The 72,089-nt window shown below is 41.8% G+C and overlaps 3 protein-coding genes across 3 annotated transcripts; 2 read left to right on the top strand and 1 right to left on the bottom strand.

Annotated features, from left to right (window-relative positions):
* Positions 1 to 23,365: 23,365 nt before the first annotated feature.
* Positions 23,366 to 37,266, top strand: odad1 (outer dynein arm docking complex subunit 1; the record flags this gene model as incomplete). Its single annotated transcript, XM_080845807.1, has 14 exons — positions 23,366 to 23,432; positions 23,584 to 23,683; positions 24,189 to 24,378; positions 30,047 to 30,172; positions 32,650 to 32,763; positions 32,866 to 32,933; positions 33,112 to 33,299; positions 33,528 to 33,656; positions 35,135 to 35,217; positions 35,601 to 35,769; positions 36,090 to 36,253; positions 36,595 to 36,698; positions 36,948 to 37,038; positions 37,159 to 37,266. 14 exons carry the CDS (start codon positions 23,366 to 23,368, stop codon positions 37,264 to 37,266), a joined length of 1,701 nt encoding a protein of 566 aa, XP_080701933.1.
* Positions 37,267 to 46,817: 9,551 nt separating this feature from the next.
* On the top strand, positions 46,818 to 49,799 carry LOC308371129 (uncharacterized protein). Its single transcript, XM_080845919.1, has 5 exons — positions 46,818 to 46,950; positions 48,318 to 48,443; positions 48,646 to 48,709; positions 48,805 to 48,902; positions 48,990 to 49,799. The coding sequence occupies exons 1-5, from the start codon at positions 46,900 to 46,902 to the stop codon at positions 49,059 to 49,061; spliced, it is 411 nt and encodes a 136-aa protein (XP_080702045.1). The 5' UTR covers positions 46,818 to 46,899; the 3' UTR covers positions 49,062 to 49,799.
* Positions 49,800 to 52,964: 3,165 nt separating this feature from the next.
* Positions 52,965 to 63,762, bottom strand: slc45a1 (solute carrier family 45 member 1; the record flags this gene model as incomplete). Its single annotated transcript, XM_080845664.1, has 8 exons — positions 52,965 to 53,237; positions 55,137 to 55,342; positions 57,839 to 58,015; positions 58,234 to 58,387; positions 60,388 to 61,289; positions 61,712 to 61,936; positions 63,017 to 63,109; positions 63,339 to 63,762. 8 exons carry the CDS (start codon positions 63,760 to 63,762, stop codon positions 52,965 to 52,967), a joined length of 2,454 nt encoding a protein of 817 aa, XP_080701790.1.
* Between the last annotated feature and the right edge of the window lie 8,327 nt (positions 63,763 to 72,089).

Raw genomic sequence — 72,089 nt, 5'->3', positions numbered from 1 at the left:
CTCCGAGACATGCTTGACCGTTATGTTTTTGTGTACCTAGATGACATTCTCATTTTTTCTCCAGATGAGACGACACACGTTCAGCATGTCCGGCAAGTTCTGCAACGCCTTCTCGCCAACCAGCTGTTTGTTAAAGCAGAGAAATGCGAGTTTCATGTTCCCTCCGTCTCGTTCCTGGGGTTCATTGTCTCTAAGGATAATATTGAGATGGACCCTACTAAGGTCAGTGCAGTGACAGAATGGGCTACTCCGTCTACTCGCAAGCAATTACAACGCTTTCTGGGCTTCGCTAATTTTTATAGGCGATTTATAAGAAATTACAGTTCGGTTGCTGCTCCCCTGCATTCTCTGACCTCTCCCATCAATAAGTTTCAGTGGTCTCCCTCAGCGGAACGAGCCTTCCAGAGGCTGAAAGAAATCTTCACTACTGCTCCTGTCCTCACTCTTCCTGATCCCCACCTACAGTTTGTGGTTGAGGTTGACGCCTCCGATGTCGGAGTTGGTGGCATCCTCTCTCAGCGTTCACCTAAGGACAACAAACTCCATCCCTGCGCCTTCCTCTCCCGAAAGCTCTCTCCTGCTGAGAGGAATTATGATGTTGGGAATAGAGAGTTGTTAGCCATCAAGGTGGCTCTGGAGGAGTGGCGTCACTGGTTGGAGGGAGCAGAGGTTCCTTTCCTGGTGTGGACCGATCATAAGAATTTAGAATACATCCGTTCTGCTAAACGGCTAAATTCTAGACAGGCCAGGTGGACCCTGTTTTTCACTCGGTTTAAATTCTCTCTGTCTTATCGCCCTGGCTCTAAGAATGTTAAACCTGATGCACTTTCCCGCCTGTTTGATCCTAGCTCTGCTCCCAGATCCCCCTCCAACATCCTACCTCCATCCTGTGTGATAGGGGCGGTCACGTGGGGAATCGAAGAGGAGGTCAGACAGGCTATTGTTAACTGTCATGTGCCGGAGGGCTGCCCCCCAAACCGGTTGTTTGTTCCTGTGCTCCTTCGTTCCCAGGTCATCCACTGGGCCCACACCTCCCTGGTTTCCTGCCATCCTGGAGTACGACGAACACTCTTCGTCGCCGGGCAACGGTTCTGGTGGCCATCCATGAAGAAAGAGGTCGAGGAGTATGTGGCGGCCTGCTCGGTGTGTGCCCGGAACAAGGTTTCCCACCGCCCTCCCTCGGGTCTGCTTCAGCCGCTTCCTGTGCCCCAACGTCCTTGGTCTGACATCTCTTTAGACTTTGTCACTGGGTTACCCTACTCTGAAGGTAATACCACAGTCCTAACAGTTGTGGACAGATTTTCTAAGATGGTGCATTTTATCCCCCTGCCCAAACTGCCTTCTGCCAAAGGGACTGCGGAGGCAGTATTGTCCCATGTTTTCCGCATACATGGTTTTCCCAGGGATGTGGTGTCAGATCGAGGACCGCAGTTTATTTCGCAATTCTGGAAGGCTTTCTGTTCTCTCCTTGGTGCCACGGTCAGTCTCTCGTCAGGATACCATCCCCAGTCTAATGGTCAAGCGGAACGACTGAACCAGGAACTGGAGACGGGACTACGCTGTCTAGTCTCACAGAATCCGACCACTTGGAGCAAACACCTTATCTGGGTGGAGTATGCGCACAACACGTTACCCAGCTCTTCTACTGGTCTGTCTCCTTTTCAGTGTGCTTACGGCTACCAGCCACCGCTGTTCCCTGACCTGGAGACGGAGGTCAGCGTCCCCTCTGCACAGAAGTTCATCCACCGTTGCCGGCGCATTTGGAAGGGAGCCCGGAATATGCTCCTGAGAAGCGCGGCCCAGTCTAAGAGGATGGCCGACCGACGACGGATTCCCGCTCCCACTTACCAGCCTGGTAATAAGGTCTGGTTGTCCACACGTGACCTCCCCCTGCGTGTGGAATCCCGTAAGCTGGCTCCCCGGTTTGTGGGACCATTCCCAGTGGCTAGTATCATTAACCCTGTTGCAGTGCGCCTCAAGCTCCCAAGGTCGATGAAGGTTCATCCCACTTTCCATGTGTCCCGGGTCAAGCCAGTTAAGGAGAGTCCTTTGGTTCCCCCCGCTAAACCTCCTCCCCCTCCCAGGATGATCGATGGTGGTCCTGTTTTCACAGTGAAACGTCTTCTGTCTGTTCGGCGTCGCGGCCGCGGACGGCAGTATCTGGTGGACTGGGAGGGTTACGGTCCTGAGGAGAGGTCATGGGTATCTACCAGTAACATCATGGACCCGTCCCTCATCCAGGATTATCATCGTCTCCACCCTGACCAACCTGGGACGTCAGGTGCCGTCCCTAGAGGGGGGGGTACTGTCAAGTCTCGCCCTGTTAGATAGTTTATGTTCCCCCAGTGTTGTCATTAGCTATGTTCTGTGTTGTGTTTGTTTACTCATCTCTCCTCTCGTTTCAGACACGTCACGCCCTACCCTTGTGTGTGCTCCGCTCTGTTGATTGTCTGTCTCGTCATGATTGTTGTCACCTGTCCAGTCATGATTGTTGTCACCTGTTCCTCATCACCTTGTGTGTATATAGTCTGTGTGTCCCTGTCTCTCGTTGCCAGTTCGTCTTAGTTTCTTTATGTCTCTAGAGTTCCAGCGTTTTTCAGTGTTCTTTGTTCTCTTGTTGCCGACCTTGGATTGCCTAACGGATTACGTCTCTGCCTTTCCCCTGTCCGGATACCCTGCCTCATCTTGGACTGACTACCCGTGTACCGAACTCTACCGTACGTTCAACGGATCACGCCTCTGCCTTTCCCCTGTCTGGATACTGTGCCTCAACATCGACTGCCTGCCTGTGTACCGACCCTGGACTGTTATAACTACGAACTCTGATTGTGTACTTGTTTATGGACTGCCGTTACGTGTACAAATATCAGTAAAGGAATTATATTGCACATACCTCTGTCTTGTCGTGCGTTTGGATCCACAGTCGCAACTGAAAGCATTACAGTTTTACTGTTCTACAAATTAGGCAAGTTCACTTGTTTGTTTAATTTAAAATGGTTATTATTGAAATGAAAGGTAGGTCTTAAGTTGAGCTACGTACATGACAGTCTGGTGAGGTATATTGTGGTATATTATTAGTGTAATGCTGCTTATGTTTCAACTCAAAAACAATACAAAAAATGTGTGTGTACTGTGTTGTCAGCTTTATAAAGATTATGTAAGTCACTCTTGATTAGTATGCACAACATTGATTGACATTTATCTCCTTTACAAGTTTGCAGCATAATGCATGCCAAGAAAAGAGAGACTCCAAAAGCAGAAGCAGCAAGCAGCTCAGGGTAGCAGCTCTCCTTTATCTTGGATCAGGCCATCAACTACTAAAACAAATGAGGGAGAATCAGTAATCCGGTCCAGAGGAGCCCATGATAATTTGAGTTAGTTTGTTAACAAAACTAAAATAAATTGGAAAATAAAGTTGAAAATATCCTACTGTTTTTTATGTATTTACTATTTTTAATTTCGCAAATAATTTTGGCGATGGGTGCCCTTTTTTTTGGTTTGAGGACCTGCCCCCCAACATGTCTGTGAACGTGCCTGTTATTATTTGGTATCAGATGTCTTCCGTGAACAGATCCTATGGTAGGCCACACCTCTCCCGGGACCGTCCAGGCTCAGGGCAGGGCTCGCCATCACAAACTCTTCCAGATTCCAGTAGTTTCGAAAATATAAAACCTGCACAAAGTCAGACTAATAAGTACTCTTTTCTTAGGGTTTCAAATATGACACCTCATTAACTTGTTTTCGTAATGTAAATGTAATATACAGTATAAACAATAACTAAGGTAATACATATTGCAATACGATTAATTGCTACATCAACAGTGAGGATTTTAGCATTAGCAATGGATTAGCTTTTCCCCCAACAACTTAACATATTCCTTTTAATATTGACGTTAAAAATACAAATTTACAGAAAATCAAAAACACAATTATAACCATTAAGGTACAGAATGGCTTAAATAGCAAAAGAATAAGGTAATAATAAGGTGTCACTTTATTCTCTCCTCATAGTGGCTAGCAAAAAAAACAGAATAGCACAAAAACATGGTTCACTCACTGGAGTTCCAGACACTTCAAGCTCACCAGAACTTTTTTCTCTCACGCCTTCAGCTAGGATTCTAATTAAAACATTTAATAACTTTGATAAAGGGAAACTAATAGATTCGAATATTCTGTGGCGTTGTATAGCAACAGTTGGTAGTCGGTTCAAGGACACGTTTTCCAGACGAGATCTCACAGCACAATGAGATGGTAAAAGCACGTATCATCTTCACACTATGTTTGTGCAAAGTGCGCCCTCCTTAGGGAGCAACATGCTACAACGTCTCTAGATTGCATTAGTAATCCTGTATTTCATATAACAAATACAAGTTTCGATATTTATTTGTTTCATATTTTGATTTGAATATTTTGGTTCATATGTCTACTCTGAGAAGGTTGCTTCAAGTCCACAAGATGGCTTTTTTTTTTTTTTTTTTGCAGAAACTCCTGTATAAGAAATGTGATATATGGGAGAAATAAATCACAGAAGGGATTTGCTTGATACACTTATATACTGCTGTATCATAAAATGTAAAGAAGTGTAATAATATCAGATCATGGCCCAAATATTGTGATAGTATCAAATCATCGCTTCTAGTTGATATGGCTTACAGAACACTGTAGATAAAATATAGTTAACTAATCGCCATCAGTTATGCCATGCCCAATTCAGAAATATCTTAAATCAGATTGATATTTGAAATTGATTGATGCAGTTCTAGTGTCAAATAAGGAAAATAAAACACTTAAGAGTGTTAACTGAAAAAACACTGGCAGCCCAAAATGGGCCTTTTGTGTGACATCTTTATCTAATAATGTCAGTGACAGCTGGTAAATGGAACACTGATGTCACAGTGATAGGCATGACATCACAGAGGTTACTACACGTCTGGAGTTTTAAAGTAGAACACATGGAGACAGGTTGTCAGTTGTATGACCAAGGAGTTGAGAGTACACACATTTATTTTGAAGGAGCAGATTTTGATATATTTTGTAAGAACTATAGAGTCCCCTTTCAGGTAAGTTATTTTTTATTTAGTTTTTACTCTATGGTAAGTTTCTTTTAAAATGTATATTATCATGTAAATTGTGTCTGTTAATTGTGTCCCTATAAGGAATATAAAGGCAGGCAAGACTATTTTTTTATGTTGTTACTTCCTTATAATTGGATCAAACAAGTTATACCTAGGACATCTAGGAATGGAACAATCAGGCTTAAATTAATGTGTAAGATTTTACATTTGATATGTATGTCTGTCTTGTTTTACGTAGGAAGACCTGTAAGGTGACAGACTGTGGGGTTTCCCCCCTCACACTGTAAATTCCAGACCAGATTTATGGTTGATCAGGAGATGATGGAGGAAACCACCAGCAGTGGTGCTAACAACGCATGTAGGCAGGCATTAAAGCCTAATAAGGTATGCGGAGCAATGTAATGCCAGTCAATAAGTCATCAGTATCTATCTATAAATCCAGGAATCTTTGTGTGTCAGTCTGTCAGTCTAGGGTGTATCTCCCGGACGGTAGTTACGTTAGTTATGAGATTTCGCATGTAGCTTACGCATGTCATGAACCTGTTGCACTATGGGTAGTGACGTCACAATCAAACAATATACGCGTAGTAACTATCCTGCCTTCACTCAAAGTTCAGAATACCGTTGGATAGAGGAGGTGAGGTCCGCATTCAAATTCTTCTTGGTGAACAGATACAGACTTTTGCTCAGGTATTCTTAAGACAGTGATTGATTTGATCTATTCGTTTATTTTTAAGCTTCTTTATATTAAGTTTCAAAGTAATGTAGCTTACGCATGTCATGAACCTGTGCATCCTTGATTTTGAAGATTTTTGAATTCATAGTTCGCGAGATAGCCTATTTGTATTTTACCGTTTGCCGTACGGTGCAAACCCATGTCACCGTTGTAGCGGTGTAGTACACTCTTGCGTTGTGATTTTGATTGGCACCCAGCCTTTTATTCATACACTCTGACAGGTTTAATGAACACAGAGCAAAGGCGATCACACACAGTATCTTCCGAATGACAGCCTCTCCCAGCCAGGGTAAATGCAGACTGAGGTTTATAATATTGTTAACCTTTCCTGCACTGTCCGTCTCTGACCGTAGTCGGAGATTGCAGGGGAGACTGAATTCACTGCTCCAGGGCCGAAGTATCAACTGTTTATAACTTCGGGGTTAATTCCCGTACTCTTACTCTCTGCTGCTGGTTAGCAAATAACGCCACTGTATTCTTTGTTAGAGGATTTATTCACTACACACCGAAATAACTTTACAGCACATATGTTTTTCTCCGGTCGTTCACACAAAAACCATTCCACAGAATCACCTCTCTTCTCGCTCTCTCATCCTCGCTCTGCCACACCCACCCTGTACGTACGGCTCTTAAAGGAGCCGCACCATTTTACAACAATATTGCAATAATGAGAAAACAAAGTAGGCCTACAAACGAATTACAACAGATACATCGGGACACTTTTTTGTGAATGATGTCATAGTCATAGAACAGTCGTCGTCATAGATGTTACCCCCTACGGGCACTGCACTAGTATTATTAATGCAAGTAAAAAAAAAAGTGTTTATGTGCACAGATATCAAAACTAATGATGAGAAAATAATACTATATAATGGGATGCTATATGGTTACAAAGATGGTTTATTCAAAGAAGAAAACATCTGTAAAATAAACTGCTTTTTACTTGTGATAACTGTGATAAAGAGGTTCGCTATTTTATAGTTGATGTGTTTGCCTTTTGAAGGCTTTAAAGCCAAAGATGAGGAGGGTAAGAAGAGAGGAGCAGACCGAGGAACATCGAGAGCTCAGCACAACGGATCACCATGCTACCATAAGTAAGGACGTCCGGGCACAATGGCAAAAGCAGAGTGAGATACGGCGCCAAGGTCAGGAACGTTTACTTGCATACCTCGATGGAGGTCTGAAAAAGATAGAGGAACAAGAGGTCGAGGACATGAGGGCTAGTCAGGTGATGGCGCATGCTGAGCAGAACGAGATGGATATTAGCTTAGAAGGGAGGAAAAGACAAGTGGCGAAGGATCTAAAGGAGTTTGTGAGAGAGGTCAACAAGGTGCTAGATGAGTTCTCTGGCCCAGACTCGGAGGAGTCCGAGCCCGGAAATGTTTCTGTGTCCGATAAATACACCACAGAGAGTGTATGGGAAATGGAGCTGGAAGCCAAGAAAGCAAGATGTGGACAACAGATGGACAGACTTAAGCAGGACAAAAGACAGCATGATGTGGAGAGAGAGAGAGAGCTGGACAGAAAGAGAGAGTTGAAGAGACTTCAGCGGGCGAAGCAAGAGCAGCAGGTAGTGGAAGAGAGAGGAGGAGAGCAGCAGATGAACATCAAGGCCAAGCAGAAGGGAGAGAGACAGAGAGAGATGGCAATACAGCAGGAGCAGGAGTTGTCCCATGACATTGAAAAATTAATACAAATCATCCAGGAGGTGTCAGGAACAGACAAGAGACTGCACGACATGGTAAAAGACACTTTAGATATATTTATTTTATATACACACTGTACTTTGGACACTTAAATAACTGTCAGAACCTGAACCTGTTTTTGCTCATTTGTGTGTTGCTCATCATACCCTTTTGCAGAACATGTGAAGTTGTTTTCGCGCATTTGTTTTTTTTTTCTTGTATTTTTATGTATTTGGATGTGTTTTTATGTGTGTGCTTCATCTGTCATTCTGCTGCTGTTAACACCCAGATGTCCCCACGTGGGGATCAATACAGTGTTATCTTATCTAACAATGTCATACAAACAGGCTCGCAAGGAGTTGGAGAGGCTACGAAAAGCTGAAATTCACTACCAAAGCAAGAAAAGGAGAGCCCTGGAGAGGCAACAAACAGAACAGTTGCAAATACAGCAGAGGCAAGAAAGAGAGATAAGAGGGAAGGAAGAGAGAGGGGGCACTTTCACAAGAGAAAGGACCTTGGCAGGACCTTGGGGCATTGGCCAATCTTATGGATGTGCTCTTGACAGGAAGACGGTAAGTGTCTTTAAAACATGCATGTGTCTTCAAACACAGGTTCTCCCAAGAAAGACATTGTTGTAGATAAGGTAATAGAAAATATATCAGCCTGTATGTTTTAAAATCTGTATTTTGGACTGCTGGGACTCGTCTGATGTCTGGTAATTAGCTCATAGACCAGACCCAGATTGTTGAAGAGTTCTAGCTGAATCATATGTCTGCATCACATGGACAGGACATTAAGATCCCAGGCTGTTGTTCAGTTTTTAATACATCAAAGATGCAATTTTCAGTCCATTTCTAATGGATGAAGCCTTGGCCTGGAGGAGGGGTCGTCAGGTGGTCCACAACCTTCTTAGAGTGTTTCGACCCTTAACCACAACACTCTCCAGTTGGCGGGTCAGCAGTGATTGGCCAAGTCACTGCCCCCCTCCTCCAGGCTTCCAGCTAGTGTCCTCTCTTTTATGCCAGAGCCAACAGGAGGCTCTCTCTGCCGCTTCTCCCAACCTACGAACGGCTGTTTTTCTCAAGTGGCCTCTCAGTCCAACCTTTGTCATTAGATTCCATGCTGATTGAGCTGGGAATCCTCGACAACCCACTTCCACTGTCATCAGCCACGTTGTCCACCCCTTGTCCCGGCAGTCCTGGACAAGTTGTTGGTACTTCAATTTCTTCCTCTCTGCCGCCTCCTCACAGTTCTCTTCCCAAGGGACTGTTAGTTCCACCAGGATGATTTTCTTATCCTCTAGGGACCACATGATGATGTCTGGTCTCAGGGTTGTGGACAGTACTGCCTCTGGGAAGTGGAGTTTCCTCCCCAGATCGACCTCCAAAACCCATCCCTGGGCTGACTGAAGGAGATTCTGCTTGGCTTGGCTTTGGACGGCTGGTCTCTGACCCTCTTTTACAAAGGCGATGTTACTCAACAGCGGTTTTGTTTTGGCTGGACGCTTCTTCTTCCTCTCTTGCTCCAGGATGTCTGCGAGCTGTGCCAACACCTTGTCATGGCGCCACCTATACCTCCCCTGGGTCAATGCTGTTTTGCACCCTGATAGGATGTGCGCCATGGTTCCTTTACCGCCACACAGCCTGCACAGTGGGTCCTCCCTCATTCCCCACCTGTGCAGGTTGACTGGGGTCGGTAGGGTGTCGTACACTGCTCGGAGCATAAAGGAGATACGGAACGGCTCCAGCCGCCACATCTCACTCCACGTGATTGTTCTTTTAGGAAGGTTCCACCTTGTCCAGGCACCTTGAGTTGCGAGCTCGATGGATTTAGCTCTTCTTCCTTCTTCCTCAAGGTTTCGAACTTCATCCTGGATCATGGTCCTCCTTTCCTTGGGAGTGGACTTTGACCACTGCTGGAAATGAGATGTTCCTAGACCCTGCGAACCTCTTTCTCCTCTGTCTCAACCCCTCCGCTCTTCTTGCTCTGATGAGCTGCTCGCGGAGGCTGGCTGTCAGTTCTTTTATTCCTTCCTTCTCTTCCGTGCTTGCTACTTTGAATTGTTTCTTCAGGGTTTTAATCTCCTTCCTAAGTTGTTTGATCTTTCTTTCTCTTCTATTCTCCTGATTTCCCTGTCTGTCTTTGTTCTCTCTCCTTGGCACTGTTCCAAACCGTTCTTTTGCCAAGCTATAGGTGATGGCTGTCAGTGAATCCTCCTTTCTTTCTGCTGATCCTGCTTGAGCTGCTTCAAGCACCCTGTCCAGATCTTCATCGAGCGTTGACCACTCTTTGGTCTCACACATCTTAGGCCACTTGAGTCTTTCCTTCGTTGGCTGGGGTGGGCTCTCTGGGACGGCATTGGAGGTTCTCCTTGTGTGCTCTTGGGGGATTACATGCACTGAGAGATCTCTAGGACTATGGTGTGCTTCCTGCCTAGGGTTCTCCTGCGTCTCACCAGACTGTTCGTCTGAGCGGTGTGCCTGCATCCGTCCTTGCCCACACTTGGACTTACTCTGATGTATTTTGAGCCCTCTTGCACCTTTGCAGGCTATAAAATGTTCTTGAGATGATTATCATTTAAAATCAAAATGACATACAGGAAGCCAGTGAAATTATCTAACTCTGAGGATAATGTAGCATGTGGTGGAATAGAACTGTGGAACTCCACAAGTAATTGTAAACTTGGACACATACACAAACCAACTTAATTTGAATCTAGTAAGGTCATACCTGTATTAAGAGTATAGTCATCTAAAAAATGGTTAAGTCTGTTTCTTCCAGTTGTACGCATTAAACCATTTAAAATAATAATGCAGGTGGAGATTCAGAGGTTGAGAGAGATTGAGCATGCAAAGGAGCAAAAGCTAATGATGGAAAGACTGAAACAGACTGAGGACAGAATACTAGAGTTGGAGAGACAAAAGGAGAGAGATCGAATTGAGCTATGGCCAAGAACTGAAGTTATCAATGAACAAGAAATGGAGATGAACTGGTTGAAAAACCCGGAGAGAGAAAAGACGAGGCTACAAAAGACAGAGAGACTGAAACAAATGGAGAGAGAGAAGGAGAGAAAGAGACAGATGGAGCGACTGAATGCATCAGAGAGACATGCAGACTTGGAAAGAGACAAAGGGATACAGAAAGAGATGGAACGCCAGCAAAAACCGAAGCAAAGAGAAATGGAGCAGATAGAGGAGCAAGAAAGAGAGACAGAAAGGCAAGAAAAACAGAGAGAGGTGGAACGAAAGCTTCAACAAAAACAAAAAGAACTGGAGCAATGTTTGAATGGAAGGCAACAACATATTGAGGAGGAGAGGAAGATTACAGAGAGGGAGATGGAGCGTCTGAAAGAGATGGAGAGAGAGATCAAGAAGAAGGGAGAAACGGAACTGAGGGAAAGAGAAGAGAGACGGAGGGAGATGGAGCTGAAGCAGCTGGAGGAGTTGAACAATCACACCATAGAGATAGAAAAACAGAAGGAAAAGCTGGTAAGAAAAGCCATTAAGGAGGAGAGGTTGAAAGAGCAGGAGAGAGCAGAATGTCCAAGGCAGATACAAATGGAGGAAGACAAGCAAAGAGGGAGCCAAAGAGTTCTAGAGGTCCAAAGAAGAGAGATGGAGGAGAAAAAACGAGAACTGGAGTTGCAAAAAATTCAAGTATCTGAGATGGAAAAGAAACTCAAGGAAAGGGATCAAAAGCTGAAAGAGAAAAACCAAAGTGAGCTGCAACAAATGGAGGAGACGTGGAGAGTATTGGCTCAGCAGAAGGAAGATGAATGGGATGAGAGGTGTAAAGAGATTGAAAAACAGAGAGAAAAGGCAGAAAGAGATGCCCAGGCAGAGTACAACAGATTACAAGAACTCGAGAGGACAGAATGTCAAAGACAGATAAAAATGAAAGAGGAAAACCAAAGAGAGAAAGAAAGACTCCTAGAGGTTCAGAGGATGGAGATGGAGGAGATAAAAAGAGAACTGGGGTTGCAGAAATGTGCTGAACCTTAGATGGAAGAGAAATTTAAAGAAATGGAGCAAAGGCTGAAAGAGAAAAGCCAAAGTGAGCTGCAACAAATGGAGGATAAATGGAGAGTATTGGCTCAGCAGAAGGAAGATGAACGGGACGAGAGGAGTAAAGAGATTGAAAAACAGAGAGAAAAGGCAGAGAGAGAGGACAAAGAAGAGAGAGTGAGATTGCAAGAGTTAGAAAGAGAGGAACAACAAATGCAGATCATAAAGGAGCTACAGAGAGAGAGAGAGAGCTTCTTGAAGATACAGAGAAAGGAGAGTAAACAAAGGAAGATGGAGGAGAAACAGCAACTGGGATTACAGAGAGCAGCAGTGGCAAAAAAAGAGGAGAAACTCAAAGAAATGGAGAGAAGTCTGACAGAAAAAAATCAGACTGAGCTTAAACAAATGGAGGAAAACTGGACAAAAACAGCCCAACAGAAGGAAGAAAAATGGAAAGAAAGGTGCAGAGCGATAGAAAAACAGAAAGAAGAGGCAGAAAAAGAAGCAAACAAAGAGAAAGAGATATTACAAGAGCAAAGGAGAAAAGAGCAGCAAATGCAGATTGAAGTGGAAGAACAACAAGAGGTAGCAAAAAGAAATAATGCAAAGAGACAAAGAGAGATGGAGAAGACAAAGCTGGACAAAGAGAGAATAGAAGAGGAGAGGCTGAGGCAAAGCCATAATGAAGACAGGCAAAGAGAACTTGAGTTACAGAAAGTTGTTGAAGCAGAGATGGAGGAGAAACTCAAGGAAATTGAAAAAAACCTACAAGCGACAAACATCGCTAAGCTAAAACATACAGAGGTAGAGCGGACAGCAATAGCCCAGCAAAAGGAGAATGAGTGGGAAGAGAGATGCAGAGAGATTGAAAGACAAAGAGATGAGGCAGAAACAGAGGCTAAAAACGGGGAAGAGCGATTGCAAGAACTGGAGAGGGAGAAACTACAAAGGCAAATGCAAATCGAAGAGGAAAAACAAAAAGAGAAAGAAAGGCTTCAGGAGATCCAAGCAAGGGAGATGGAGGAGAGACAAAGGGAGACGGAACAGAAAAAGTTAGAAATGGAGAAAAAAGAAGAGTATAGGCTGAGGCATACTGAGAAGAGACAAAGAGAGATTAAACAAAAACAAGAAATGGACTTACAAAATTCATCTGAGGCAGAGAAACTCAAGGAAGCTGAGAGAAGCATGAAAAACAAAAATGAGTCTGAGCTGCAACAAATGGAGGAAAAGTGGAAGGAAATTGCTCAGCAAAAGGAGAATGAGTGGAAAGAGAGATGTGAACAAATGGAGAAACAAAGGAAAGAGGCAGAGAGTAGACGGATTGTGGAAGAAGCCAAGAGAGAGGAAGAGAGACTGCAAGAGGTAGAAAGACAAAAACTTCAAAAGCAGCTTCAAACTGAAAAGGAAAAACAAAAAGAGAGAACTAGAGTCCTGGAGACCCAAATAATGGAGATAGAGGAGAGAGAACAAGAGATGGAGGGGAGAGAACAAGATATGGGACAGAAAGAGTTGGAGATGGAGAGAGTAGAAGAGAAAAGACTGAGGCACATTGAAGAGAGACAAAGAGAGATTGAGCTAAAACGAGGAATGGAGTTACAAAATGGAGCAGAGGCAGAGATACTCAAGGAAACTGAGAGAAGCATCAAAGACAGAAATGAGTCTGAGCTGCGACAAATAGATGAAAAGTGGAAGGCATCTGGTCAGCAGAAGGACAATGAGTGGACAGAGAGATGTGAACAAATAGAGAAAGAAATTAAAGAGGCAGAGAGTACACGGGTGGTGGAAGAAGTCAAGAGAGAGGAAGAGAGATTGCAAGAGGTAGAAAGAGAAAAACTTCAAAACCAGCTTCAAACTGATGAAAAAACTAGTGAACAGGGAATAAATTCTGGACAGCCTTTCAAATCAAAATGTCAAATACGTCTGGAGAAAGAGAGGGAAAAACAGAGAGAGGCAAGGAGAAATGCAGGTGAGAGGCAGAGAAAGGCACAAGAGGCATGGAAAGAAGAGCTTAAAAGGAGAGAGGAGAAGAGAAAGAAAGACGAAGAGGCGATGTACTGGTCTGAACACCCAGAGGAATGGCGCAAGCTCCAGGAAGAGCTGGCCATCAAGAAAGAGGGTGAGCGACGACTGCAGCTGGAGGAAAAATGGGAAGAAGAGACAAGGAGGATGATAGAGAGAAATAAAAGAGAGCAAGAAATTGAGGATGAGATGAAATGCGAGAGGAAAAGGCAGCAAGAGACTAAGCGACAGGAGGCAATCGAGAAACAGGAGATTGAAATGCAACACCAACTAGAATTAGAAAAACAGAAGAAATTGGAAAGACAGAGGGAACTGGACATAGAAAGAGAGAGAGAACAGGAAATGGAAAGAGAGACAGAACAGGAAATGGAAAGAGAGAGAGAACAGGAAATTCAGAGACAGACAGAAAAAGAAGAAATGGCAAGAAAAAGACAAGAGGAAGAAATGGAGGGACAGACAGAGATGAAACAACGGGAGGAGAAGGGAAGATTGACAGAAACCAATGATGAAGGGAGTGAAGGGAGTGAAGGGAGTGAAGATCATCAAACCCAGGATGGGATGGTGGCCGAAGAAAAGAGTCAAAGAAGAAGCCTCCTTGGATGGGTCAATAAAAAGTTGCAAAAGAGAAATGAGACAAAAAGAGAAAAAGGGGCCAAACGAGAACAGGAGAAGCGTGGGAGCCTTCTGAACCCAGAGATAACCAGACAAAAACTAGGGGGATCCTGGCTCGAATGGGAAGAAAAAAGGATACAGAATAAGATAGAAGAGAGAAAGAAAGTGGACCAACAAATTGAGGATGATATGAGACGTGAGAGAGAAAGGCAGGGAGAGACTGAGCGACAAAAGGAAATAGAGAAACAGGAGATTGAAATGAAACTCCAACAAGAATTAGAAAAACTGAATAAATTAGAAAGAGAGAGGGAACTGAAAATGGAAAGAGACAGAGAACAGGAAATTCAGAGACAGACAGAAAAAGAAGAAATGGCAAGAAAGAGACAAGACGAAGAAATGGAGGGACAGACAGAGATGGAACAACGGGAGGAGGAGAGAAGATTGACAGAAACCGATGATGATGGGAGTGAAGATCATCAAACCCAGGATGGGACTGTGGCCCAAGATAAGAGTAAAAGAAGAAGATTCCTTAGATGGGTCAATCAAAAGGTGAAAGAGAGAAATGAGACAAAGATTGAGAAGACTATTAAAAGGGAAGAGGAGGAAGGTGATGAACCTTACTTTGGAGGTGAGTACCATATATGTCTGTATATTCTGTCTGAGATTTTTACTAAAATCCACATCTAAATATTGTGAAGTCATGTTCTTGTGTTATCTTGTTTTAATTTTACCAGTAACTTTAATAAGTTATCAAATAACTCTTCTCTTAAATCTGCTGCAGTGACACCCACGCTAAAAAAACCTGGTTTAGACCCCAACAACTTCAATAACCTTCGTCCCATCTCCAAACTGCCATTTCTCTCAAAAATCCTGGAAAAGGTAGTGGCATCACAGGTCCATGCCCATCTCTCCAACAATAACCTCTATGAACAATTCCAATCCGGTTTTCGCCCCCGCCACAGCACAGAAACGGCCCTCATCAAAATTACTAATGACCTCCTGATGGCAGCTGACTCTGGACTATTATCCATCTTCATCCTCCTCGACCTGAGCGCAGCTTTTGACACCATATCCCACTTCACCCTCCTCGACCTGAGCGCAGCTTTTGACACCATATCCCACTTCACCCTCCTTGACAGGCTAGCCTCCATTGGCATAACTCACACACCCCTGGACTGGTTCCGCTCATATCTCTCTGGACGTACTCAATTCATCCAGTTAAAATCCTTCTCATCCCACCCATCCCCCCTCTCCACTGGTGTTCCCCAGGGCTCTGTCCTTGGCCCTATCCTATTCATCATATACCTCCTCCCACTTGGACTGATTTTCCGTAAATACAATATTCATTTCCACTGTTATGCGGATGACACCCAGCTCTACGTTTCCACCAACCCCACTTCCACCTTCCCACCCTCCTCCCTCTGTGCCTGTTTACAGGAAATCAAATCCTGGTTTTCTTCAAATTTCCTGAAGCTTAACAGTAAAAAAACTGAGGCAGTCCTCATTGGCTCCAAACACACCCTCACCAAACACCCCAGTTTCACCCTCACCATAGATAACTCCTTGGTTACCCCCTCTCCTCAGGTTAAAAGCCTGGGTGTTGTCCTCGACAGCACCCTATCATTCCATACCCACATCAACAACACCATTCGATCTGCCTACTTTCACATCCGCAATATCAACCGCCTCCGCCCCTCACTCACTCCCAACACCGCCACAATCCTGGTCCCTTGTCACTTCCCGCCTGGACTACTGCAATTCCCTTCTCTTTGGTCTCCCACACAAACTTCTCCATAAACTCCAACTGGTACAAAATGCTGCTGCCCGTATCGTCATTAGGACGCCATCCATCAATCACATCACCCCCGTTCTGCATCAACTCCACTGGCTTCCCATTGAACACCGCATACATTTCAAAATCCTCCTCCACACATTTAAGGCAATCCATAACCTCGCCCCTCCATACCTCTCTGACCTCCTCCACATCAATGTCCCTACCCGGTCTCTCAGGTCTGCTTCCTCCATCACCCTGACCGTCCCCCAAGCCCATCTGTCCACCATGGGATCCAGAGCCTTCAGCCGCTCTGCCCCTCACCTCTGGAACTCCCTTCCCCCTGACATCAGGAACATTGACCCTTACTCAATGGCTCTTTTTAAAAAACTAATCAAAACGCACCTGTTTAAGCAGGCCTATAACCTGTAAAGTTGTTGCCGTATAATGTATAATTCAATGTATTTTTTTTATAATTCAATGTATTTTTTTCAATGTATTTTTATAATTCAATGTATTTTTAATGTTTTCAATGTTGTAAGGCGACCTTGGGTCTCTTGAAAGGCGCCATATAAATCAAATGTATTATTATTATTATTATTAAATATTTTCTGTCTCTAGCTTTCAGAGGTTACATACCCCGGGCCAAGCGAGAACAGGAGAAGCGCAAGAGCCTACTGAATACAGAGGTAACCAGACAAAAACTAGAGGGATCCTGGCTTGACTGGGAAAAAGAAAAGAAACAGAAGAAGATAAAAAGGATAGCACAAGAGAAAGAGAATGCAAGCCAAGCCCAGCTGGCCTACATTTTGCGACAGAATGAAAAAGCCGACAGGAACCTGGATCGTCACAACTCTACTCAGATGTACACCACCAGCAATAAACTCCTGAAGAAACAGATGATTGGTTGGGATAGGAGTTAAAACTAGGATCTGGCTCAGTCTTTTTGGTTTGTTATTTAATTTATTTTGAATTGACATATTTGCCACTTAAAAAAAAAACAGCATTAGAATTCTAAAAAAAAACATTCACTTTCATTAAATCCATTTAGTTATTGTTCTATTTTTATTTGAACACTTTTCATATTTTACCAATAAACATTAAAATATTTTGTATGTGTCTTTTCCATTTTTCACAAGTGTTTCATTATTTAAGTGTTTGTAAAATTAAAGTAAATTGCAAATAATTAAGATCACCTAAACCTCTCTCAAGATCAGTGGCGGCTCGTCCATAAGGGCGATTGGGGCGACGCACTCCCTATGGGAAAAGGAAGAAAATAAAATAAAATTCCTGATGTATGAATTCAATTGCACGACTACATGTAAATGTAAATTTCATATTTTTTTTTCTGTAGGATTCGACCACTAGACCGTCTGATATGCCTCTGTATGTCATTGTCGAATCAGGTAACAGTCATTCAGTAAGCATAGAGTCGTGATTCAAATGGCCCCGCCCCTTCAGGGCGATCTTGGGAGAAATGAAAATCGCCCCAGACCTCTCCCATTGACTCCCATGTTAAATGCGTTTTTTTCACAAAACAGAGCGTCACAAGTTCCCCTCATCCAGGCTCTTCTCTCACAAATGTTGGAGAGAATGATCTGGGCACCAGGGAACAGAGCCACCACCGACGCAAGGTCATTCCTGACCCTGTCGATGAGGTCTGCGCCCTGGCTGTACCCCAGGTCATTCCCTCCAACATGGATGAGGAGGACTTGTGGTGCGACCCGAAGCCTTTTTGGGACTTAAGGAGGGGGATGAGTTGCCGCCACCGCATTCCCCTTTGGCCTAGCCACTCAACATGGGCAGGCAGGGAAAGGTTGGGTACTCCCTGAGCCCGGCAATGGCTCTCACGGTAAGATACAGTGGTAAAGTTGGTTGGAAGTTGGATATTCAACAGACATTCGGACGCCCGTATGTTTAGGGACCATCAACAAATTACACATTTAAAATTTCAAAAGTCAATAGCTTTTCAACAACATGAACTAAAAACATAAAAATTATGTTGAACTGTTCAAAATGTACATTTTGTTTATTTTCATATCAGGTTGTAACAAAATGTTTTAATTCAAAATAAATCTTCAAACTTCAATAGCTTTTTGGTCATGTGACTTATCATCCTCAAATAAGTTTCAGAGTGTTCACTGACTATGCATACATGTTGCACAGCCTTTAGTTTTTTCATTTTCACTTCACACTATTTTCAGTGAATTTATGAAAGTCTGAAACTTCAATAGCTTTTTGGTCATGTGACTTATCATCCTCAAATTAGTTTCAGAGTGTTCTTTGACTATGTATACAGGTTGCACAGCCTTTAGTTTTTTCATTTTCACTTCACACTATTTTCAGTAAATTTATGAAAGTTTGAAACTTCAATAGCTTTTTGGTCATGTGACCTATCATCATCAAATCTATTTCTTTCACCTCACACTATTTTCAGTGAATTTACGAACGTTTGAAACTTCAATAGCTTTTTGGTCATGTAACCTATCATCATCAAATCTATTTCAGAGTGTTCACTGACTATGCATACATGTTGCACAGCCTTTAGATTTTTTTCATTTTCACCTCAAACTATTTTCAGTGAATTGTTTACTATTTCAAACTTCAATAGCTTTTTGGTCATGTGACTTATCATCCTCAAACTAGTTTCAGAGTGTTCATTGACTATGTATACATGTTGCACAGCCTTTAGTTTTTTCATTTTCACCTCACACTATTTTCAGTGAATTTTTGAAAATTTGAAACTTCAATAGCTTTTTGGTCATGTGACTTATCATCCTCAAATCTATTTCAGAGTGTTCACTGACTATGCATACATGTTGCACAGCCTTTAGTTTGTTCTTTTTCACCTCACACTATTTTCAGTGAATTTTTGAACATTTGAAACTTCAATAGCTTTTTGGTCATGTGACCTATCATCATCAAATATATTTAAGAGTGTTCAATGTTGCACAGCCTTTAGTTTTTTCATTTTCACTTCACACTATTTTCAGTAAATTTATGAAAGTTTGAAACTTCAATAGCTTTTTGGTCATGTAACCTATCATCCTCAAACTAGTTTCAGAGTGTTCATTGACTATGTATACAGGTTGCACAGCCTTTAGTTTTTTCATTTTCACTTCACACTATTTTCAGTAAATTTATGAAAGTTTGAAACTTCAATAGCTTTTTGGTCATGTGACCTATCATCATCAAATCTATTTCTTTCACCTCACACTATTTTCAGTGAATTTACGAACGTTTGAAACTTCAATAGCTTTTTGGTCATGTAACCTATCATCATCAAATCTATTTCAGAGTGTTCACTGACTATGCATACATGTTGCACAGCCTTTAGATTTTTTTCATTTTCACCTCAAACTATTTTCAGTGAATTGTTTACTATTTCAAACTTCAATAGCTTTTTGGTCATGTGACTTATCATCCTCAAACTAGTTTCAGAGTGTTCATTGACTATGTATACATGTTGCACAGCCTTTAGTTTTTTCATTTTCACCTCACACTATTTTCAGTGAATTTTTGAAAATTTGAAACTTCAATAGCTTTTTGGTCATGTGACTTATCATCCTCAAATCTATTTCAGAGTGTTCACTGACTATGCATACATGTTGCACAGCCTTTAGTTTGTTCTTTTTCACCTCACACTATTTTCAGTGAATTTTTGAACATTTGAAACTTCAATAGCTTTTTGGTCATGTGACCTATCATCATCAAATATATTTAAGAGTGTTCAATGTTGCACAGCCTTTAGTTTTTTCATTTTCACTTCACACTATTTTCAGTAAATTTATGAAAGTTTGAAACTTCAATAGCTTTTTGGTCATGTAACCTATCATCCTCAAACTAGTTTCAGAGTGTTCATTGACTATGTATACATGTTGCACAGCCTTTAGTTTTTTCATTTTCACCTCACACTATTTTCAGTGAATTTTTGAAAATTTGAAACTTCAATAGATTTTTAGTCATGTTACCTATCATCATCAAATATATTTAAGAGTGTTCAATGACTATGTATTCATGTTGCACAGCCTTTAGTTTTTTCATTTTTACTCACACTATTTTAAGTGAATTTACGAAAGTTTGAATCTTCAATAGCTTTTTTGTCATGTGACCTATCATCATCAAATCTATTTAAGAGTGTTCATTGACTATGTATTCATGTTGCACAGCCTTTAGTTTTTTCATTTTCACTTCACACTATTTTCAGTGAATTTACGAAAGTTTGAAACTTCAATAGCTTTTTGGTCATGTAACCTATCATCCTCAAATCCATTTCAGAGTGTTCAGTGACTATGTATAAATGTTGCACAGCCTTTAGTTTTTTCATTTTCACTTCACACTATTTTATTGAATTTTTGAAAATTTTAAACTTCACTAGCTTTTTGGTCATGTGACCTTTTTATTTCAAAGGCCTGTTTAACTGCTAACAAAGTAAATTTGCACATGTCTATTTAGAGGCTGAGACTTTCTCTCATCCAATCACAATTTGTGTTAATGACAGTGACATATCCAACCCTTCGACTCCCAGGAAGTGGAGTAAGGGGTAAAACCCAAAGGCCAACTGTAAAGTCAAATAGGCCTGGACTGGTAATTTGTCTGGCTGGTAATTTGTCTGGCTGATGCCCCATTTGGGCCGGTGTAAAATAAAAACTTGATAAGAAGAATAACAATTTGCACATTGACAGGCCCATGAACCAGGGACGGCATTGGTTCTTTCTATATGCTGACACTGGGATAGCCTAATCATTTCTATTACAAGTCCCCACCCCTCCCCTTATTAATATGTTTCTTGTGAGTCAAATGCCATGGCCCAGAGACATACATCTGTGGACCTCGAGCACATGCTATGACGACAACGATGATGATAATAAACCAAACAAATTAACGTTGAAAAAGGACGTACGAAGGCGGCTTTGGACACAGTCACTGTAATCAACAGAGTTGCAAAGAAGCATAAGCTACTAAAGAAACTACTTTTATTGTAAGGGGAGATGAAATTGTTGGTATTGAGACACAATTATTAAATATTGTATCTCTGTACACTGGAGATAATGTGATAATGTGACACATTCCCCATACTTTGTACATACTATAAAAGTTTACTATTTACTTAGGCCGACTTTCATTTTATTACATAATTTCAAATTATACTTTGACTTTCAGTAAAGCATTTTCTAATACTGCTATTTTTACCCAATGTGTGCATTGGCCGACACATGGACACATGCAAAAAGAAAATGGCGGGGGGTAAATTAGCGGTTGCATTTTCAAATGCCTTGATGTAAGCTGCTAACAATTAGGCTAGCCTACACTGCCGCCCACAGGTAGCAAACTTAAGGCAATGCTCGAATTTCACTAACAATTAGAACTGCGTTGACAATCCTGAAGTGAGGAGTTCACATTAGCTAAGTTGGTTTGGACAATGATAACCTGAAACGCTAAGAAGAAGAAAGAGCCACGGCCCTCGAGATTCTTACCTTTTCAAAAAGACTTCCCGATTCATAGTAGGCTAGTAGTCTGCTACACACACACTATTGCTGACTTCTACTAATTATGTTAAGACATTTACTGATGTGTGCATTGGCCGACACATGGACACATGCAAAAATAAAATGGCGGGGGTAAATTAGCGGTTGCATTTTCAAATGCCTTGATGTAAGCTGCTAACAATTAGGCTAGCCTACACTGCCGCCCACAGGTAGCAAACTTAAGGCAATGCTCGAATTTCACTAACAATTAGAACTACAATCAAACATAAAACATAGCCATCTACAGGTCGAACAACTTACAAAGCGTCTCATTCAATTACGTGTGTGGGCTCACTTCTAATACTGCTATTTTTACCCATCCAATGAAACTGCGTTGACAATCCTGAAGTGAGGAGTTCACATTAGCTAAGTTGGTTTGGACAATGATAACCTGAAACGCTAAGAAGAAGAAAGAGCCACGGCCCTCGAGATTCTTACCTTTTCAGAAGAATATTCCCGATTTATAGTAGGCTAGTAGTCTGCTACACACACACTATTGCTGACTTCTACTAATTATGTTAAGACAGTTACTGATGTGTGCATTGGCCGACACATGCAAAAAGAAAATGGCGGAGGTAAATTAACGGTTGCATTTTCAAATGCCTCGATGTAAGCTGCTATCAATTAGGCCACTCCTAGCCACTCACTGCCGCCCACAGGTAGCAAACTTAAGGCAACTGTCGGTAAATATTAATGCCAGAGGCGTTTTAAGGAGCAATACAGATTGGCTGGTGTGTCATCTAGAACTAGCTAAATGATAGGTTATTTTGGAAAACGGAAACAAAATGAAATGTCCATGTCAAACTAGCCTGTTGGCTAATACAACGTGCGCACGATCACACACACCTGGCTGATTTGCCTATTTAAAACATTCTCGGAAACACAATCAACGTCAAATTAATATATTAAGATTCTCACCTTTTTAAGCCATTATCTATTTCACAGGTGGAAAAGATATCCAGCAGCAAGATGTCCGTCGTCCAAACGGAAGAAATCAGAGTGAATAAGGAAAGAACCGGATGTGGAATGTCACTCTCAGTAAGTGTTAGGCAGTTAACTATTTGAAACAACACAGTGCACAGAGCTTTTTATGCACTCCCAGTGTTAAAGTAACACCACAATCAACACCCAGTGACTCCCGTTAACACCAGAATAATTAACACCAGTAAAATCAACTCAAAACAACTCTTCCAATTTTGCTGTGTTCTTTCCTTCTTCCACTCTTCTTTCCTCTTTCATTCTTCTTTCTTTTCTTCTTTCCTTCTTTCACTCTTCTTCCACTCTTCTTTCTTTTCTTCTTTCCTTTCTTCACACTTCTTTCCTTCTTTTACTCTTCTTTCCCTTCTTCTTTCCTTCTTTCACTCTTCTTTCTTTTATTCTTCCTTTCTTAACTTTTGCATTTCATGCACTGGTATTTCCTTCAGGAAATGCATTTTCTAGTTTAGTTATTACTGTTGAATGCTAATGGCTGTGAGTGATCAATAAACGGTGAGAAAGCAAAAAATATCACCTGACTCTACAAGAGTATTTGTCCTTTGCAAAACGTAACTGACTTAAACTCAACGATGCTGACGTATGCGAGGAGACAATTATCATATACATTATCATGCAAGGGAGGGCCTGGCTTATGCACACATGATATCATGTGTAGTGCTCTGGTAGTTCTTTCATGGTATTTCAGCTTTATGCTCATAACTTAAATGTGGGGATTTGGCGCCCCTTGTTGTGGCTCAATGCACCTTATCCAACTTGGTTACGGTTGCTAACAACTAGATCAGTGTGTTCAGAAAGGGACACAACACTGTCTTTTCTATCAGTCCCCAGTAGTCTGCAAACTGTTCTTGGTCTCTTTGTCGTTGGAGTTTGGAAAAGTTGAAATAAGCGCTTCTAGTACTTTGAATGGTTAGCCCTCCTAGGCTTTTCAGGGGGTAAAAAATGCCACGAGGAAGGTCGGCCTCAAGTTTCCGCTCCGAGAGCAGCGATATTGATATTGACGGAATTGGTATGCTAACATTGAGACTCTGCAACAATATAGTAACACAAGTCATGAGAAATACACTTTTTAAGTTTTAAATTTGGTCCATCGTTATTGTGTCTTGTGCAACTAATTGAAGAAGCTTTGCATGTGCTGTGTGTTTTGTGGTGCACCTCAGCTGACACGGAGATGGTCAAACTCCAGAGACAGTTCCGTATCATGGAAGGAGACCGAAAAGCCTACAGCATCCAGTCACAGGAGCTCATACGCAAGCAACGGTACGTTTAACGTTACTTTTCGTGAGCACCCTCTCCACACTATGTTTTTTTTTTTAAATCTTTTTTTTTAAACTATGGACCAGTGAGCCAATGTGCGCGTGACTGTGATAGAAGGTGAGTTAAAATTCTACTCATTAACATATTCGAAGCACATTCATGAAAATTCGGCTGAAGATACGAGTCTGTGCTTTTCCATCCGCTGTGAATAAAAAAAATGATACTTTTAATTAAGAGAGAAGTTCTGAACACCTGTGATATCAAAGCACAAAGTTAACGGAAGCATAAAGTCAATCCACCCCACCCCACTTTTATTCGCATTCGAAGATTTTTGCGAATTTTAAATATTTCCAGTCAGGATTTCTTATTGGAGTGGTCAAAACGCATTTCAAAGTTGGATGGTCTATGCATCGTGTGTGTGTGTGTGTGTGTGTGTTAACGTGTTTTTATGACCATTCGGTTGACTGCAAGTCGGTTTGTGTGATGTTGTCTACACGCATATGCGCAGTGTGGAGATTGAGCGTTTGCAGAAGGAGCAGGATGAACTGCAGAAGAGTCTGGGAGCATCAAAGAGTGCCTCTCGGCGTCAGCAGGACAGTGAGGATGCAGAGCAACTGCGCTCTCACCTAACACAGAAGGACGAGGTAGAGGAACAGATGGAGAAGGAGAGGCAAAACCAAGCAGATCTACAGCAAGAGGTTTCCGCACACACACACATACATGCCTACGACACACACACACACACACAAACACACACACATTCCCCCATATACACTTTATTTTTTTCTCACACACACACTCAAAACAAGCAATACACAACATCCCACAAACACGTACAGCAGGGCCGGAGTGGGGCAACTTTTCAACCCGGGAATTTCAGGCCCAAGACCGGCCCACTTTTTACATGGTAGTGAAATTTGGATAAATTAAACAACCGTTCAGCTCTAACTATCCTGTAGTTTTGTTTTTTTTAACACCATGGTTCAACAAATAATGTAAAGGTTAAATAATAATCCACTTAAGCTGAGAAGTTAACAAAAAATATTCCACTATTCCACAAAGAAGAAATAAATAAATAAAGCATTTGAAACGTATCCCACTCTTCAACAAAGAGGCATATTGAACTAATGTTTATAGTTCAACTCACAGTATAGTATACAGTTACATTGCGAATAGCACAAACAGCATCTACAGCATCAGTAACCTCCTAAGCAGTGCACTGGTTTCAGCCACTTCATCTATAACTGTGTCGTTGCTTATAGACATGAGGATTTCCTTCTCTGTGCACATTAACATCAAAGCCTCCAAGTTGTCCTGACTCAGTGAGCTTCGTAGCCTATTCTTCACACATTTTAAAGTTGAGAAGCTTCTCTCACAAGCAACCTGTGTGATTGACAAAGTCAACAGAAACGTATATGCCCACCCAATGACATGATAAGGATCTGTGAGGAGGTTGTACTGTGAGAGTATTAAATGGACACAAATGGCACAGTTTTTGCAGGAGGAACAGGTCCTGCTTTCAAGCTCGATCTCTGGTTCTTCCATATATGGTAGTCCACCACTATCCTCCTGACCTTCCTGTGCCACCTCACTACATGCCTTGACAGTATTACCTTCAAGAGAGGACTTTTTCAGTCTCTCCTACTGGTATGCTCGGCTGGACAGCTCAGTTTGTAATGTGATAATAGTAGCTCTGTCATCAAACGTAGGCAGACATTTGCTGAGTTAGGGAGCTATGTATCTTTATTTCAGAAATGTTTTGAGGGTCAAGACAAGCGAAATCTGAGGCAAGTTTTGCATTTGCTGAAAACCTCCTATCCATGCTACCTGCCACAGTGTCCAGAAAAACATTATGGACATTCACCTCAAAGGCAGCATCGGATGAGGCTACTGGTTCATCATATAACTTCTCCCTTGGCATTCTTTTCTTTTTTCATACACGCTTCTCTGGAAGTGTAGTCTGCACAACTAGCTCATATATTGGGTGATATAAAAAGGCTAATTATTTATTTCAATTTAATATTTTGCTTGCGAATAGATTGACAACACTACAACGATATTAACCAACGGTACAAAGTTAGCCGAATAGTTAAGTTGCTAATCATTAGGCATATGACTCTCTTTACCAGTTGCCACTTGTGTTTGTCCTCTTGAAAATAAATCGGTAAATTTACACATTTGGCAGCATCCTCCTCCAATGTCTTTCTTTACTTCAACTTGGCTTTTTTAGCCCCTCCTGCCCTCTTCCTCCAATCCATCCTCCCTGACGCGTATCCTTGAGGTAGGGCCGGCCTCGCTATCGGTAGCCTATCTGAGAAAACGTTTTGGAAAAGACGGGCTATGGACCCAACCAACCAGGGACGTGCAATTATAGGAGGCAAAAGTAAAAAAAAAAAAAAATTATAATAATCATATATATTTATGTATTATAAAATAAATATTCATATTTCTCTAGTTATCTGTGTTACAAGTGTCATTTCTGCATGATTCCGATCATTTCGAGCATTTTTATTATCAAAATCGCTGAATTTGAGCATTTCCGGTTCCCAGTGACAGTGATCAGCCATAGACGTGCCGTGGACTGAGGCAAATGCATTGCTGTCTATTCGCCTAATGGCGTCGTAGGGGAATAAGGCGAATGGACAGCTGAGCCAGTGCCTCAGTAGGGATTGCGCAATCACTCCAAACTGGGTTTTACGCATGCGTGCGCAAGCGCAGTTGAGCTCAAAATGCATTGCAAAATATTGCTACTGAGGCAGGCAGTAGCACGGATTCAGTGAAGGGGGCGAGCATGAGCGCAATTCTCGGGTATATAGTCTGACGTTGGACTTCTTCTACACACTTCTACTTGACCTTGACGGCGAAAATGGAAGATTGCATTGCTAACCTGAAGCAGTTCTCAAAATTGGACTTTGCAGTCCAAACGTGAAATGATTAATAATGGGAGACCAATGGCGGAGCTAAAATGTTTGCTTCAAACGACGGGACCGAAGGTATTGACATTGCATTGGAGTGTTTCATGTTTTCCAACGGGACATATTCATGCAGAACACAAACCTCGCTAAAGGCTGCTAGGTGCAGTGGAGCCGTGAATGGATTAGGAGCTTGCGAGTGCAGTGCACCAACTTTAAATTATACCGGTCAGTAGAACATTTTGGTATTGTGTGCTATGTCTGTGGTGTTTAACTGTTTGCTTGTTAATACGTTGTGTAAATAAATATGTAAATGTCAACTTCGAATTCAAGTGTCCGAGTTGCAAAAAAAAAAGTAGCAAGCTAAGTTACATAAACCTGTCAAAAGTAGTTTGATACATTTGAAGCTACTTTCAGTTAAACAAACTGCATGCCAAGTCAATGCAATTTTAGGGATCAACACAACTGTCAGTCAGATAAAAACGGTTGAATGGATGAAATTTGTGTGTTCGTATGTTTGTGTTGGATGTCATTGACGTTGACAGGAACTTTTTCTTTGGATTACACAGAAGGCATCTGAAAACACATTTTTTTCACTCGTCGCACGGACTTTCCACTTTTTAACTTTCATCATCTTCAGCTGTATCTAAATATCAACAGCATTCTAGTTATCCGGTTGTCTAGAATCTGCATGCAAACTACCCATTTAAAATTAGGGGAGAATTCATTTTAAATGTATGAGCAGCGTCTGGTGTACTTGAAATGACGATATCTATCTATCTATTTTCACTCGTCTCGCCTAAAGTGATGTACTGCTTATTTTTTGTGTTTAATGGCTGCAGGGAAGCCTGTTATGAATAAACATCAGAAAGGTCCAGGATAAATAAGCGTTCGAGGACGCTATTGCGGTACTTGATCAATAAAAGAGCTTAGCTACTGAAAAGTTACTTGGTTTTGTAAATAGCGACGTTACTGCCAAGCTACTGACAAATGTAGTGTTGCTACTGCCCATCACTGCCGAGTTGTGTAAAAGGTTATATTTTCCCTAGACAAATTGAAATGAGCCATATCATTGGTGGGAGGGCTACATACTAGGGATGGGAATCTTCACCATCAAGGCGATACGATACACATCTCGATACACTACCAACGATTCGATACATTCACGATTCATGGAATTATCAGTGATAAGATACGATACGATTCTCCTACCTCCTGCGATCCGGTGCGATACAGTACGATCTAATTTTGAAACAATGCGATCCAGTGCGATACGATACGATACAATACGATGCGATGCAATGCAGAAGAAAAGTACACCATGGAATACATAGTTCAAGTTATGGCACTTGAAGCATTAAAGCTGGCTGTGCCTTTTATTTTGAAACAAAGGAAGTACAACTTAGAGAGTAATTCATTGTAGGTCTCTGGAACTTTAGGATACAAGAGTAACCTTTAACAAAAATTCAGATTTCTCTTTAGTGCATGTTGTAGAACAATTTAAGCCCTACACAAAGGCATGTTTTCCAGTTAAGCCTTTAAAAGTGCTTTACGTTTATACATGAGGTAAACCAAATAAAATGGGCTAATACAAAAAGGTGCAGGCCAGGAGATTCCATCCACTATAAAAACTAATAGGAAAGCATTAACAGGAACATATTGCATTTTCCCCAAAATATACAATGCTCACCATTGATGAGTACACCCCATTTGAAAAGTAACATTTTGAACAACATTTTAATAAGCACAAGTTATTTCCAAAATGTGCATAGGTAAATGTTATGCCCAAAATGTGCATACAATATCTGATGTGCAAAGTAAGGTTAATAATGTAACTTAGGTGACATTTTTTCCATTTACTCAGTGCACATTTTGGAAATAACACGTGTACTTGAAATATAGTTCATAATGTTACTTTTCAAAAGGGGTATACTCATTATCTCCATGCACTGTAATATGATTCATCATTATGAACAAATGGCCATAACAAGGGAGTAACAGTTCCCCATCTGGAAATTAAGAGTGAATCCAAACACTTAACCCAGATGGGTCTTTTTCAAGTTCTTTTTAAGAAAGATCTCGTTTGTAGAAGCCAAAATCTTTCCATACCGTACTCTTAAAGCCCACAACCGAATGTATTACCTCCGTTTCGTTTTCCTCCATGCTAACGCGCTATCTGACTGGCTGGCCGCCTCTTTATGAAAGCACGTTTGTTTGGACCCGCCTATTCGCGCGAGCCTTGAGCCGAGATTTGAGCAGAGACTAGAGGGGTAGGGATAGAAACACAACTGAAACTCAGAGACACGTTTCTAAAAAGTTATAATAATAGATAATAATCGGTTTGTATCGATGCAGATAATTTTGATACGATGCATCTCGAGTTTATGTGCGTTTTTTACCAATGCAGACGTTTGCAAATCGATGCAACTGCATCTTACATGTCGTATCGATTTTCCGATGCGCATCGGTGAATCTTCCCATGCCTACTACATACGCTTCCTTGTAACGATTAATATCTTATTTGACACGGTGTAAAAGTTCAATTACCACACCGATTGTACGTTTAATTTATTTAATTAGCTGTCGTAAAAGTCAGTTAACTATTGAGCCGCATAACTTATTGTAATAATAATCGTTTTAAAGTAATAGTATTAGACAATAAAACATAACGTTTTTTCAGTTCTGGTGAGATGACAATTTTTAAACCATAAGCATATATACATGTATGATGTATACATTTCTATTTTTTTTAAACAACTAGAGATCGGAATGACGTAATCACTTCCGGTTTCTGTGCCTCACCAGCTGTGAACCTCACCGCACGTCACTGCAACCAACTCTATTATGGCGGGGAGAACTTTCTCGCATGGTACAACCAATGCAGAGGCTGCGGTGTCAGGATGAGGAACGTGTGTAGACTACTTTAAGAGAAGATGGACTAACGTGACAAATGTCAAAAAATTAAATTATCGACCGAAGTGAAGCGGCCCACAGGGAACTCTCCCGATTCTCCCGATTACCCACCCCGGGCCTGACGTACAGTCACATATACATACAAAAATGAATACATGATTCAGTCATGCGGGTTGTGCCAATAGCATTCCTTTTAAGTACATAAAGATTGGACAAAATCGTTAAGAATGAAAACACTGGCCTAAGGTACTGTCATATCTTGCATATATTGTTAAGGTTAAGTATTTAGAAGAGGCTGTTATCCAAAACAAATTACAATATATATATATATATATATATATATATATATATATATATATATATATATATATATATATATATATATATATATATGTACAAAATCTAACTTTAGGTCTTTTGTTGTCAGTTGGCCCTTACTCTTGTTTATATCAGGCCAAAAAAGGTTAAAACTCAATGCTTGACTTGTGAGCTGAAGTTCTGTTTCTGTGCTTCTGCTTTGCTGTGTCTCTGGTGGACCCAGATGTCAGAGATGCATAGGAAGCTGGAGAAGGTGAGGCGGGGAGAGGTGAGCATCGCTCACAGTCTCACAGACAAGGCCCATCACACACAGAAGGCCACCCGCACATTGGAGAACAAACTGGACCGGGTGAGAACAACACCACAGAGCATATGCTGAATATAAACGCAGTTTAGTGTGTCAAGTGCAGGAACAGTGAATGTATCATGTACAGTGGAAAAACCCTCTTATTGTAAGGACATCAAGACTAACCGGAAATCAATGACATAAATCTGAACAGAAATTGAATTTTTTTACTGTGTCTATCACTCAGTTTTTCTTCCCAAATACCCAAAAGGAAGTGTCCATCACAAAAATTATAATAAAGGTTATAGATTGCAGTGATACACAGAGTCAAGGCTCCACTTGGGCGCCCCGATGTTAAGTCAGATGGAGGACAACTGCACAGAATGAGGGAAAGGCTCTGGGTCTTTTACGCAGGGTGGGCACAGATGCTAACACGCAAGGAAACTACACAAGGCATCACACATAACACACGGACTCCTAATCGCTAACAGAAGATACATGCCGATCTTTTATCTTGTTGGCCTGTCGTCACGTTTCTTTTGGCGGTTGAAGTGTCATAATAGCTGGAAGAAGTTGGCTAAACTATGATGCCGTTAAGTAATTCTCAGGAAGTAAACTTAGACTAGTAATGTACACTCTGGTGTCGGGAGCTCTCCATCTAAGCAGCCAATTCCCAGAGAGCGGCACGTGATTCTTTGATACACGCTGATCTTAACATAAGAGGGGAACAGGAATACGCTCTTAATTTGAACATTAAACAGAGAATTACCATTACATCTTACATGCTAGGAATTATGGGTGACCTCCCCATACCCGGAACACATCATAGGAGCACTCAGCCCTGCAGGCTACAATATGATGCTAAACGTACCTGAATGAAATGTTTCTGCACCTTTTCCTTAAATATCTGGCAAGTATGATATGACATGTCTCTGTAATATCATACTTCATGCTCTAATTCTGAAGTATGTACATTGTTTGTAAGTTGCAATTCCTAAATGCTACTTAAGTGCAACATGTTTTTATCCTCTAGCAGTTTTTTCCTATCGTTTTCGGTCACGTACCCATACCATGGTCACTTTTCCCTATCACTTAACACAGTGGTCTTTAGAGACACACACCTCTGCATATCTGTTAACCTTTGGTTCAAAATGCACTACAACAACCACACCACAACAAATGCTGCCATAACTTAACACATGTTTCCTCTCAGAACACAATGACCTAAAAAACACTAACATCTTGAAGCATTGCCAATTGCGTATATAAAATGTTGCTGTGTCCTCCAGTTTGGCATATATTTCCTGTAGTGTTGCATTGAAAAAAAATTGAAAAAACACTTCTTTGGACTACAGTGTGGTAAATGTACTGCAATTGTAAATACAGTAAATAAGTGTTTTATGAGAAACTGAGAATAACAAGTTTTTGTAATGCAAATTACATACAGTAAGTACAACATATGATCCAGAAACAAATCACAAACACAACAGTTTTTTTCACTGTGCTTTACTTTTTGGAGATTTGGTCACAGTGCAAGTGTTACACAAAACAGAAACTATGATTTACAGTATTACATGGTCGATGACAGTTGCTCTGATTTCATCAGATACAACTGTCCTTGCTGCTGCTCCTCTTCCTCTTCATCTACCTCTTCCTCCTACTCCACCTTCACCTCCACCTTCACCTTCACCTTCACCTTCACCTTCACCTTCACCTTCACCTCCACCTCCACCTCCACCTCCACCTCCACCTCCACCTTCACCTTCACCTCCACCTCTCCCTCTGCCTTTGCCTCTGCCTCTTGCTCTTGCTGCATCCATTTTCCTATACCAACTACGTAAAGAAGTCCAAAGCAAATGCCAAAGATGACCCTTTTTGTATATGTGGCAACGAGGCACAAATGAAAAAACACCTGGGTAGGTCTTTAGCTGAAATGACAACCAGGTGTTTTGCATTTCAAAACTTATCCTCTGTTTTTTGTACAGATCATTGTATGTAGTGTTGCTTTTACGTAAAAAAAGTAATTCCATGCCAATTCACCAAGAACTGTGGTGCACAGGGGGTAAAAAATCTAATTACTGTAAAATAAAATAAATAAACTATAAACTAAATATTTTTTCTTATTCAAACATATAACTTCATTTGTTTGTCCAAATGGAGCATCTTTCCATCTACAGTGATCTAAATTACTGATAAGTTAGGTTTTGAACAGAAAGTTAACTGTTTTGAACAGAGTATCTAAACATTGGTAAAATATGCTGTAGTTCCACAGCGTTTTGCCGGTAGTGAACATTGACTGGGGCAGGTATCCATGAAATTTGGAAGAAGGCGTCATTGCCAGCATTTGTATCTAAGCATAGGGACAAGTATCCACAGTTTGGTTCACATGGTCTACTGGTATGCTCAATGTGTTAAGTGTTTTGGGAATGTGAACATGGTTTAGGTAAATTGACTAAAACGATAGGAAAAAACTGTCAAAATATGTGCATGCTTGTTTTAAGAAGTGAAACTCACCTCTGGGGTCTGGGGTACCTTGACAGGCCCTCACTCGCTTCAGTGAACAGCTGACAAGGAACAGCCGTCTGAGGGAGGAGTTGGAAACGCTACGCGTGGAACGCCTACGCTTCCAGCAGCTGCATCACCGACTGGAGAAGGTCAGAGGTCATGGCCTAGCCAATCAGAGCTCATAATGATAATAGACGTAATATTTCCTACCATCAGCCTAGACAGAGCTTTATTTTATTTTATTTTTGAAGGAGTTACTGGAGATTCGCAGGGATATTGGAGATGTCATCAGCATGTCCACAGCTGCTTATGATGCTAGGTGAGGACGTAACTTACTGTGTCCATGATGGATTATGAGTATATTGGATAACTATTTTTCCGTATTCTCTGCATCCAAAGCTCATGCAGCTTATGTCATTTGTGTAGCCTGTTTTACAAATTCCCTATTCACTTTTTGTCTGTGTGTCTGTTTTTCTGTGCATCTACGGCCTGCTCAGGGTGGAGGCCCAGACTAAGATGACCATGCTGAAGGAGAAAGCAGTGAAGGACCTGGTGCAGTACAGTGCTGAGATGAAGGAGCTGGAGAGGGTTATCGCACACGAACGCCGCCTCAAGGAGTTCATGAGCACCAAGTGTAACGAGAGGAACACCCAGGATGAGGGCCAGGACATAGGCAGCAAGCAAGGTGTGTGTGCGTGTGCGTGTGTGTGTTTGTGTGTGTTACAGGGATGTGAATGTCTGTGAGACAAAAAGAGAAAGTACGCGTGTGTGTGTGTGTGTGTGTGTGTGTGTGTATGAGTTGAATCCGTTGAACATCTGAGTTTCAGTCTTGACCCCTTAATCTTTTTGATAAAAAGCAATGAACGTGATAGTTGTTGGGTTGATGTACGCTATGATCACGTCTTTTCGCCAGAGATGAAGGACCAGAGAAGGACGGAGTCAGGAGAGGACAGTGCGGAGACTCTTCAGGAAGTGTTCTGCAAGATCCGGAGCGTGACGGGAGAAGACGATTTGGACGTGTTGGTGACTAAGTTCATTCAGGGTCAGTTGAGTTACTCTGATGTGGATGCCCAACAACCTATGTGGGCCTACCATGCTTTAGTGTTACATTACCACATCATTAGAAATGAATCTCGTTTTAAAATGTGCTCATGGAACAGTGAATGTTGGAAAAGGGTATATAAAAAAGCAATTAGGAGTAGATAGATGGATACTTTATTAATCCCGAGGGAAATTAAGGTCATCCAGTAGCTTATACACATAACTCACAAACATACATACATGAATCACAATAAAAACAATACACATAGGGAGAACATGTACACAGGGAGTGGGGTGTTTACAGGTACAGGATAGATCTGGCCCTATATTACAGTGTGCATTAACCCTTCAGGGACAGAGGCCTGTTTGACTTTTTTAGGAAGTCTAACATGCCTTGATGTTTTTGTATATTTCCCCTAGCTATACGTATTGATGCACGAGTGGCTTATATGATTATGTTATAGAGGACGTCAGCAATAAAAACATTAGAGACAGTGTTTATGTCCACGGGGAAAGTAGTGCAAGGAGTGCAGAGAGATAGAGCATGAGATAGTGCATGTGCATGTGTGGATAGCGAAAAGAGTACCTGTGCTTTATGTGTAAGGATAGTGCAAAGTGATATAAATAATAAGGTAAAGTAAAGTCTTTGTCCAAGATGGTCAGCAGCCTACTCAGGGTCCTTTCCTCAGAGTATGTCATTTTGTTTGATATAATAGTGGTATATCTGTACCTGGACTCTTGAGCGGGCCTCAGGCAGACAGGTATTGATGTGGTTTTGTAATGGCGTGATGCAGTGTTCACTCCATAAAACAGCTTCATGAAATGAGCTGTTATGGCACAGAAATATGGCAGAATACTTACTTTCATTATGGACTTTAGAAGACTTTAGACTTTAGTTCCGGGACTGTCAATAAATACACAATAGATACAAAACTCCACGCTGAGGGCCACACTTATATATTCTGCACTATCTCTTGGCTCTTTGCACTATCCACACACACACACACAAACACAAGAACACTATCTTTGTTTGCACTATCCACACCAGCAGCACAAGAACACTTTCCTCCCGGACATCGACGCTGTCACAATTATTGCTTTCTGTACCATAGGGTCAGACCCATTCTTGTTTCTGTAAACACTCCCACTCCGTGTGAATATGTTCTCCCTATGTATATGTGATTTATGTATGTATGTCGGTGAGAGATGTATAAGTGTATAAGCTACTGGATGATCTAAATTCCCTTCAGGATTAATAAACTATTCTTCTATCTATCTATCTATCTATCTATCTATCTATCCATCTAAAGGCAGGGGTTTGCTTTTTTCAGACATGTGACCATCTGTACTCTCTAGGGGGTGCCAAAATCCTACTCACAGTGCTACATAGAGCCACTGCACATGGCATGACCATGAATGCATTACGTAACAAAATGTACTCTGAACTGTGTTCTTAATTAACTGTTCATCTGCGCTTAGTGGAAGACCGGAACTTTGCTCTCTTCAACTACGTCAATGAGCAGAACAACCATGCTGAGGCTCTCAGAGATGAAATTAATCAGGTCAGTGCTGTGTTTCCCCCTTGGATGTGAGCTCTACAAATATACAGTGTGCGTGTATATGTATGTTTTTAGATCAAAGTTCTACTTTGTAAACTATATCTAATTGTAAAATGAAATTATATTTCAAATTGTGACTTTTTATCTCATCGGTCTCACATGATTTAGAGTGCATTTTCAAAACAGAATAATTTGCAGGAGGTACATCCAAACATTTCTTCATCATTGTGGGTGTCTGTGTGTGTGTGCCTGTGTGTGTGTGTGTCTGTGAGTGTGTCTGTGTGTGTGTCTGTGTGTGTGTGTGTGTGTGTGTGTGTGTGTGTGTGTGTGTGTGTGTGTGTGTGTGTGTGTGTGTGTGTGTGTGTGTGTGTGTGTGTGTGAGACAGACCAAAGAGGAACTGGAGCAGTTCCGTCTGGCAGGGCAGCAGCAGGAAGAGGAGCACCATGCCGTGCTGAAGGAGGTGGAGGAGCAGCAGAGGGAGGCTCAGGCCCAGGCCCAGGAGCACGAGGCCCAGGCCAACGCCGTCAGCAAGATCCTGGACCAGATCAAGACTGGTAATATACCAGCACGGCTCACTCAGGCCAATGAAGCATAGACCTTTCCAGATCCACTAATGAGCCTCATTGTGCAGAAAATTACCAGTCTGACCTTATGGAGTGTGTGTGTGTGTGTGTGTGTTTGTGTGTGTGTGTCTGTGTGTGTGTCTGGTTTCGTGTGCACTGATGTCTCTTGACAGCTAAAGGCCAAAGATTTATGCTCAAAAGAGCAAAAGAGCTGTTGAGATACAAAGAAAGATAAGTGAAATTAAATTGAACTGGTGGCATTTAAGACAGTGGAGGCAAACTGAATCATATTGTTTGTTTTTTTGTTGCAGGAGTCAACAGTTTGTTCCAGCAGATCGACTGTGATCGCACTGTTCTTGAGGACCTACTAGGCTCCTCCTCGGGCATCAGGGACAACAACATCATGACATACCTGGGCCAGGTGGAGCAGAGAGCCAATGAGCTGCTCACTGTGCAAGCCTATGTCAACTCTAAGGTATGTCTGTGCAAGCCTATGTCAGATTTAAGGTATGTCTGTGCAAGCCTATGTCAACTCTAAGGTATGTCTGTGCAAGCCTATGTCAGATTTAAGGTATGTCTGTGCAAGCCTATGTCAACTCTAAGGTATGTCTGTGCAAGCCTATGTCAGATTTAAGGTATGTCTGTGCAAGCCTATGTCAGATTTAAGGTATGTCTGTGCAAGCTTATGTCAACTCTAAGGTATGTCTGTGCAAGCTTATGTCAACTTTATGTCTGTGCAAGCCTCAGACAGAAGTGAAATAGTAAAGTGTCATCTGCCTCCAAAGATGAATATAAATATCCACTCAATTCTTGCAGGATTTGGACCAAGATTATGACCCAAAGGAGGTGGCTCAGGTTCTGTTGGGTCAGAATCCAGAACTGCAGAAGCAGAATATCTCCATCCAGCCCCCAGTAACAAGGTATGTCCTACCAGCAGGAAGTGGTGGCTATGTATGTAAAATTGTGGTTTGTTATGTGTGCTAGGGATGTGAATGACTGCATTTGTATTTCAGCATGGGTGCAATCTGGTTTGTGTATTTTGTATAATGCACTGTGCATTTTCAAAACAGAATTACTTGTAGATGGTACCTCCAAACATTACATTTGTTCATCTGTGTGTGTGTGTGTGTGTGTGTGTGGTGTGTGTGTGTGTGCTCTTCACTTCTCAGGGATGACTATGACACTGAGGAGTCTCCACTCACCGATGAAGATGAGCGCCCTTTAACCCAGGAAGAACTCCGTCAGCGCATCTTGAAAGGGGTGAGCGATGCAATAAGTCACATACTCCCACCTATCAATCCTCCTCCGGTAATCTGGGGGTCAAGTTATGTTGTTGTAACCATGACAGTTTCTCAGTTCCTTAATGTTGTGACTCCGCAGGTTCTACGCAGAGAGGGCGGCCATCACAGCAGCGGAGGGAGGGACGTGAAGGCCTCCCGTATCAGCACCATCCCAAGCAGCCGCTTGCGTGTCGTCACAGAGACCTGAGCATGTTCGCACAGATGTCATCTGGTTCTAGAAGGGACACGGTAACTGATGAGGACCTGAATGTTAGGGCTCAAATATCTACCGACTCTCGATTATGCTTAGAACCGTTCCAGTCTTATGTTATGTGATGTTATGTTTTTTCCCCTGTTTTCCATTGCTCTCAGAATACATTAAGGTCACGTCTGTTGTGATTCGCAACACAAACACAAAATTAGCTTTTTGTAAGTCACTTTGAATAAAAACATCTGCTAAATATTTAAACTTAAATTATTTTACATTTATAGTAAAGGAGTTCATTTAGTTATGTGGTAAGAAGGGCTTAGCTATGTGTGAAATACATTTTTAACCTCAGCAAGGTTGAAACTTCATTTCATTTCTGTTGAAAGTTGAGTAACAGGGTAACGGCACAAACAGTGGTGACATGCTAGGGCTGGTCCTACCTTGCACGCTTCCCCTTTTACTTTTTGAAGAACCTCCACTTTTCCTCTCCGCATTGGACTCTCTAACCGATTATGAATTGTCTAGATCAATCACCTTCAAATTGTACTTTTTTTTACGCCTATATTTGAAGTAAATGTAATCAAAAAGATGTATTTGTTCGAATGGAGAACATCATCTGTTGTTTCAAATTAAGTAAAGTGAAGATTAAGCCAATCATCAGACACAGAGTCCTTTGTTCACTAAGCAGGCATCTGGTCTTTTGATGTCCTTTTTTGCCATCTGGCATGCGTGTGTGTGTTAACCACCATCAGTGAGCCTTTACAATAAAGTTAAATGTCAGTGTAATCCTGTACTTGACCTGAAGGGGGCAGCATGTACCAATTGTATTTATTCCTGGTCACCAACTGTACTTGGAAATGCTGGCGAGGATTCAGTACACCTAAATAAGGAAAATTAGATCAAACTTTTAACTTGAAATATTTTCAATATTATGTAATAGGTAATGTAATCATTACTGCCCTTTAAACATCTCTTTTCACCGTGAATACATGTTATACATGTTTCGATAGCCTTAATTAATTCCCCATGTACAACTGACTGTCACATCATACAAATAGATGATATGCTACAGCTGACATGAAATGTGGTGGGAAGTAAAATGGGATTTGGCTGTTTCAAAGGGTAATTTTTATCAGCGAGCACTGAGCCAAAAGCAACAAAGGTGGTGAACAATTTCCCTGAGCAAATCAGTGGTTTTAGACGGCAACAAAATTGACCAGGTATCTAAGGCAAGCGCAACATCATTATCCAGTCCATTCTAAGCCTGCAATCGCCTGGTACAAAAGCTCTAAGAGAAAATATGAATCAGGAAGTTGGAAAGTTGTACTGTTTCTTTAATTTTCTCTCTCTCAACCTCTTTCTCTCACTCTTTCACTCTCTCTCTTTTTGTCTTTCTAACTCATACTCTCTTACTGTCTCTGAGGGAAAACATGGCAGAGTACTCGTTACTGTTTAAATGGGGAAGTGAACCTTCATTGATAACTGCAGAGAGAAAAAAAAAAGTTTCTAAAAACAGATTATGACAAAGTGGGAGGAGTAAGGAAAATCTCTCTTTGAAATTTGACCCATGTTTCACCCCCACCACTCACAGCAAAAGGTCCTTGTGTGCAGGGCCCTTTGCGTAACCATGGAAACCCTGGCTTTAATCACAACACAGCTTCATTTCCTCATCTTGACAAGAGCGCCACATCGCCCACTATGGCTCCCCAGTCTAGCCAGTCACTCTGCACTCTCTCTCTACACACAACCCACCTCTCTCGCTATATCTGTGTCTCTTCCTCTCTCTCTCTCTGTCTCTCCTATTACAATCTCTCTTTGACTCTCGATATCTGTCTCTCTATATAGTCTCTCCCTCGCTATCTCTCTCTATTTGCCTCTCTCTTCACACACTCCCTCCCTCTGTCTGTTTCTCATACTCTCACTCTGTCCCTCCCTCCCACTCATTCTCTAGCTTTCTCTTTCTGTGTGTGTGTTTCTCTCTCTCTCTCTCTCATGCCATAATTATGTACTCTGGACTCCGCCCCTCCCCCCCCCCCCCCCCCTCTCTGTGTTTCTTTTACTCTCTCCTTTTTTTGTTATAGTCTATTTCTCTAAAGATTATGCACTGTGTTTTGCATAATTGTAAATATCTTATCATTCTGAGCGGTTGAACAATTGAGCTCACAGTATGTAGTCACATTCTTGAGAGTGCATGCTATTCTCAGCTTTTTTTGACATACAAACTTTTACTTTCATATCCGCATGCGCACATCCAGACTCACCCACACACTCTTATCTCTCACTCTGCAAGTTGGCTCATATCCTGTTCATTTGTTCCCTCCCTATCTTAACTGTGCTCTTATCCTCATTTACACTCCGTATCCGGTTCAGCTCGCTCACACACTCGCAGTACGGTTTTTATCATGCTAACTTTTGAGAAATTATCATGATAACTGCTTCTATCACGATAATTACAGTTGATGCAATGGCTGCAGATAACCTTAGAATTAGTTACATACTTTTACCAAGAGGATAGTACTGATCAGAAATGTTACTGAATGGGTCAAAACACCAGGAAACATCATACTGAGGTTTCAGTCAACACTTACTGAAGTCTGTATATGACTGCTTAAACTGTTTAAATGGCAGAGTTCTAATTGCATTAAATGATAGCTGTCTAACGTTACAGTCTCCTCAAATTAACTGTAATTAACTGAATTTCTTAACTAATTTAACTACAATCATAATAGGAAAAGGCAGACACACTCAGCTATTTATCAATTATTGTGACAACCTTAACTCGCAATATAAAAGGTCACATTGTCTGTCCTTTATCGCATCTTCAGCTTGCTTTTCTTTTTCTATCTTGTATTACCCCTTTATTTCTTATCATTTGTTGAGATTTATTCTCACTTATATTAAAGAGATTAGGCTACATTATGCCATAGCCTAAACATGTCATGTTCATATTCTCTCACGCTTTTCTCTTTCACTTACGCGTGCGCACATCAACTTATTTTCAGATCTCTCTCTCTCTCACTATCACTCTTTGCGTCTGGTCAGAATGTTTGTTTGGGCATTTTCATGATTTTCCCTCCTGCTTCACCTAAAAAATGTAGGCCCGTTAAGAGTTTATACCCACCCCCACTGCTGCCCCCTTTTTAACAAGATGTATAGGGACACCTTTCTGTTAAGGGGGGTGAATGGGGTTATAAGGCATTTTCTGGCCAATCATAGCATAGTATTTATTTTCAAAATAGGTGGTCAGAAAGTGAACTCTCCAAAAAGCTAACTGAACATAACTTTAAATACAATGAATACGACTTCCCACACAAAGATTGTCATCATCAGAATATATTATATTGTGAATTAAATACAGACCTGCTATTATTGGCCATGAGGCAGTCTGTGTAAACAAAGGCTGGCAAGGTTCTCTTCCTCAGATGCATTTCCCCCACCCTTCACCCTTCTTCCTGGGCTTGGTGTGCTTGGTAACTGGTGTCTGACACAAAGTGGTGGTAATAACTATTTCACAGTGTAACAATGTCGTATTTGGTGTTGATAGGCAGTGAGACTCTGCTATTGCTATCACTCTGTCATAGCCTCTTTATCATCACCAAATCCAAAATGATCAGTGCCAATACACAATGAGAGTAAACATGCAACTGCAGTAACCAGCAAGATGTGTTTGCCTCAGGCAATAATTATGAGGTGTGTGTGTGTGTGGGGGGGGGTCCTCAGATTACTGTAACTGCAGAGGCTCACAAGGCACACACCTCTATATTCTAAACTATCTTAGTTTAATAAGTAGTGCACCTTTTTTTGTTACATGTCATATCAGTTTTCTGCTCTAGTCAGAATATATTTAAGACCCTTAACACAGTCCCAGCTTCAAAGTAATGTGGTTGAGTTCAGCAAAGGGTTAATTATAGTTTCTGTCTTTGTGAGTTTTAATTTTATCCCAGCATGTACAGGAAATGTGCATTAGAGTGATTGTGGCCTCCTCTCCAGTTGCAAACCTCTTGAAGGTCTTTCAGCCAGCTGTCTCTCAGGGGCAGTTGATTTCACCTCGCATAGCCTGCACTGTCATTTATTTCACAAGCCTTCTCTCTCTCTCTCTCTCTTTCTCTCTCATGCTTGCTCACTCTTCCTGTGAATGTGTCTCTCACTCAGTCCTGTTATTTCTTTCTCCTCGCTGGGTCTCCTCTCTTGTTTTTTCTCCCTCCCCCCACCACGTCCCTCCCTGTGTGTCTCCCCCCTTCCTATCTGCTCAGCTTACTCCGCAGATGGCTCTTTGTTGGTGTCTCACAATGGCTGTGTAAGGTCGGCCCCGCCTCGCCATAGAAGCAGAGACACACTCTTCCACTCCAGCCACCGATGCTTGATCTCACCAGAGACATCCACTCAGTTGTCTGGAAATAGATCTGTGCCAAGTCCGGACCGGTTCCGTGCCAGGCCTGTTTCAGTGTCAGCTGCCGCCCGTTGTCTCACAGTGCTAGTGGTCTTGTCTCCTTACGCTTGCTTTTCACGAAGACGATATGCTTCATAATTTGGCCCCTAATTGCTGAATTAAAGGTGTCTGCATCTTAGTAGGCAGTTAGAGGTTTGCTGTGCTGAGCGAGAGAGAGAGAGAGAGAGAGAGAGAGAGAGAGAGAGAGAGAGAGAGAGAGAGAGAGAGAGAGAGAGAGAGAGAGAGAGAGAGAGAGAGAGAGAGAGAGAGAGAGAGAGATGAGAGAGAGAGAGAGAGAGAGAGAGAGAGAGAGAGAGAGAGAGAGAGAGAGAGAGAGAGAGAGAGAGAGAGAGACTGCTACCTCCACCACCGTCTACCATCTTATAGCTCATGCACACGGAGTCTAGTGTGCCTGAAACTTCAGGGAAACCCTTCCCAAACCCCAGCCACATGAAAGAAATTATCTGTTAGCATAACGTGTACGTCAGATCCTTGACCTATAAGGAATTACACACTTTGAGGTATTTCTTTGCCCACAGAATTCCCACAGAGCACTCCATGAAAAGTTTTTTTTGTTCTTTCATCCAGCCTTAATCCACTATGCAAGGGTCAGTATGGAGGTGTGGTAAACTGGATTTAACTCACTTGTGTTGAAAATGCAATTTAAACCCTTCCCCAGAATAAAATGTGGGTAATCTCATACTAATGCATTTGTCTGGAATGGCAAGTGGAATTATGGCAGGGATGACGTCTGTTGATAACATCTTTTTGGGCAAAAGTTGTTCATACTCATATTTCAATGAACAATGGCTTCATGTTCCCTAAACATTTGGAAGAACTCACCCTTTCTTTCATGGCATGTAGAATAGGGAATAATGTTTTGCATTTTTCAGTCAGGCACATGTTGAGTCCTGCTGGACCTTGAAACCTTGAAATCTAGTCAGCAACTGGCGGTGGAAGAAAAATAAGTTTGTGGCTAGTGGGAGGGTCTAGAGGTGAGATCAAGAGCAAGTAGAACAAGATGCTACTCCAGGTCCTCCTACACAGGTAAAGAAGAGGGTGGGCAAAGTTTGGAGGACCCTCCCTGCTGCAAAGGAGTGGAAATTTCCACTGAAAGAGGGTCATGCAGCGAGGATTACTCCCTAGAAGGTGGGAGTGTTCATTAGACACAGGGCATCTTTCTCCCTCCCTCCCACTGTCTCTCTTTCTCTCTCTCTCTCTCTCTCTCTCTCACCTCACCATCTCTTGTGCTCAGTGTTACATCTATTTTGTCCTTGCAAGGCCCTATCTCTCTCTGTCTTATATTAACAGTTTTATTTGGCAAAAGTATTTTAGTGGATGATGTTTCTAAGCAACAAGTGTAAATATTGGGATTAAATGCTGAGCTACATCAAGCAGCCAAACAAAGTTAAGGAAATGTCTGTTGTAATGGAAATGTCTGCTGTAGAGTGAGTACTGTAAGATTGCATTAAAATTACATACAACACCTTGTGTATCAGTGCTCGTCGATATAGCCTAGCTAATAGATGCTGGTTGAGCAGTGTTACATTAGTTATGCTGTTACACTCAGGGCCTCATGCTGTGTCATTGTGATGCATATACTTCCTGAGCCCCTGCATTGTCTGTGTGTGTGTATGTGTGTGTGTGTGTTGTGTCAAACAGTGGTACAGTAGATTAGATTCCTTGAAAAGAGTTGGCTTTTTAAATTCTGGATTATGTGAGGTGCGCGCGGGACCATGAGAAACCCATTTCATTCCATGCTGGGCCCTACTGTTAGGAACAATAGAGCACAGTTAGCCCACTGAGAATTCCCCCTGATTTTTCCAATTACTGTGACCCCTTTCCTCCTAATCCCGACCTTTGATCTTTACCAATCCTGGCCCATTCTTGTCTCACACGCTGACATTCCACAGGTCAGGTTGCACTCCTTTGTCTCCAAAATCAAGTGTTATTTGTTGGAATGACTTCCTTCCCTCTGCAGACCTCTCACAGTTTTACATATCCTAGCCCTTGAAATTAATCTTTCATTTAGGTTTTGTGTGTATATACAACACATTATGCTAGAACATGATTGCATTGGGCCTAATTCCATTCTTGACCTGAACTCAATGAAAATTAACAATAAATACCAACAAAATTGACTGAGTAACATAAAGCAAGAGAACTTTCAAGTGTGAAATTCACTGTTTTGTATAATTGGTGAGGTAATAATGCTGCCTCCTTTCATTCTCTCCCTTGAACTAATCCATCCATTTTCAAACCTCTCCTCAATCAAATTACCCTCTAAGCAGAAACCCATTTTTGGAAGACTTCCAATAACCATGGAAACAAATGGAGGTAGTATAGTTTCTCTGTGGAGAACACTGGGCACAGGAAATGACCTCACAAAGGCAGACTGCCTCCACTCTCTCCGATTGCACTCATTTTCCAGTTGTTGGGAGTGAGTAATGCTTGGACAAGATGCATGTTTTTTTTCTTCTTCTTCTTCTTCGTCTCTGAAAGCTACTTGTCTGGATCTGTACTGTAGACAAGCTGGTGGCCTGCTGGCAAAGACCGAGACCGTTAAAAGGACTCTGTGGTCTGCACATGGACTTAATTTACTAAATGAAAGGGCTCCTCTGTATACGGGTTCCTGTCCATTTGTGTCTAAATGAAAACATAAGCTTTAAGCGATTTCATTTATCTTCGCTGTTAGTCTTCCTTGCAGGAGCACACACACGCACAAACTGCAAGCACCACAAACTGTGAACACATTCAGTTCTGTTATCTCTCATATAATTACAGAGACCTAAGCACACACAGAGGAAACTTCCTTTTTTCTACGGAGTTGCCTGTTCATACTTCTGACTGCAACTAAAATGGTTTATATGGTGTTAGTTTTAACAGAAACAATTCAGTTAATAGATGAATAGACCTGTTGTCTTTAAGGAGAACTGCTTTCAAGTGCCTCAGGTATCCATTTGTATCCCCTTTTTCCTCGTTTAAAAATCTCCTTCCTTTCTTTTGAGAGTTAATTAGATTTAATAAAACAAGTATTAAAATTCACTATTAGTTCTGAAACATATCTACAAATTGGGAAGTGGACACCCTAAAACAATCCGTATAATTCATAACAGAACATCTCTGCTGGGATGCACAGTTATGCTTCTTATGGAGTTCTCTATTTTCATCCAGCACAAATACTCTGTGTTGTCTCTTATTCACTTACACAAATGGATATCATCCATTCCTCACTTTTCAGCCGCATTTGTATTCATTTAAACCCCATCCAGGACACCGAAGCCCACATGAGGTATTGAACCAAGCAGGCTGCAAGAAACAAAAGGACCACTTTGGCTCAACCACTGACTATGACAGGGGCCAGGGCCATCTGTGACCACCATGGGTCTTTTGTTACAAAACTTTCTGTGAGATCTTAACTGATCATGATGGGAGAGGGAGATTGTTTTATGTCTGTGCACCTGGAGTTGTGCGAATGTAAAATTCTCTACCCCCTACTGGTTCAGATTATAACGTGTCATGAGGGAAGCAGCCTTCCGTTTCATAGCCATTGTAGATCCTATTGATATACATGCATGGATTACTGTAATATGACTAGTGAGTGGTTCACAGATATGCAGATTCCCAGTGAGATTATGTATTAACAGAAGTGAGAGGGGGAATTGGAAAGGAAGACTCACCTAAAGTGGCCCCATAAAGTGGGAACTTGGTAAGTCATTACAATGCTGTAACTCTTCCGAGAGATGTTTTTAAATGGACACAAATCAGGTCAGTACACAGTTTCCATTTTACGTAATTAAGTGTGTGATAAAGTTATAAAACATGAGACCTGACCATTTTAGACCTGTTTCTGATCGTTTCCATGATTTAGAATCGACAGGCATTTATTTGCCATTGTGTGTTTGTTTGAGTGGCAAATTGTGGGGGGTTTGCTGTTATAATGTGTGTAGGCTTTGTGCTGAATGAAACAGCTGCCCAGTATGTCTCCATCTGCGTCACAATGGCCTCCACACAACATGCTAATGAAACAGTGGCTGTAAACAAAGACCCCAAAGTGGATCGCCCGGCACGTGTGCCATCAGAGCCAAAGTCTCTTGCTCCCACAAAAGCATATGGCAGGCATGGCCAACCATCTCTGGCCAGAAGAACTTATTTCATTGCAACATTCCCAAGCCCTTCAGCATGCCCCTTGGATGACTAAATATTTGACTTTGGGGGATGTTAACAACAACAGCAACAACACTGTTATTATAATGAGTTGTTTTTATGGAATTGACTTGAATACATTGAATGTCTGTCAAATTAGTAAATGTCTGTTACATACAAAAGCATCACTCTGAAAAAGCTTTCTGACTGTCTTCTTTTCCCTCCCATTTCCTTTGGTCTTTGTCTTTCAAACAAGAAAAACAGACAAGAACAGATTCATTGCTGACCCTGTGACCTGAAGTTGCACATCCACTTTCCTCCTGAAAAAATGGCAGTGGAATCCTGGTCCTGGCCTATAACGTGTCTGAACAGTGAACACAGAGGCCGCTTCCTGTAAATACACTGTTGTCTGTAATTCGGCTACAACTGAATACGTACTAAATTGGTATGTAATGTAATGGTTGTTAGACAAATTTGACATCCAAACTACTGAAGAGTCAACCAAGCCAAGCCAACCTGAAGAGTAGTTAATGCTAAGGCTGTAATTAGTTGAAGTTGTCAAATAATTAATGTCAACATGTTTAAAATTGTGAGGAAAAGAGTGTTGTAAGAAAAGAGAACTTTTTTGCAGAGGAAAGTTACTTAGCAGCAGTAGACTAAGATTTTTGGAAAGCAAGCTGTAACCTAACGTTCTAGGCGAGAGATGAATGCAGTGATTAGTGTTCTAAAATCCTACATTACACAGATAACCTGAGTCTACTTTACCACCCGCACTCCCTCAAATTTTTTTCTCATCAAGTATCGCTGCTAGTAGGAGGAGCTAGGAGGCGGGTCTTATAATAAATGACAGTGACTGCTCCAATGATATAACGCTTGAAGTCCATAGAACTTTCCGTTGTCCTATCCAGTGCTAACGTCATTATAGAGTCGCATTCACTTCTGAAGTTGTATTTAGTTTAATTCATTTCACCTCAGCTGTAAGACGCTTTGTCTCATCCTCAAGCAATATCACCACAAGGATAACATATTCTCCCTTTCGAAATATTAAAAAATCAACTATGGCTGATACTGCAGTAGATACAACTACCACCACAGAGATAACCGCTAAGGTAAGTGTACGAAAATATGACTTTACCAACCTAACGTCAACAAAGAACGTTACATTTTTAGGTAACCTAATGTTAATATTAGCTAACGTTAACGTCGAGGCAAATGTTGCCGTGCTATCGAAAATGAAGCTAGGATTAGGTTGGAACCCTTTTCAGAGATGATGTTGGGTGGGTGTAATTAAATAGTAAAGCAGCTAATTTTAATATATTCGAAATTTCCTCTTAATACGATGAGGTCTAGGTAATGTTAACAATTCTTAGGATGATGTTATCCATAGCTAATGTTAACTTGGCTAATAAACAAACGTTAAGGTTACGGGGAATTAACATGTCAATTTAAGTTACCTGGCGTTGGCAATATTGGTTATCATTTTTTTTTCTTCAGTGATTAACGTAAATCTAACTGTATATCCCAATTAGAGAACACTGCTTCCCATATGCCTTTTCATGTTTGATGAGAAGGGTTTTTTTTATTTATGTATTTAACTTTAACTCATTGATCTTGGTTGTAGTTAACGTTACGTCCTTATGGTGAACTTTTTCTGTGTATCCTCACGGTTAACGTTAAGACCTGAGAGGAATGATAGACAGCGAGGAATCAATCGGTGAATAGGCGGGAAGCGTTTCACATCAGCAAACCTCCCAGTGCGCGCGCTAAGAAATGGTCCTCGAGCCGTATTTCTTTTGTCTTCAGCAGGGAGCGCGCGGCGCGTCGTCAGTGAGGGAAGGGGGGTGTAAACCTTCAGCTGAAAAGGCTAAAGCTTTTTCTTTTTTAATCTGAGGTTAATAGCTCGATGAAACTTAAATACTTTTTTTTAAACCCATCAAAGTTAAATTAAGTAGGCCTACCTACATTTGACTGTAGTATAAAGCGTTTATATTCTGCTTTGGGTAACGTTAAAGTGGTTTAAGATAGCGTTAAATTGAATTGGCCGGATGAGAAATATTGAGAAATACTGCCATTGATATGTGCTGATTTATTAATGAAGCTAATTAATGTAACTTACAGTTTTTCATTTAGTTAACTTCCTATAACTGTTCAACATTTGAACCTTTATTCATTTGTAATATTCGCTAATACCAGCAGTTAAACTCTTAGTTAACTGAACGTTTGCCTCAACTGAAACGTGACAAGGTTAGAGATAAGTTACCTTTTTTATAGCTTTACTTAAGCTAAGTTAGCTAACGTTAGCCATTTAACGAATGCTTTCAATGGCGATTAGTCCGTTAACCAACGAATTAAGTTATTTGTGGGGTTTTTAAGCCGGTGACATTAGATTATTCATCAAGGCTTCCGAGTTACACGGAAAGTGTTACATCTAAGTTTTAAGTTCATTAACATTTCAACCATTTATGTTTTTTCACAGGACCTGAAGGAAAAAAAAGAGGTGATAGAAAAGACAGACGTGAAGGAAAAGAAAGAGGTGACCGAAGAAGTTGAGGTGGAGAAAGAGAACGGCAGCGGAGACGCACCTGCCAATGGCAATGGAACAGTGAGTAATCTAGGGGGCAGGCCCCAAAAGCTTTTGTTTCCTTCTAGTCATCGATGTGCAGGTGTTGAATTTCTCCCTCCCCTTCCAGAGTTTTTTTGTTGAGATTGACAGAGGTCCCCCTTAAAGGACAGAAATCTACAAACTTAAATGTTTAGCTTAATGCGCAACACCTTTCTGAGTTACTTCTTTTGTCCCTTATTAGACAAATGGTGCCTCACACAAGAAAGAGCATGCTGAAAAAGAAGAGGAAGAAGAAGACGATGAAGGTAAGTTTATCTTTGGGAAATTAAAAACTGATGCCTGAAGATGGGTGATGTATGTATAAACCACTCACATATTGTATAATTATTTCAAACTTCAGCTGCAGAAGCAGATGGGGAGGAGACAAAGAATGGTGAGAATGGTGCAGATAAGGAAGTTGATGGACTTGCAGTGAAACGTCCTGCTGAGGAGGAGGAGGTATTTATTTGCACATAATCACATTTTGCACAGTCATTTCAATCTTGCAGTAATTCCCTGTAATCGTTAAACCTCTTGATCTTTCAGGAAAAGGTTGAAACGAAGAAACAGAAGACGGAAGAAAAGGAGGATTCCACAAAAGCCGAAGTGGAAGCCTAGACGCAACATTGCAGCCCTGTTCTATAGCTGTCTGCTTGGTCAATTTGACCTGGTAGAGTTTGTGCTTTTATGTATATTTTACTCATTTTCTTTTGCCCAGGAAAATATTATATTGCACTGGAGTCCCATAACATCATGGCCCACTTTTTTCCTACTTTTTTTTATGAAATGTTATTTATTGGTTCAGAGTGACATTTTTAGGTTTCTCTTTAACAAAAAAGAAAAAAGTATTTTGTACGTATGAGTTCAAAGCACAATTTCTACTGTGTGTTCCGACCAGCTGATTCCGATTCAGACAAGCATCTGCACCCTCTCACAAGGTTCTGACATTTTCACGAGTGACCTCTGACTGACGGAAGACCAAAGATACGTTTTAAGCAGGGGGCTAATACATGCTTCTTAAATCCCTTTTGTTTGTGCTGCTAGTAAATCCCTCGCTTGGCTGATCTGTGCCCACAGCAGATGGCACTTACCAATGAAGGGGTCTCATGGAGCCCAATCAAAAATGAAATAATTGCTATCCTCCCTTTCGGGGGCGTCGGCTGGCATGTATTGAGCGTATCAGCCCCTCTTAAATCTAACAATTTGGTTTTTTTTTTTTTTTTGTTCTCTATCCATTTTGGTCAGATTCTACCTTTGGTATCCATTGTACAGTTTTGTCTCGGATTACATTTCCTGTTTGCAATTTACAGCAGAGTTCTGAAGTTTTAAGTCTACAGTCGCTACAGTGGTCTTAAACCGAACAACATGGCAGGTCTGGTGCTCTCAGCTGTTTCCGAGCAGTTTTATGGATTGTGTTTTTGGTTGCTTCGACCACTGCTCTGTATATTCTGGATCTGGATTATAAATAAATCAGTCTTGTCTTTTTAGTTTGGCGTGGGGTGTTTTATTATTGCATGTTGACACATTACACAGTGCTTACATTTCATATAGCAGAATTTGACCTATTGACTTGATATATATTTTTTAAAACAATATTCTTAAACGGTATTTAGGAGCAGATTAAACTTGTACATGCTGTAGAATGATCCAGACGGTATCTGGTAAGAGCATGCTGTCTTTATTTGAAATAGCCATACGTAAAGTATGCACAGGAAGATTTTGTTAGCACTCAAAGGAGTAGAAGTGCTTTTGTATACAGTGATTTCAATATTTTTGATTGATGGCTTGATGATAATGAGCTCAAAATGATCACTGTACTTTCTATGCTACCTCTGAATGGGTGAGAAGACAAAATTAAAAGCAGCATAGTCCTATTCATGGCTTTTTCAATATACTGTGCAAATAGGCTTTCTCATTTTAAATGAATGTTTGTCTCCACCTAGTGGGGATAATCTGCAGTAGGATGACGACTTCAATTCATCTTGTTTGGATTACATTCAGTGTTTGAGAATCCACAATTTTTGCACAAACTCCTGGGAGGGCAAAAAAAAAAATCTTAAGAGACAAAAACAATACATTCCCATCACCAAACCTGAATTGTCCTGCTTATGACGATCTTTAAAACATATAGGTCTTGCTGATGATGTAACACAGATTTTTCCTTCATCAATACCTCACAATATAAATCCACCCTGAATTCGCCTTGTTTATACGACAGTCTTAAGCCTTAAACTTCATAGTGTGTTTGCCCTATAGGTAAAAAAAAATGTTGACCATAAGACTTGTAACACTTCCTAGACAGCTGTCACTCTTGAAAACGTCCACAGCGCATCTAGGCTCCAGTGACAAATGTTTGTAGAAGTGCCAACATCCCATATTCCACTGCTGATGTCACATGTAAGACGGAATGCTGAGGATGGCTTTAACTCTTGGATATCACAAGAAAAAGTCGCAGCATCAACAAATATCACCAAGCTCATCAGTCATCAAGTGGTCCAAAAGCCAACGGTAGTGCATTGTTTCCTTGCTTTAAGAAATAGAGTTAGTTAATAAGCAAATTGGCTTGATTTTGTACATATACCCTTCCTTGTTCATAGGCTGGCTATCTGGTGACTACAAGAACCTCAAGAATAGTCTAATGCTTGGCAGCATGTGAGGTGAGAAATCGAAAGGACGCCTCTTTGTAGAGAAAAAAAAATCTCCATTAGCTCTCAAAAGCTCCCTTAGAGCTCTCTCCATGTGCTCTGTCTCTATGCTCAGCAGTTATCAGGCACACCTTCCTGTTTGTTTCTTGAGCCAACAGCCCAACAGTTTGTGGGTTCATGTTTGTTTGTTTTTTTTTTTTTTTGTTGTTTGGTCTTTTGGTTCCTCCTTGGGCTTTGGACGGTTCCACATTGACAGCTGATTCACACCCGAGTCTCAACTTCAACTCTGCCTGATGACGACAAGAATGACTGTCACTACAACAATTACGACAGAACCTGGGTGACCAGGGGTTGAAGTGCACCCTGATACAGTGGGCAAAGGGGCGAGTGAGGGGGAGGACTCCATGGTGTATGTCTGTGACGGCATAAAACGCCACATACTGGAGATGGTTTCAATGGTGACATGATGGGGAGCAACACTGAGACCACACAGCTGCTTTTCAAATACTTTGACAGCTTTGTTAATGCATTATGTATTGTGTAGTAAAGGAATGAATCATTTGAAAATTAGACCTACTGTTTACTTAATCTTCAGGTACTAGATCAACCAGGTGATGTTTAGTGTCCAGATTTCTTCTTCACTGCACAGTGTTTATGAAGTTGTCGATGTTAACAAGTAAAACAACATGTGTTTGGTATACCAAAAAATAACAGTATGCAATTTTGTATCTATATCCAAATTGGTCTGGTTGATGTTGCCTTCAGTGATTTCAGTGCATGTTTGCAGTGTGATGCATAACGATATATAAGCCTGGTAAGTGCCATACTACATTTAAGAATCAAAACTGGAGATCAAGGATGTCTTGAATTAGAGGCTGCATGTGATTGGTTAGTAAAAAAATTAATTCCTTCAAGAGAGACAGCCCATCCAGCCTGATTGCTGTAGGGGCATTCAGATCTCTCAGCATTGTTGCTGTGTTAGAATTAATTAAATAAAAAAAACTTTGAGATGGTGTATGTGTGTGTTTTTAATTGGTGCTACATGAAATTATTACTAGTAAATTATTAACAGAAGAGAACACTTTCTTGTGAGAACACATACAGACTACACACTACCGACATAATCACTCACACTGTATTTTTGCTTTGGGAAGTTTTTGGCTTTTTCAGTTTTTTCAACTATGGGAACACAAAGCTGATATTCTCATTGATAATTTTTAATGAAACACCCCATCCATTGGGGAAATTGATAAATACTTTGGCCCCAGTGTGTATGATGAGGGAATCATAATGAAACAAATCATCAACATTCTCACAAGCAAGTTGAAATGTTGAAGAGAAGCATGCCTCGTCAGATGGTACAAGGACATGCACACAGAGACATTCATCATCCACCACGCTACGCACACCAAACACTCACAACCAGAGGCATTCGCATAGCAAAGGTGGTCACACAGATCTTTCATAAATGCACCAATTGCAAATGTATGAAAATAATAAAATCTACTTTCTTTGTCAGGTTGCTTTGAGCCCTACGTCCTGTCTGCATGAACTGAGCAAAAACATACTGGCCAGAGCCAGTAACCTTATTAGAAAATGTAGGGCAACAAAATTTGAAAGGGCTTTCTTCTTTAAAGTATGTGAAGAGCCATAAGTAGCTATAAAGCAATTGTGAAAGCGATATTTTTTCACTGAGGAGCATGGAGCAGTGAACGTGAGAGTTGATATGGCACAATCGGGAGGGGTAGACGAGAAATGTGATGAATGAGTGTGTGTGTGCAGCATCATTTCTTCAGCTGGGTGTGCGGGTGGGGGTTGGTTAGGAGGAGGGTGTAACACAACATTGGAAGCAGGATTAGGGGTGGGGTGGGTTCTTTTAAATGTGCACCAATAGTGGCTGGGCCTCGTTTGGGGGGGGCTCACCCTCTGGTGGAGGCAGCTGGTACTGCACACACAGCGAGGAGTACAGGCAGCCCACGAACGACATCAGGCTGGAAAAATACATCACGCCCTGGGCCCCACCCACCAGCGCCGTCAGAGGGCCCATCAGCAGAGAGACCAGGAGCTGTGCCAGGAAATACTGGCAGCTGAGGAGGGAGATGTCCACACCCATCCCCCGCCTGGTCCCGTCCTCTGAGGAACCACAGAACTATGGAGAGGGGCAAACACCAAGAGACAGAACATGAATTAGGCGACAATGTGTATTTTTTTAGGGTGTGAGTATCAAGTAACACCCTAGAGTAAGTTTCCTTATAATGAACTTATGCCGGTAGCCTACATGAACCTATGCCGGTAGCCTAAATGAACCTATGCCGGTAGCCTACATGAACCTATGCCGGTAGCCTAAATGAACCTATGCCGGTAGCCTAAATGAACACACGGGGCGACATAATCACTACGTTAACATGATGGCATAAACCCCATTTTGGCTAAAGCCCGGCTTCTCTATCCATGGGGGGTTAACTGCTTTATCTCACGGTACATGGCAGAGACAAATCCAGATCTTGGCCGCGTCAGTTCAAATCAAATGTGGAATGTTTACAAGCGGGCATCTGCTACCGTTGATTATACAGTAAATAAGTTGTGAAATGAATCAAAAACAAATCACATTTAAAGTTGTATTAGTATTGATTGATTCACATCGATATGAATGGATTAAATGACTAACAAGTGGTGGAAAAGTAATATGAAAATATTTGTTCAGTGAATTAGCACGTTTTGTCCAAAACAGTCGCAGTCAACGTTTTTCTAATGTCAACACATTGGTATAGCCAGGCTACCACATAACTATCATCTGAAATATCACGGTATGTCGCAACAAACCTTTGATCTAAACAGGATATTCAGTATGGAATGGGAATAGATCAGAGATAGATAGGAGCCGTCAGAATAATTTGCTTTTCTGTTGGCCATTTCTGATATGCAGCAAATGAGGGCAAAGAAAACGCTGCATGGTCTTGATCATTTACATTTCGCTTCAGTATTTCAAAGTGAATGAGATGTCGGAGCACAAGAACAGTGAGCGTCTAGCAGCGATTATCATATCATAGACATATATGATCCATGTATGTCTATGGACGGGATCTCAAGCATGCGAAAAGACATCATCTCCAGCTGTTATCTAGTTTCAAAAGTTACAAGCGCGCGTTCTCCGATATACAACCAAATCCGATCAAGTTATCTGGGGGTGTAAATCCGACTTCAGTAGGACACAGCAAATCTAGATTTGTGGAGTTACATGAAATGGATCTTCGATTTAAACCCGACAACGCCAGAAATCTGGACACATGTAACCGCAGTGACTGATAGCAGACCTAAAGTGGTGGGGAAAATGTAGCTTTCATGAAGCTGCTGGAGATCTCCTGTGCTGACATGGACAAGGTATATCTGACATTAGCCTCACTGAGGGGGCTTACTCCCATGACACAACTAGCCCTTTGTAAGATTTTAGAGCAAGATTTACCATGTAAGAGGGTGTTGGATCCAAGAGTGTGATCCTAAGCCTAAGATTTTCTGATAGGTTAAGATTAAAGTAGGGACGCTGACTAAAATAGACAACAGCAAAGGTGATTGGTGCTTTGTCAAGTTTTTGCCAGCGTTTAGAAGAAAAGCCAGCCATGTTCCCGTTGAGTCTTTATGGCAACCTGACCAGACCTGGCCCCGGAGGACTATTCTATCATAAGCATACAATGCCTACAACTGGCATGAATCAACATGTATGCATGTATAACATGATCATAAAGATACAATCATTTATAACCATATGATAGGTGTGAATAATCTATCAATAGTGTACAGTTCGTGTGCGTAATTTATCATAAACGTTCAGTATTTACGACTGATCTGGTATAAGCATATGGTGTATATGACCAATCGATCATAGTGAGTATGACTGCTCCATCATAAGTATTTAGGGGTATTACTAATCTACCATAAGCAGTTTGATTGTTCTCTCCCTTGTACACTGCTTTGGATAAAAGCGTCAGCTAAACGACTTAATGTAAATGTAAATGTAATAAGCGTTCAGTGGGTGTGAGGTGGGTCATACCTGTGGGCTCTGGTAGTACTCACACAGCAGCGAGTAAGGCAACGTGCAGAGAGAGGAGAAGAGCACGCCGTAAGTGACACACAGAGACAGCACCACGTACAGGTTGGTGGAGACGGTGGCCAGACCCGTGCCCAGGCCGAAGGCCAGATAGGCGAAGAAGTAGAGCGTGCGCAGCGAGAAACGCTCCTCCAGCTTCTCCAGAATGGCTGAGGAATCAGGGAGAGCAATGCGAGATGTTATACACATTCAAATTGCTCTACAGCCACAGTACAACACAGAAGTAAAATAGCAAACATACAGTCATGGACGAAAATGTTGGCACCCTTGCCATTCTGTCAGATAATGTACCCCTTTTCCCTGAAAATTGTTGCAATTACAAAGGCTTTGGCATTAACATGTTTATTTCTTATGTTTGCATTGGAACAACACAAAAAAGCAGACAAAAAAAAACCACATCTAACATGATTTCACACAAAACTCCAAAAATAGGCCGGACAAAATTATTGGCACCCTCAACTTAATACTTGGTAGCATACCCTTTGGAAAAAATTACTGAAATCAATCGCTTCCTGTATCCATGGATGAGTCTCTTACACCTCTCTACAGGAATTTTGGACCACTCCTCTTTTGCCAACTGCTCCAGGTCTCTCACGTTTGAAGGGTGCCTTCTCCCAACTGCTGTTTTTAGATCACGCCAGCGCTTTATGTTGAACCATTTCTGGGTGCTTTTAGAAGTGTGCTTTGGGTCATTGTCCTGCTGGAAGACCCATGACCTCTGACGGAGACCCAACTTTCGGACACTGGGCCCTACATTACGCCCCAAAATTCTTTGATAGTCTTCAGATTTCATGATGCCATGCACACAGTCAAGGCAACCAGTGCCAGAGGCAGCAAAGCAACCCCAAAACATCTGTGAACCTCCATCATATTTGACTGTAGGGACTGTGTTCTTTTCTTTGTAAGCCTCATTCCGTTTTCTGTAAATAGTAGAATGATGTGCTTTACCAAAAACCTCTACTTTGGTCTCATCAGTCCATAGGACATTCTCCCAGAATGATTTTGGCTTCCTCACGTACATTTTAGCAAACTCCAGTCTGGCTTTTCTATGTCTCTGTGTCAGCAGTGGGGTCTTCCTGGGTCTCCTACCATAGCGTTCCATTTTATTCAAACTTTGACGGATAGTGCGAGTTGAAACTGTTGTACCTTGTGTCTGCAAGTCAGCTTGAATTTGTTTAGAAGTGGTTCTAGGATCTTTATCCACCATTCGAACAATCTTTCTTTGCAATCTTGCATCAATTTTTGTCTTCCTTCCACGTCCAGGGAGGTTGGCGACAATACCATGGGCTTTAAACTTCTTAACCACATTGCGCACAGTGTGTATTACAGCGCAAGCCTAGTTTCCCCTTGGGACTACATTGCGCACAGTGGACACAGGAACATTGAGATCTCTCGAGATGGATTCTTGTAGCCTTGGGATTGTCCATACTTTTCCACAATTTTGCTTCTCAAATCCTCAGACAATTCTTTTCTCTTCTTTCTCTTCTCCATGCTCATTGTGACACACAACACAAAGGTTGAATCAACTTTGCTTCCTTTAAACTGGTTGCAAGTGTGATTTCTATATTGCCAGCACCTGTGACTTGCCACAGGTGCATTTAAATACAAATTAAAGGACCATTACTTGCTTGAAATACAATTATTTCTTACAATTTTTAAAGGGTGCCAATAATTTTGTCCGCCCCATTTTTGGAGTTTTGTGTTGTATTATGTTAGATGTGGCTTTTTTTGTCTTCTTTTTTGTGTTGTGTCAATGCAAACAATAGAATTGAACATGTGAATACCAAATAATTTGTATTTACAACAAGTTTTGGGGAGAATTGTTGCATTATCTGACAGAAGTGCAGGGGTGCCAACATTTTCGTCCATGACTGTATAACAGGAGATTACAGCAAAATAATGACATGAATGAGACTGATGCACAAGCCAAATGGGAGAACACTATTCTGCATGCATGACATGAACAAAATTGTTCTAATAGGGTGGTGTGATATGGCCGATCACCAATTACAACACGAGAGGGAGCTGTCGAGACACTGTCCATGCCACAAGGATTAATTTCAGCTGACGCTCTTGCCAGAGCTCCCAGATGAAACAACACACCAATGACAAGCAAGCTGCTGACTGAGAGAATCATGCAAGGTCGTGTATTCGGTGTGACAAAGGCTAAATGTTTTTTTGGAGGTTTTGGGAGACTTCCTTTATACTTGTATCCAAGGCAACCGACAATTTGAATCGGAAGAAACTGACAGAGCTCAAGGAATACTTAAACAATCATTATTAGAGATGTTAAAAATAGCTAGTTTTTCTGTTTCGAATGGTCTATTGTTCAGCAGAACAATTCACTCACACACATACGTACTGTATGTACACTGCACACTTCATGAAACTCACAAACACATCAACATGCTCTTATTTACTGTACTGCACACTTCATGAAACTCAAAAACACATCAACATGCTCTCAATACTGTACTGGGCTACAAAAAGAAAACATAGCTCTAAATATATCATCGTAGCTTCACTATTAACCTCAAATCAGTGCGTAAGACTTAGCATTCCTGCTAGTTTGGAACGCTACATGAAATGCTGGCACTGTCGTAACCGTGGTAACAGATGTAAATGAGAACTGGACTGACTCTGACCTGAGTAGAAGGCAGCACTGAATGCATAGATGCACATGCCCCAGCAGCCCATGCTGACCCCAGCGTTGTAGCGCTGGTAGGCCTCTGAGTCGTGGGGCGCTTTGGGGTCCCCCTTAAACACAACCTCCCCCATGAAGTCTGTGTAAAAGAGCAGCATGCCCTCGAAGGACAGCCAGCCTGGGGAGAAAGAGAGAGATGGAGAGAGAGAAAGAAAAAAGAAAGAGAGAGATCAAATAAAGCTTATTAAGACGAACAAACACAGCCCCTTTTAGTTATTCTGCAGTACAGTAAGGCAGTCTGGCCAATGGGTGAACACTATTGAGTACAAAAATAGGCATGCCTTAATTTGGATGTGACCATGAACTAACATAAGGGCATGCTGACTTCTTCCTCACCCAAAAAATGGTTGGTGCAAAGGCTGCGCAAAGATGGGGGCATCCTGTAGATGGCGATGCAAAGCAGCCTCATGGACATCTGTGTATCCCCAGATTCGATTCTGTCGCTCAGGTCACTGTCGTAGCGCACACCATTTAGCAAAATATTTGCCACCTGGAGGGTCAAAGTAAGCAGAAAACACTAAGGCTGAATCCCATTACACCCCTTAGCCCTTCGCCTTTCCCCTTCCCCTCTGTTTTGCGCGTTCACGTGGAGGGGTAGGGCTATCCCAATTCACGTTTAGACAGAAAGGTAGGGGTGAGGGAAGGGCTTTCCACCCCTCCAAACGGAGATTTTCCGAGGGCACACTTCAAACGGAGGGGTGAGACCGATTTCCCCCAATGCATTGCGAACCCGTGATCATTCACACCCCAATCCTGTAAACATCGCGCAAGTCCCTTTAAAAATGTCGGAAACAGCAGGAAAAGTATCACACAAATGTAAATATTTTCTTTGTAATTCATGGTTTTAAAACTTGTTTGATTAAATGTTGCATTGTGTAAACAACAGCTGCAGGCGCCATGTTTGTTTATGTCTGATGAGTGACAGCTGTCGCTCTCCGGTTACGTAACAGCTGACGCAGCGTACTGATGACGTACGTAATTGTTGAAGGGAAATCCCAATTCGAAGGGCTAGCGTTACAAGCCCTTCGCCTACACCTACGTTATTGCTTCGTTTGAAAAGGCGAGGGCCAAGGGGTAGGGGTAAGGGTAGGGGTGGAGATTAGAAATGGGATTGGGCCTAAGACTACATTCTGACTGCAGGTGAAATTGACCCACATTTTGTTTTGCTCATATTTACATTTAAAATAAGTCATTTAGCAGACACTTATGTCCAAAGCGACGTAAAAGGGAGAGAACAGTCAAGCTAAGAGCAATACAGTCATGCTAAGAGCAATATCATATATGACTCAGATATGTTTTGTTGAGGAACAGTGTGAACAAAATCACATGGAATCTGATCTTGAACATATCGTAAATTATTTGACTTTTATATTCGTTACAATTCTGTGCTAGTGGGAGTCAATGAATACAAACTGAAAGGTGAAAGTGAATACAAACTTGCACTTTCTCTGCCTTCCTCTACATCTCCTTATCCTTCCTGTAATGCTATCTCCTCTAACTAGTACTTAACATGCACTTACAGTAGGTACATTCCTGCACTTTTTTTGTATTTCTTATTTAAAATAGTATTTATTGTTACACTAGGTCTCTATTGCTTGTAGCTTGATTGTTCTCTCCTTTGTACGTCGCTTTTTAAAAAATACAAACATAGTACAGCAGCAATGGAGGCAGTCAGTGGAGGGACAGTGAGTTGTTAAGCTTGGTTTATGCTCAGAGGCGTAAGTTGAAGCGCAAGCGCAAGAGGCTGCGCAAGCCCCTTGCGCGACCCTTGCGCGACTTTTTACGTATTGCGTGCGTCGGCCCCTTTTTCTAGACTTGCGCCATTTTACGCAAGCCTATTGTTTTGGGTGTGAATTGCTTGGCAACACCCCCAACGCAACGCGTAAGCACCTAGCAATTCATGCTCCCTTTAGAAGCATGCAAGGGCCTTTAGACCTGTTATCGCCTGCTCACGAATTTGCTAGCTTCCACTGCACATCAACTTCTAAATGAAACCGTAAACACTGACTTCAGTGTCCTCCATGTTTACTTCTGCACGACATTGTGCTGCATGCAATGTCTTGTCATTGTTCTTTTGTGCATACGGGTCAGTTCAGGAGCGTGAACAGTTCATACTGGAATCTGCCATTGGCCACTAAGCACTAAGAAATAAGCACTAAGGTTTGCAGTGAGAATGCTAACCACAGACAGACAGAGCTTACTATTTCATCAAAGCCAACCATAAGCCTACACATGTGTGCAGGTCTGCCTACACAATAATGCTCACAGATACGAGAACCTCTGCTGCACCCCTCATGATTCCCTGGTGTCAATTTAGTAATATAACCACATAACCTGCCATAACTGTACTAAATAGCTGATATATAACTGTTTACAGTTTACCTAGGAATTATCTGTGTCTAACAGATGACTCCGGTGTGACACCTGACACCTGGTTCAATCTCAGTGTAGATACTCTTGCATTAGATTCGAAAAGAAGTCTCGCCCCACCTGCTGGCTGAAGGTAACAGTGCGCCTGCGCCCGTTCTCCAGCCCTATGCTGGGGGTGATTAGGGGGTCCTCAATGAGAGCCAGGCTCTGGGGACGCTTCAGGATACTCCCCCTCTTTGACCCTACGCCAGGCTGGGGGCCCCCCTCACTCCCGTTGGGTAGCATCCCCTCGTTCGCTCGCATCACCTCGCTCCCGTTGGGTTGCGTGCCCTCAGCAGGGTAAGTGACTGGGCTCAGCGACTGCGCTGGTCCTTCCCCCTGCTCCTGGCCCTCGCCTGGCTGGGCCTCTACACCGAGCTGGGGCACCGGTGGAGGCGGGGTGTCCCCCTCGTTCATCTGGGGGCCCACAGCCTCCGGCTCGAGGGGCTGCGGCGTCCGCGGCCCCGTGTAGCAGTCAATCAGCACGCTGTCTATGTAGGAGGTGCCCAGGGAGGAGGCGAACTCGTTGATGCCAGTCAAGGAGTTGTCGCGGCTGATGAAGCTGCCGTACTTGGGCGTGAGCGGGCTGAGGGGTGAGATTGGGCTGGTGAGGCCCACGCAGAGCCGTGCGCTGGCGCTGCAGGAGTGGCCCAGGGGGTCCGTGTAGCGCCGCTGGGGGTTGGAGGACTGGTAGCTGTACAAGCCGTCCACTTCGTCCCGGTCCTCCAGACCAGCACCTGGTGGGGCAGGTGGGGAGGGGGGCAGGGGTAGGCTGGGGCTCTTCAGGGCACTCCTGGTGGCCCTATTATGCGTCTGAGGTAGTATCCGCTCCGGAATGCTGGTGAGGGTCATCGCCGTGGCAGCCACGAGGGTAACACTGGTGAACATGTAGATGACCCGGAGCTGGCCACCCATGGCTCTGCCAAACTCAGTGTGATCCCAGTTGATGCCTCCCACGATGTAGCCAAACCCACCACCTAATCCTGAACAAGGCATCAGAGAAACATTAGAGTAGGTGAACATGAGAGTGTGACAGAACAGCATACAGACCAATGGTTGTTGCAAGAGCAAAGGACAAGGACTAATTTGTATTCAATGTGACAGAAATGACTTACTCATTACATATCAGGACATGCTGATATTATTACTCTTACCTAAACCTAATGATAAACATTAACTCCTTGGATTCTTGGAATCCTTGGACATGGGGATAGAATATATTTGCACAAGATATCCATTGTACTAAATAATCAAGTCTACATAGTACCTAAGGACACTGATTATAAATCTACTGTTTATCTAATTCTCCACTTCACAATCATGTAAATTTACATTCACACAGCATGACATACATACCCTAGATGTTGTGTGAGAGTGTGCTTGCCATTTGAGTTACACCACATACCTGCAAGAAGTGCGTGAATGTTGAGCCCTCGGTCCTGGTCTTCAGGACCACACACATCCATCATGTAGGCATGGCTTGGGTTGTCAGCTGAGTCTGCACTGAAGTCCATCAGAACCACCCCACACACCGTCAACACTATGCCCCATTTGTGATTGAAAGCTGTGTCTGCCAGTGCTGCTCCAATGTCCCGCCCATTCAGAACTAGTGTTAAGCCAAATAACGCTCCTATACAAAGTAAATGAGAGACAGTAAAGAGACAAACTGAACATACATCACATTTAGGCCCAATCCCAATTCCCCCCATGGCTCTACCCCTTTGCCCCTACCCCTCAGTTTTACGTTCTCCTGCAGAGGGGAGGGTGTCCCGTACTTTAGGGGGGATTGAAGTGTAGTGGCCGTCTAGCCCTCAAAACGGGAGGTTGATTTGTGAGTGACAGTATGCCCTGCCCTGCCCTATATATATGGCTCTATGTAATAGGCTTTAAATATAGTCATGCCCAATAGTTTCTGCGCTTTCCCATTCTGTGAAATCAGTGCTGGGTGGACATTTCAGTGGCAAGGGCTGCACTGGGTTGTTCCAGTTCATAGGGGATATTTAAAAACTACCCTTTTGTTTTGAGTGGTACCTCAAAACCAAGTAGGCATCCAAAAACAAGGGGCAGGGGTTAAAATAAGAGATGTGGTTGGGCCTTAATCTTTACTTTGGACATATCTATCAAAAGTTGCTTCGGTCAGTAACGTGTAGCTTAGGCATGATCAAAAAGACAATTGGAACGGAAAAATACACGCCTACTGCAAATCTTAAAACAAAAAATAGCAGACAAACATGAATAATTCTTTGTCACATAAAAATACTGCTCCACAGAGAGCATACTTCTCTGAGCGTTTAAACGAAGGCCTCGTAGTCAAAAACACATTAAATATTAAATACTCAGAGTGTATTTCCTATGAAGTGAATGGTACGTATAAGAATCTTGTTGTACATGCTAATCTGTCAAATGTTTTGGAAAATTGCAGATTTAACTGAAGACTGACACAAAACATAATGCGGTTGTGAGACCCAATCTTTGTCAAATGATATGTGTTTATGTGCGTGAGTGTGTTCTGTTCTCTTCACATTGGCGTTATTGCCATCTGTTTCATTAATATTTATGTATGATTATGCATAAAACTATATATGAACATGTTGGAAGAAAGCCCTTAGGGCAGCCATTTTGCCCTGCGGCCCACTCTGGAGGAAAGAGTAAATGTGATTAGAAGATAAATTACGACAGTGGAAAATAAAACTAATAATGTTTGACTTACCCAGAGCCAAGGCCAGGATAAAGGGCCTTCTCCGACCGAAACGTGATGTGCAGCGATCACTCCACGCTCCTAATATTGGTTGTAGTAAAAAGCCTGAAATGCAGGGAAAACAGGATGGAAATGAATGGGCGTGGATGGTGACTCATGTCAGATGTGAACATAAGAGGAAACAAGACTTGCACTTGAAGACCATAAAAACGATAAAGTGAGACCAAGAAGATTTAATCTCCCTCAGTGCATTAGGTGGAGAAGACAGACAATTAGTAACTTCACCAATTCATGCAACACAGCAAGGTACCTACTAAACTCTAACATCCAGTACCTAGAATTGGACTGATGAACCACACCAGACTGTAGAACTGGTCTGGCAAGCCCATCTGCAGGAGCACTGGTGTGACATAGGCTGTTTCCATGGCGTAGCTGAACTCGATGCCAAACAGGATACAGCCGTTGCATACAAGCTCAGTGAAGGTCCGGCGTGGAGGGAGTTCCGTCAGGTCCAGCTGATCCAGAGGGCAGGGTGTGTTTGGGGGTGGAGGCGGTGATGGCCTGATGAGTTTCCGCCTCTTGGGGTGCCTTTGGAAGTTGTTGGCTCGGTGGCTGAGGTGGCGTGTCGTGGAGGTGGGGAAGCTGGAGGTCTTGGGGAGGGAAGGCCTCCAGGAGCCATCATGGATCCCTCCTGCTCTGCTCCCCGCTGGGCTGGCCAGTAGGGGATCACTTGGCGTACCCATGCCCGGAGATGACATCACTCTCTACCTGCTGGACTCTGCACACAACCACAAAAAATGTTTTTTTTTTTTTTTTTTTTTTTTAAAGCAGTGAAAACTAAAAACATGCAGTGGAAGGTATTCAAGTGGGATGGAGATAGACAGGGATGAATCAAACAGTGACATAAACAAACTCCATGCCGGCTGCCTTGCTAGCACGAACACAGTAGCATAATGACATTTAGAGGACACGAAGAGGAAAACACTTATACACACGCTTTTACATTTACACAAGAAATGACAGAATAGAGTAAACTGAATCACAAAAACATACCAAGACGTATGCGGTATTGGGAACCGCCATTGCCAAATCGTAATAAGTGATATGACATTTCACCTCGTGTACACGAAACACTGCAACCACTGCGCAGGTTCGTGAGGAGGAGATGCGCATGGTCCATGTGCTTCGGAGCTGAGTCTAGCAGAAAGGACTGCTGCATTCCCTTTCCGCTGGCTTATTTATTACGATACTGCGACGTGCCATTTATATCACTTTTATTCGATATGTATACATTAACTGATGAATAGATCACTCGAACAGATGTTTTCTTGGCTTTCTTATTGTTTAGTTGGTTGTATGGCTAAGCGAAGGACATGCGGTAAAGACGGCTTGGTGAATTTCAATGAGTAGCTAATAATAGGTGGGTAAGAGATCAATGACTAGTCATTTGGCTCAGAGTGTGGCAAATAAAGACTAGACTACAGTCGTACCAAGCCATGTGTTCGCTTTCTTATACTGGACACGGCGTGCAAATGGAAACATGAAAAATATTACCTTTTCGGGGATTCTGGTAATTTATTACTGCGTTCTTTTCTAGATAAATAGGTACACCATGGTTTGGGTCATTTATAGCAATGGTGTTGAATTTTAAAGATTCATCTTTTCCCCAACTTGCGTTATCTTCGGTGCAGTCATTTCTTAGCTATTTTCCTTCAGCCTTCCCCCACTCTCTCCCCTCCCTTCCCATGCTAGCCTATCTCTACGTCGTGACGTCAGGTTACCCCAGCGCCCCATCATTCGACTGCAGCATCAGCACCACTCTCTAACTTGCTGGGTGCTGTGGGCGCGATTGAAAAATTACCACCACCGAGGACACAACTTGGATGTGGAAGATTTAGAAAATAGAGGGGCCAAGATTATGAAGGGTGTTCAGTCTGCGTTTTTCACCTAAACTTTCAACACTTGTTAAAAATAGCTTTTACTCGTGAAACTAAACAGCGGTGATGAGGCCAATTTACGAACGAAGATCATAGGCCTACCTGTTTGCTAATCGCACGATAATGGAAATGTATCACCTGCTGTCAGGCTTGGGGGGTAACAGAATACATGGAGCGGCGTTACGTTATTAGGATTTTTTTTTTTATTAAGGGTAACTATTCCGGTACAGTTAAAACAACTAAAAAGACGTAATTAGATTACAGATACTTTTAGCAAAAATTCGGATTTTTAACAGGATTACAAAAACATTTTAAAATGCAGAACATTATACTAACCTCCACATGCGCACTTTACAATAGGCTACCTCACGAGAAGACAACAGAGAAAACTACAATGCTTTCCCTGTCCCGAAATATAGATAGCCTACTTTTTTGTCCTCAAAGCTGAAAGTGTGAAGACAATAACAGTGCAGTGCACCTTAATGGCTTCCCGCGATGAAAATACTGTCGTTACCCAACGACTAGCCTACACGTCAAATTTCATGAAGCATTTACACAGGCAAGACCAACACTACAACGTTACAGACATCTATTTTACCTATTAGGTTGAAGTTGGTTAGCTAGCTAACCTGTTAGTTTTGCTTGCCTACTAACGTAATGAAAAAGGGTACTTTGATAACCGGAATGATCGTGTTTGGATAAAACACTTAGCCCCTGGCCGAGATATGTTCGTGGCAGTTTCAGCGTGATGTGTGAATGGGGAACATATTTTTATTAACAAAGCAAGTAGCCTATAGCAGCATATTTAAATTATAGCCTACTACTATACTATACTCTGTAGCCTCTCTTTGACAGTTCAAACTGTAAACCCAAACAGTTCTTCTAACTTATTAACATTATGTATTCAGTACTTAAAGCCTGGTATTTAGTTGACCCAACTTTAAATTTGTACGTTTTCTGAGCAAGTGAAGACGTTTTAATTGTATTGGAATGTATTTGTTTGAGTAAACATTGCCTGATAACTCTTTTTTAGTATCCGACGTCATTAACGTCGTTGAGAACACCATTGCAGAGTTGTTGTAATGAGGCACGGAGACAGCAGACGGAGACAGCAGACTAAAGGTAGAGGAACCATTTAGTAATCGAGAGTTTGGAAGGTTGCTAGTTCGATTCCCCACACCTCCTTAAGTACCGTAAATCCTCAAATAGTGGCCGGGGCTTGTATTTACTTAGGCTGCACAGCGCACCGGCCTTTATTTGGGGCAGGCTTGTATTAGGGGCAGGCCTTTATTTCTTAATTATCTTCTGTTATAGAATTGTATTATTTAAATAATGGGCATAATTGCTAGCCTGACGATGTCATACTCATAATTCTAGTCAGAATATGAGTCTGAAACTGAACCACTGGGCTGTGATTATGGGGTGTGTTTCAACGAACCAGGAAAGAAAATTCCTCTTCGCTGAATTGGATAGAACCAATCAGAGCAACGTAGTATATTACCATCTGATAGATTAAACTTTTGATCCCGTAGTAGGGACGGCAAAAACATCTTTTCAATTGACAAATGCCTTGATCGCGTTTCTCTGTTCCTCTTTCAAAATGAATGTGCTGTCAATATCTGTTGAGATATGCCTGCTCACGTTACTTAATTAGCACTCAAGGCTAGAAGCTACCATTTGTTTCAATGTTTTTTTGTCTATGCGTTAGCATAACCTATCAATAATGGTCTAGAGTGCTTCAGGTAAGACCTACAATCCTCGGCAACATTCGGGTTGCACATACACAACTAACCGAGTCAATGTAGACATAAAAAAAGTCATGTAGATAGCTTAAATCATATAAAATATGTCCCACTAAGCTCCCGAGACGGCGCCATCTTTGTTCGATGTATATTCTATCTAATCAACTCAAGCATTGGTTGTCTTGTCTGTCCATCAATGTATAAAGCCCGCCCTTACAATTTGATTGTTCAGATCACTTTTCTGAGACGTTTAATCTCTCCCAACTAGCTCAAGTCCAGACTGAATCTCCCAGACCAAAAATTTTGTGGGCGGAGTTCAGGCTGGTATCCAGGCTACATAATTGCAGTAGGCTAATATAATTCATTGCATATGCGTTCAACACTTCCTGCACATCGCGTAGCGCTTTAGGTTGGGGTGTCAACGTAAAAAATAAACATCGGAGTTATGGTCTCCACTGTCAGTCACGGAGGAAAAGATTTCCAAAGCCTTGAATTTAATCATTTTTCTAGACACTCTATTATGCTTATCGCGGACTGAAAACATTTATTCAACGAGCTGGTTTGATATCCAGCCTAACTTTATTTCTACCTCCACCTGCTAGTCGTAGCCTATCGCATTCGTCTCGGGTCAATGTCAAACTTCTTTGCTGCTTTTTCTCCCGAATGTTCTTCTGCAATCAGCATACACCATCTCTTTGAATTTAATATCAAAGTTCCGTAAGTCTACTACTGCTTTATGATCCCTTCTGGAAAAAGTAACCTAGCCAACTAAAACATTACAGATAAACAACAGTAGGCTATACGATACGTGCATTTAGGCTAAACATTCGCCTAGTAGTCCTACGTGGGGACATTTATTTTTTTATTGCAAACAGCCCATGAGATTAGCCAACAATATTATATAATATAATATTAAACATGAGGAGAACATGTATTTGTGAAATGCATTCAATTCAATTGTGATGCCTACTTTGAGCCGACGGACTGATGCTGGTAGGCTACAGTAATATATCGGTAGGCTACTTTATTTTACCCCCGGCTTGTATTCGGGGCCCGGCCTTTATTTGTCCGTATGGACCACGACCCCGGCTACTATCTATAGCCCGGCTTCTAATTGAATTCCGGCCTTTATTTGAGGATTTACGGTAGTTTATAAGTATGAACCCCTAAACTGCTACTGCTAATCGCGGTAGCATTTTGCACATACATTCAAAATTCCTTGTAAATAGCTATGGACAAAATCGTCGGCTAAATCACAGATGTAAATGTAAATGTACATCTGGCAACACTGGGAAGGCAGTGGACTAATTACAGTTCTCTCTACAGTAAGAAGTTCGAACGTAAGGGAGATACCCTTTCAAAAACTTGTAAGGGCTGGGCGTATTAACTTGTTTTGTGAAAGACCCAGAGAAACACAAATATTCGACGTGGCAAATTCCTGAGAGATTTTGGAATAATATGAGTTCAGAGAACTTAAAATTATGAAAATGATAACAAAATAAATCAGTATAGCCGATGTATAATTTTTAAGTTATGTTTGCTAGCCTATATACAGTATATGTACTCAAATTGTATTAAGTAATCGGTTACATCAAAAGTCTGAAGTACTCTGAACTTGTTCAGGTTTACAGTGCAGAAAGTGAGACGTTTAATCTCTCCCAACTAGCTCAAGTCCAGACTGAATCTCCCAGACCAAAAATTTTGTGGGTGGAGTTCAGGCTGGTATCCAGGCTACATAATTGCAGTAGGCTAATATAATTCATTGCATATGCGTTCAACACTTCCTGCACATCGCGTAGCGCTTTAGGTCGGGGTGTCAACATCGGAGTTATGGTCTCCACTGTCAGTTTATAAGTATGAACCCCTAAACTGCTACTGCTAATCGCGGTAGCATTTTGCACATACATTCAAAATTCCTTGTAAATAGCTATGGACAAAATCGTCGGCTAAATCACAGATGTAAATGTAAATGTACAGTACTGTGCAAAAGTTTTAGGCAGGTGTGAAAAAATGCTATGAACTAAGAATGCTTTGAAAAATTTAAACAATAAATGTTTATTTTGTATTCATTTACATGGTAAGACTGAGCACAGCAACAAGACACAACGTAGTTATACTGCATCAGCAGGGTCTTTCCCAGACAAAGATTTCAAAGCAGACAGGGGTTTCAAAATGTGCAGTTCAAGCTCTTTTGAAGAAGACGTTGAGGATCGTAGACGCAGTGGTCAGCCAAGGAAACTTAATGCAGCTGATGAAAAACACATCAAGCTTATTTACCTTCAAAATCGGAAGATGTCAAGCAGTGCCATCAGCTCAGAACTGGCAGAAACCAGTGGTACCCAGGTACAGACATTTACTGTCCGGGGAAGTCTGGCCAGAAGTGGTCTTCATGGAAGAGTTGCAGCCAAAAAGCTCTACCCCGACAAGGAAACAAGGCCAAGTGACTGAACTAAGCACGAAAACATAGAAACTGGGGTGCAGAAACATGGCAGAAGGTGCTCTGGACTGATGAGTCAAAATTAGAAATATTTGGCTGTAGAAGAAGGCAGTTTGTTCGCCGAAGGGCTGGAGAGAGGTACAATAATGAGAGTCTGCAGGCAACAGTGAAGCATGGTAAAGATTCTTTTCCAGTTTGGGGCTGCATTTCTGCAAGTGGAGTTGGAGATTTGGTCAGGATGAATGGTGTCCTCAATGCTGAGAAATACAGGCAGATACTAATCCATCATGCAATACCATCAGGGAGGCGTATGATTGGCACCAAATGTATTCTGCAGCACTAACATAACCCCAAACATACAGCCAATGTCATTAACAACTATCTTCAGCTTAAAGAAGAACAGAAAGTCCTGCAAGTGATGGTATGACCCCCACAGAGCCCTGATCTCTATATCATCGAGTCTGTCTGGGTTTACATGAAGAGACAGAAGAATTTTAGGAAGCCTACATCCACAGAAGATCTGTGGTTAGTTCTCCAATATGTTTGGAACAATTTACCAGCCGAGTTCCTTCAAAAACTGCGCAAGTGTATCTGGAAGAATTGATGCTATTTTGAAGGCAAAGGGTGGTCACACCAAATATTGATTTAATTTAGAATTTTCTTCTGTTCCTTCACTGCATTTTGTTAATTTATGAAGAATTGATGAAAATAAACTGTTAACACTTCCATTTTTGAAAGCATTCTTAGTTTACAGCATTTTTTCACACCTGCCTAAAACTTTTGCACAGTACTGTACATCTGGCAACACTGGGAAGGCAGTGGACTAATTACAGTTCTCTCTACAGTAAGAAGTTCGAACGTAAGGGAGATACCCTTTCAAAAACTTGTAAGGGCTGGGCGTATTAACTTGTTTTGTGAAAGACCCAGAGAAACACAAATATTCGACGTGGCAAATTCCTGAGAGATTTTGGAATAATATGAGTTCAGAGAACTTAAAATTATGAAAATGATAACAAAATAAATCAGTATAGCCGATGTATAATTTTTAAGTTATGTTTGCTAGCCTACAGTGCAGAGAGTGGACACTTGATTCATTAAAAATACTGTGGATGTTCTAAATCTGGACTGATTTTATTTTTTAAACTGTGGTGTTGTGCAATTTCAATGAAGGTCTGTACGTTGAAATTGCATAATGATAAGCAAATTTGTCCTTGACACTGAGCAGAGTGCAGGTTTAATACTTAAAACTCAGTTTCCTTATTATCTTTTCTAGGGTGACATTGTGCTGTTGACTTACAGCATATGCTTAAATAAAAGCCATCTTATTGATTTTTCTTTTTCTGTTGTCTTCATTTGCACATTTGGCATGGAGGTACTCAAAAGTAACAGAACGCTTATCATTAATTGTATCGGAATACATTTTTAAAGTAATCCTCCCAACCCTGTCCTTTCCTGGGCCGCAGAATGTTACTAGAGTGTAAGTTCTCCCTGGGTTCTGAGGTGTGTCGGGGGACTAGTGAATGTGACTAGAGCCTATATAAGTTCTCCGTGGGCTCTGAGGTGTGTCGAGGGCTAGTGAATGTGACTAGAGCCTAAGTTCTCCCTGGGTTCTGGTGTGGCGGGGGACTAGTGAATGTGACTAGAACCTAAGTTCTCCCTGGGTTCTGAGGTGTGTCGGGGGACTAGTGAATGTGACTAAAGCCTAAATTCTCCCTGGGTTATGTATTGAATGGAGTTTGTAGTGTGGCCCTTGATGGTCAGCCATAATCTCCACATGGCTGATCTGCTGACCCTGCCTGAGGCTCATTATGGCGGGCTGACAACACAGGGCCATTTCATCCCTCAGGCTTTCATTTCATGTTCATGTGGACCTGCATTTGCTGAGAAAGAGGAATACATGTTAAATAAGGGATTGTCTGTGTGGTGGGTTAAAGATCAAATGTGTGTTTGTGTGTATTTTTGGTGTGTGTGCATGAACATCTATGTCTATGTGTGCACCAGTGTGTGTGCGTGTGTGTGTGTGTGACATCTTATTGAAGTCTCTTTTCTGTTGTCTTCATTTGCACATTTGGCATTGAGGTAATCCAAAAGGAAGGGAAAGTAATCAAGTTACATTACTTTAATATTGTGATACTTTCTATATCATAATACATAAGTAATCCTTCAAACCATGCCTGCTGCACTGGCCCTCATTCTCTTGCTGAGACAGACATTTATGTTAGGCCCACCACATTTCATGTTGTGTGAGTACAGTTTGAAGCTAGACTGCTGTTGAGGGTAATTGAGTATTGGCAATTTTGCCAAGTGCCCAAACAACGGCATTAAACACCCGGTAAACGAGCCGGCACTGACATCTAAGCTCTACATTGCTATTTAATCTCTGTTAACTAACATTTTAACTTCTCAAGGTTATCACGCCTTCCTCATTTGATAATTAACTTTAACACCATGTGACTAGCCTAGTTAGTCAGATGCAACTAATGAGGAGTATGCAGAATAGGCCTACTGGCTTGATTAAAAACGCCACCAAATACCCTGAAATATAGGCTACGCAAAAACTTCATATTGTTACTAAACCGAGTGTGTTTGTTTGCGTTTTTGTAAAGTTGTTAACCTTTGAGCTCAATAAATGCCGTTCCCATGTTTAACCTTTTGAAACCCAGGTGCGTGGTTTATGACCGATTAAGCTGAACTCCAGCAATATGAGAGTAGCCTATTCTTCATCTAACGCCAGATTTCCTGGGTTTTTTTCTAACAAGAAGACCGCTGATTGTGTAAACTACAGACATTGAAAGTTTATGCAATTAAACCCGCCTCCTTAGGCGTGTCATGGTTTGTGATGGGTCCATTTCAGACGTCAGTTAGAAGGTGATTCATAGTTACATAGTCTGGGGCGTGGTTATAGATGACAGGAGTTGTTATAAGCGGTGTATGTAATAGTTTTACTTGCTAATGTTCACTCGTTTGAC

Source organism: Sprattus sprattus (genome assembly GCF_963457725.1).
Source record: "Sprattus sprattus genome assembly, chromosome: 10".
Lineage (NCBI taxonomy): Eukaryota > Metazoa > Chordata > Actinopteri > Clupeiformes > Clupeidae > Sprattus > Sprattus sprattus.
The sequence above is the reverse complement of the archived record's forward strand: the minus strand, read 5'-3'. Positions and strand labels throughout refer to the sequence as shown.

Bases quoted from the DNA above. Each gene is read 5' to 3' on its own strand.
- LOC308371129 (XM_080845919.1), top strand. From the start codon at position 46,900: ATGGCTGATACTGCAGTAGATACAACTACCACCACAGAGATAACCGCT. The intron at 48,710-48,804 runs GTAAGTTTATCT...TTCAAACTTCAG, and splicing joins GGAAGAAGAAGACGATGAAG to CTGCAGAAGCAGATGGGGAG. The intron at 48,903-48,989 runs GTATTTATTTGC...TTGATCTTTCAG, and splicing joins GTCCTGCTGAGGAGGAGGAG to GAAAAGGTTGAAACGAAGAA.